Raw genomic sequence first — 60948 nt, forward strand, 5'->3', positions numbered from 1 at the left:
GACTAACTGTAGAAGGTTGCTGTAATGTCTTCCCTGGGCAGCCTTAAGCTGCTTCTGAAAGTGATCAAGCATGAAAAAATTCAGGATGACTGCTTTTAGTCAGAGACATTATGTAGTTATGGATGATAGCCTATCCCTTTTATCTGCATGCTGAGGAGGAATCTTTGCTCTGTGATTAGGCACAGAATAATAAATAGCCTTTTCACTCCAAGGACCTAGTTGCCAGGACTGAATGGCTGAAAGTTGATGAAAGGTGTCTTTAGTGTTAATGTCAGTGAATTGTAATTCCTTTTTCATGACTTGCAGTGCTCAGTAGTAAGTCTGTAAATCTGTTTTATGAGAAAATACTATCTGCAGCAAAGTATGTTTATGTTGTGCCATGTCTTGGGAGTTTCTAGGCACCTGCAGTTCTCCTTGAATGGGGGAAAGCACCGGAAACACTACTGCTGTCAGAGAATCTCCTAGTCTTACTGTAAAAGATAGCCTTGTGCCTCTTGGGATATTATAACTGGCAATGTGAAGTGTGCTTAGTGCCATTTCATGCCTGCTTAGTTGCTGGATGTAAACAATTATGCGTAATCAAGCTTTCCCAATGAGGTAGCTTTTCTTATTTTTGTATAAAACTTCTCTACCATCTGAGACTTCTGCTGTGTGGTTGCTTTGGTTCATTCTGGCAGCTCATCCCAGTATTTATTCTAATACCATATCTTGTGGAACATGCCTACATAAAATTAGGAGTAATACATTGGAAGTTTTCCAGCTGCAGGCCCTTCAAACCAGAAGTATGTATGAAGGGAAAAGTACCCTGGGAAAAGAAAGCTGGACCTACAAGAAACCATACATCTTACTCTTCTGCCTTCAAGGCTTTTGATACCAGTATTCAAAGTGTACCCTGAAGGTGTATCTTAAAAGGCCCAGAAGCAAAGTATTGTTGCGCTTCCCTTTGGTTAGGATGAATTGAGGCCTCTGAGTTTTGTGGGGTTTTTGTTTTGTGGGGTTTGTTTTGGGTTTTATGTATTGAGGAGTTGGAGAAAGCTGGGATTTTTCCCCTTCCTCTGTTAAGCAGGCAGAGCATCTTTAAGTATTAAGCATCTCTATTAGTAGTATTAAGCATGCTCTATAGTCAAGGTAGGTTTTATATTTGGTGCCATAAAATGAGACTATGCATCCTCATCAGTATTCTCTGGTACAAGCTCCTGGTGTTAAGCCACGTTAGGAAAAATCACTTCCTTGAAGCAGCATGAGAGTTCTGTGGCTGCAGAATTAGTTTAGTTGTGTAAGTGCAGTTCTCTGTTGCTATGCCTCCCATAATACAGTGTAAAGTTTTTTCCTGATCTTAACAAGAAATGCATTGCTCTGCAATGGAAATCTGAGTTGCAAGTGGAAACAGCCATGGGGAAACAAAAAGGGCTGTTGGTTTCAGTGTCAGTCCCTTTGAGCCAGAACTCTTTATTATCGTCCTATGATTGCCAACAAGATTTACTTTGATCAGGTTACCAGTGTGTTTCTTGGGGGGTTAGCTCTTGCAGTGCATACAAAAAGAAATGCAAATGCTCATCGGTCTCGAGCATTTCCCCTTACCTCGGTCTGTCTTGTGATTGTGTGCTTTCTTGGATATGAATGAATGGTGCATATAAACAAATGCTGTCACCCTAGGGGCCAGCCATTGGACAGCACATGGGCCTCTGCTTCTTCAAAGGTTCATTTTATCCCTATCAATTATAGTGAAAACAGCGTCATTTCGGAACCTTACTGAAAAGGGGAGATAACTTCCACTTCTGCATTTGAGCTCAAGCTGTTCAGGTACCACTGTCCTGGGTTCAGGACAACTTTGTATGTATCAACCAGCTGTTGATACAAACATTCTAAAAATGTTGATGGCAGTGGGGAAAGTTGCTGCTGGTATTTCTTTATGCTTTCAACTTTATGGTGGATTTTGCTAGCTATAAAATATATAAATGCCTCCATGTGCTATGGAAGTTTCCTGTATTAATAGCTTCTTTCCTCAAGTTTTTGTTAAAATGCCAACATGGTGGATAAACACAATTTGCTTGGTTTGGTGTTTTGGCTGGGTTTCTGTTTTGTTTTTTTTTTTTGTTGCTGTTTTTGGTTGTGTTTGTTTTGGGGTTTAGTGGGTTGTTTTTGTTTGTTTGTTTGGCTTGTTTTGTTTTTTCCACATTCTTATCTAAAACTGGCTTGAACTCTGATGCATCTTTAAGAGTGAATTGGGCCAGGCTTTTATTGAGATGCAAGAGCAATATAGGTATCTGTTGCTGCTTTTTTTTCTCCTGTCTTAATCATATCATTCTGTATTTCAGGTTTGATAATTACTATGTTCTTTGTATTAATTGCTCAGTACTTTCATTGTAATTCTTCTCTGCTATATTTCTATTCTGCTACTAATACCATAGCACACACAATCCCATCAAACTCATTTTTGATACTGGACAAACAAAATAGTTTGGGTGTGCTTTGGAACTGTTAAATCTTGGCTCATCATATGCCTTCACAAAGGTAATCCAAGAAATTCTGCAGTCCAGAAATGCCTGAAACTTTTTTTCCAAGAAGCTAAAGCCTGTAACTTTTTTTTTTTTCTTGCTTAAATTATTTTGTCTCCTGTAGCTGGAGCTGGTTTCCCTCTCCTACCCATTTGCTTTCAACACCTAATTTGCTTTGGTGGTAATGATTTTTTGTGAAAGAACTCAACTTCTCTCCCCCACGGCTAGCGAGTTAACTTTTGCCTGGGTTAATGAATTATCCCACTCAGCAAGAGCCTGATGAATGTCAGATCTGGCAGGTGGACAGAGGCAAAAACAGAGCCAGGGAAAGGATCTGAGAGAATAAGAAAACCGATTTTAGCCTCTCGCGGCTGTCTCATGTAATTTCCTGTCATGTTACAGCATCTCCTTTACTTCACTAGGAAAGGTTAAAGAGGTGGTTAGTTTCTGAGCTTCCCTTCTTGCTTTCCAAATAGAATGTAAGAGATAATTAAAGAGAAATATTATTTATTCTGATATTTTTAACTTGAATGTATTATCTTAAAGTTTTGATTAAAAGTATAGGTACAACAAAGTACATAGTTTCATTACTGTATTTTTAGTTCTCGTAACGGTTTTTCTATTCTTGAAGCCAGGGAAATGTAATCTTCTGTGTGCCTACTTGTTATCTCACAGTAACATCCTTCCTGAATAACATTTATCATAGCTGAGCATCTGTGTTGACCTTTTCTGCAGCATTTTTTTTTTTTAATTCATTTAGATAGCACTCTTGTATGTCAGGTGTGGCTAGGAATAACCCATGATTCATTGACTCACTTTTAAGCTTATTATCAGCAAAATTTCTAGTAAAGATGCTGGATAAACCACATGAATCCTGGTATCACTCCTTGCCTGTGTGCCCTACAGAACAAGTAAGCTCCCAGTTAACCCACTGGAAAGGTGTTTACTGAGCATCTCTGTTTCCTACAGTGTAGAGAACCATGGGGGATACCCCAGGAAGGCCTAATGTGACACTTCCAGAGAGAGCACTGCAGAACCTACATGAATTTGTGTGGAATACCAGCTCTAATGTGATGGAAAATAATGGATAATTTTTTTGCTGTTGAACTCCATGAAAACACTCGCTGTTCTGTTGGTATATGAATTGTATGCTGTCAGTAAGTAGCTGCATCTTTTGATCACTGTATATTTTCACTCCGTGATGTTTCAGTTGCTATTTCTGGAGTATATGGTGTAAGTTACTCAGTAAAGTAATTATTGAAGCCTGTAAAAAGGAGAAATGGTAAATACATACATTTTTCATCATGCAGTTTTGAAATACACATAAATGGGCCTGTTCTCTTGCTGTAATCTAGTATGTTATTCTGCAGTGGACTTCTGTTAGCTGAGGGAGGCATACAACTTTTCATCCATTAAAGTTATTAAAATTGGGCTGACACCAAGGTCATAGGAATAAATTTAAAGGGGGAAAATAGAAGTATGTTGCAAGGAAAAACCAGAAAGTTCTTTAAAAATAGAATTTGAGGTAATTGCAGAGTTAATATATGAAGAATTTGTTCCTACAGTTTTCCTGTGGCTTTAACTGAAGAACCTATTCTCTTCTTTTTGGGGGTGGGATGGTGTGTAGAGGTCAAAGTAAAAGCCCTGTGGCAGAATTGTCATTCCCGAAATGTAAAAACTGCTATAAACTTAATTTCATATTTTATACCAACCCAAATGAATGTTCAATAAATTCTGAAATTAAATTAGTTCTTACTAAAGTGCTTATAAAATTCAGAAGTTGCAGTTCTAAGTAACAAGGTTGTATAAATGTTAAATTGGTCTAGTTTATTTTATTGGCATTGGGACTGTCCTGTTTCTTAAGTACATTGGGTGAACTGTAGCTGTTGATTATAGTGCTAAAACAGAAGAAAAAGAAATGGAATAAACAGTTATGTTATTCTCATTATCTTTTTAGGAGTACTAAATACAGAAATTCAAGAACATGAAGGTAAATTCTGAGAATGGCTGAACTGCATATCAAACATGGTGCTGGGGTCAGAAAGAGTGAAAAGCATTTTTTTGTTTTCAAGAACTTTCCTGACATATAGTTAAACAAGGTGAAGCATGCTCTTGGGTTTGTATTCAGCAACAGTGAATGAGTCAGGGAGAGCCAGAGGGCTTACTTCATTGTTCTGTTGTCATACCGCTATTTGTTTAGCTTCAGAGTCATTCAAAAGTGGAACATATCATTCAAAGGGTGCCCTCTGTGGGAGATGAATGGGCTCAGGAAGCAGGATGAGCAGCAAGGGCACCAAACATGGAAGAAAGACTAGGGTATCTGTTTTTTCCCCCAAGGACATCAGTTGGCCTAAGAAAACATGCTACTTTCAGCAAAGGTATATGAACAAAAAGGCACAGAGATATTCCCTGGAATGCCCATTTGGGAGCAACTGGCCCTTCAAAGCTTATCGCTTGATGAAGCAAGCGATCACCATGCTGACGAAGGTACGTATTATCCAAATTACTTTGGGAATATACTAGTGTTATGAAACACCTGTACTTGATTTCTGTAGTCAGTATCACAGAATCGGCGCAGACTACTAGTGTGCTGGCTGCCGAAGAAGTGTAAAGAATTGTTTCATGTACTAGAAGCAGAGGCATAGCACTGAAATAGCTTCTTAGTTTTGTACTTTCATGATTGTCTTAGTCTTTGTGGTCCAGAAGTTCAAATGATATTGTTTGAATTAAGGGTATTAGGAGATTCTGAAGTATAAAGCAATGTGGAGAATGTCAACTAGGATTTCGTAACCACAGAACTGTGTGAAAGCTCTAGGATCTCGTCGTACCTGTCTCCATGAAACTGAAGAGCTTTTAGTAAATACCTGTTCCCCAGCAATTGCTATGTGCTGTCTTTCACTTTTTATTATTAATCTACACACATTGTACACCTCCGTCAGCCTAGCCTTTAAATATGGCTTTACTGCCTTTGCTCAACACACAGCTTGCTTGTAGGCAGAAAAATGCTTACTACTTGCTTGCTTCTAAATGTGCTAACTGCCGTTAGTTGAACTCAACGACCAAAGAGGTTTGAAATCGGAGGCCCGCCCGCTGTAGCCCAGGAGCACTGGGTTCCCTCAGCGCAGACACTGGGCCCAGCCCCGCTCCGAGCCCCCGCCCGCCCCCCCCCCCCCAATCAGCGCACCTTCTCCTAGCCCCACGGCGAGGGCTGGCAAGTCGAGGGCTGGCAAGTCGAGGGCTGGCAAGTCCGAGCGGAGCGGCCGCCTCCACGAACTGCGCTACCCAGAAAGCTCTACGGCGGAGACGCCCCACGTCGAGTGCCCGTGAAGGCGATGACTTCAGCGGGGTCGAAGATAGGTTTAGGCCAATGGCGGCTGAGTTAGGGCGGCGCTGGGAGCTTGGGGCTAATGGGAGGGCGCCGATACTGCGGGCGGGGTAACAGCTCCCAGTCCGCGCAGAACGGAAGAGGGGCTGGTGGGGAGGCTGCACCGGCAGCTGTGGTGTCGGCGGTTGGTCCTTCGGCGCGGGTAAGAAGAGGGTGAGCTGGCGTGCGGGCCCAGCCCAGGGCTGCTCCTGCCGCCCGGTGCGTTACCTGCCCTGGGCGTTGCCTGCTGCTGTACCCCCGGCCGGGGGGCGGTGACTTACAGTAACGGCTCTACCTGCCGCGCGCAGTAACGGTCGTCTCTCGCGGTGCCGGGACGGGGCGCGGACGCCGGGTCCCCGCTGTGGAGAGCGCCGCTGGAAGGGCGGGACGCAGTCTGGGGTCGGGTGAGCCGCAGGCAGGGGCGCCGAGAGACGGGTCCTGCTGCAGAAGCCCAGCATGCTGCCGGGCAGTGAAGAGGCAACCCGCGGCAGGGCGAGTACGAAAGCAGTGACTTCCGTGTGTTGTGGGCATCGCTTCTTGTTCGGCACTGGGAAGACCTCACAGCAGCCTTGCAGTATCTAAAGGAGGCCGACAGGAAATCTGCAGAGGAGCATTTTACAAGGGCGTGTAGTGATGGGACAAGGGGGAGTGGCTTTGAACTAAAAGAGGGAAGATTTAGAATCATAGAATCGTTAGGGTTGGAAAGGACCTTTAGATCATCTAGTTCCAGCCCCCCTGCCATGGTCAGGGACACCTCACACTAAACCATGTCACCCAAGGCCTCGTCCAACCTGGTCTTGAACACTGCCAGGGATGGAGCATTCACAACCTCCCTGGGCAACCCATTCCAGTGCCTCACCACCCTCACAGTAAAGAACTTCCTCCTTATATCCAATCTAAACTTCCCCTGTTTAAGTTTTAACCCATTACCTCTTATCCTGTCACTACAGTCCCTAATGAAGAGTCCATCTCCAGCATCTCTATAGGCCCCCTTCAGATACTGGAAGGCTGCTATGAGGTCTCCACGCAGCCTTTTCTTCTCCAGGCTGAACAGCCCCAACTTTCTCAGCCTGTCTTCATACAGGAGCTGCTCCAGTCCCCTGATCGTCGTCATGGCCCCTCTCTGGACTTGTTCCAACAGTTCCATGTCCTTTTTATGTTGAGGACACCAGAACTGCACACAAGACTCCAAGTGAGGTCTCAGCAGAGCAGAGCAGAGGGCAGGATCACCTCCTTCGACCTGCTGGTCACGCTCCTTTTGATGCAGCCCAGGATGCGGTTCGCTTTCTGGGCTGCAAGCGCACACTGAAGCCAGCTCATGTTCATTTTCTCATTGACCAACACCCCCAAGTCCTTCTCCACAGGGCTGCTCTGAATCTCTTCTCTGCCCAACCTGTAGCTGTGCCTGGGATTGCTCTGACCCAGGTGTAGGACCTTGCACTTGGCATGGTTAAACTTCATGAGGTTGGCATCAGCCCACCTCACAAGCGTGTCAAGGTCCCTCTGGATGGCATTCCTTCCCTCCAGCGTATCAACTGAAACACACAGCTTGGTGTCATCGCAAACTTGCTGAGGGCGCATTCAATCCCACTGTCCATGTCAGCGACGAAGAAGTTAAACAAGACTGGTCCCAACACCGATCCTTGAGGGACACCACTCATTACTGGTCTCCAGCTGGACATTGAGCCATTGACCACAACTCTTTGTGTGCGGCCATCCAGCCAGTTCTTTATCCAGCGAGTGGTCCATCCATCAAATTGATGTCTCTCCAATTTAGAGACAAGGATGTTGTGTGGGGCAGTGTCGAACGCTTTACAGAAGTCCAGGTAGAAGATTAGATAAGATATTAGGAAGAAGCTCTTCGCTGTGAGAGTGGCGAGGCCCTGGCACAGGTTGCCCACAGAAGCTGGGGCTGCCCCATCCCTGGCAGTGTTCAAGATCAGGTTGGACGGGGCTTTGAGCAACCTGGTCTAGTGGAAGGTGTCCCTGCCCATGGTAGTGGGTTGGAACTGGCTGAGCTTTAAGGTCCCTCCCAACTCAAACCAGTCTGTGATGTTATGATTCTGTCTCTGCAGGTCTGTGAGTAACTCTGACTTCGGTTTACCCAGGATGACTGACTGGGTGCCTTCTGAGGCACTGGGTCGAAGAGTCTTGTGTGGCACAGAGTATGCAACTGTGCGCTACGTTGGCAGTGTGCCTCCCACAGCAGGTAAATGTTACAATAGTCAATAGCCTTTACATTTAATGGTTGTTTTCAAAATTCTAATTATGTTCTTAATTTAAAAAAGTTAAGTAGAATGTGGGAATATACAAATTGGTTGTTTTCCTCATTGTTCCTGTATAAATATGGCAACTTTTAAGGTAGATAGGTTGTTAGGGCTTTTTTTTTTTTTTTTTGAGTCAGAGTTGATGCAAGGAGTGTAAGAAGAACTTTTTGTTGAAATTGGTTACATTTTTTTTTTTACAGTGTAAGGATCTTAGTGGCTTCTTTTTTCTATTAGTTTTTATGAGCAATCTGCTCCCTGATCTTTGTGTACTGGCATAGTGTGGGAAGGAGAGAGACAAGCAGCAGCAGCAGATCAACAGACTAGGCATGCTTCTTGATAACATGTTCACATACATGGGGACCAATAAGATGCAGCCCAGCTTGCTGAAAGATCTAACCAGTCTGACTGCAAGAGCCATATATGTCATCTTTGAAAAACTGTGGTGACAGGATGGGGACATTAAGAATTTTTGGAAGGAGGGTAGCCTTGCTTACAGTTCTTGAAGAGGCAAGAAGGATGACCAGGGAACTGTAGACTCATCAGCCTTTCTTCAATTCCTGGAAAGATCACTTAGCACGTTCCTTTGGAGACCATTTCCAAGCATGTGAAGGACAGGGTGGTGGTTGGGAATACTTTTAAAGAATAACAAGTTGTGCCTGGCAAATCTAATTACTTTCTATGATGGAAAGACTGGGAATGTGGACAAAGGGAGAATGGGGGTTGTTGTAGGCCTTGTCTTCAATAAGTCTTTTAACAATGTCTCCATAAAGAATCTTATTTGGAAGCTGGAGAAATACAAGTCAGATGAATGGACTGTTAAGTAGGGTTCAAGTCTGCAGGTCTATCAAGTGGAAAAGTGGTAATCAGTGACTTTATATCTGGTAATGCATGAGTACTACAGAAATAAATGCTGGGGTCTGTTTAACATACTCATCAGTGTCTCCGATAACAAATGACATTCACCCTCAGCTTGCTGATGTGACAAAAGGTAGAACTACAGTGTAGAGAAGCTCTATAAACTTTATGTTTGGGCCTAAGAGATTCAAGAAGAATAAATTTCTACAGGTAGTGCAAAATAAACCTGCATGTCAGTGCAGACTGGGAAGCACTAGCAACCCTAGTTGGGTCTATTGTAAAGCACTTGAGAGTTAAGGTGGATACTGTCATGAATGTGAGCCCACACTGAGCTCATGTCACAAGCAAGATACGTGTTGTATTGGATCACCTTTGAATGATTAATATGGCCAACAAATCAAAGCGACATGTTATTCCCTCTGGGGCAGGCGTTCTTGGAAAGGTTGCACTGGTTTTGGATGACCCCAGTTGAAGAGGGGTGTGAATAAACTCAAGAGGATCGAGTAGAGGGCTGCCAAAGCAGTCAACAACATAGACCATGTACATGTGTTTTAGAGAGGTTGAGGGATCTGGGCTTGGTTCAGGTGGTGAAAAGATTAAGTGGCATCTAGTAGCTGCCTGCTGCTGTTTGGCAGATGGTTACAAAGATGGCAGAGCCAAACTATTATTACTAGTATTAGATTATATAATAATGGACAATGGCCACAAATTGTGGCTGGAAAGGTTTGAATTGGACACCAGTGCGTCGGTGACAATAGATAATGATCTGTGGTGAAACACACAAAAATAGAGCAGTACTGTTTAGCACAGGTTGTAGGAACATAACCTTGAAAATAGGGGGAGTTAACACCGCTGTTAGCGAAAGGGGGTCTTATACCAGTTGCAAGACACATGAGATAATGGTCCATGGTGGCTCCTCCCCAAAAATCCCCTAAAAGTCCCGCAGTCCACTTTGGAAATCCCTGGACAGAGACCCTTTAGCGTTAACTGCGCAGTTGTAGCAAATAGCTGTAGGCTGGCCCCCTCCATCAGAATGAGTGTGCCCTTTTGTTAGCATAAAAGCCCAAGCCTCATGCCGCCCAGGTCGATGTTGCCTCCATGGGGATGCTCCCTCAGGTTGAGCCTGCTGCCTCACACTGCAATGATGGCTCTTGGAGCTGGTTTCCTGATCATCATCATATGGTCTTTGGGGTTGGTAAGATAAACACTCACCAAAAATATCCATCACTGTTTCTTTTATGCTTTGCCAGCTCTTCCTCTCTCTCTTTTCCTATGGTAATAAATTAGTTGGTTTTTATCCATTGTGTCTCATCTCTCTGTCAACCTGGAATCCTCGAACTCTGAAACAACCAGGAAAATCTCTTTCTCTAAAGAAATGATGCAGTAGTGGAAGAGGCTGCCCAAGTAGGTTGGAATGTTTCTCTCCTTAGAGATTTTCAAGATCTGGTTAGGTAAAGACTTACCCGGGTGACCTGTTTTAGTGCTGGTGATAATCTACTTTGAGAGAGAAGGCTGGGCTGGGTGAACTTCAGAGGTTTCTTTCAACTGTGATTTCTATGGCTATGATGCCATAAATCTGAAAACATATCTACTGTACTTTTCAGGAATTTGGCTTGGTGTGGAATGGGATGATCCTCAGAGAGGAAAGCATGATGGTACCTATGAAGGAACACAGTATTTTAAGTGCAGGTAAGTTGATTCAGATTGGTGGTATGTCATGTGTACTGATACAACAAGACGGTCATGGGAAGATACTCTTCTGCAACTTTTAGGGCAAATCCTTTTGTTATCAGTTGGCTAATAACAAATAAAGAAAGAAATATAAGAAATCTGAATGCTGTAACTAGCTATACCATAAAGGCTGATGCATTGTTAATAATTCAGTTACAGGGATTAGAATATGGTAAATATGTAGAAAATACAAGTAATGTTTTCAGAGGTATGTAATGAAATGTGACTTTTGGACAGTCTTATGTTAATGAGATGAAATGGAGAGATTTTTCTGCCTCCTACTTTCCAAGGCTTGTAATAACTCTAAAAGGCAAACTGATTTACAGTTTGTTCATAACTGTTCAAGTGCTCATTCAAGTGAACTTAATCTAATATACAAAAATCCTGTGACAGTAAGCACTCAGAATTAATAGAAGGCTTTTGAAAATATGAAAGAAATTGACAAACCAGAAAATGAATTTAAAGTGGTCAAGTGGTCTGTGGCCTTACATTTGGCTTTGGTTTGTTGGAAAAATGTAAGAAGATTTTTTTCTGAAATTAATCCTTCGTGTTACTTATCTTGAAAAAGTTAAAGCCATTGATGAGAGGATGAGCAAATTGGTTTTGGTTTTGTTTTTTTTACTTGCATGTAAAAGAAAGTCATAAGAATAGCTGAATGAGGTCAGTCCAGACATATGTCTTGCTTAATTTCCTGCCTCTGACATTGGCTAATAGCAGACTGCTGGAGAAGTGTGGAAGAGCAAGAAAAGTACATAGTGACAGTTTTCCAGAGTCTCATTAGCTTGAGTTTGTCATGGTTTAAAGTTTTTCTTTTCCCCAGAGCCAGAGGTGGTGTATTTGTACGTGTACTTTGGTTTGCTCTCAATGTGTGATCCAACAGACATATTTTTTGAGAATTTCCTCCAGAATAATAATTAAGAGTATGTAAATACAGCACATGCACTTGCTTACCTTTGAGCATGTGTTTTCAGCTTGTAAAAAATGGTGATCATTTCCACTTTTATGAGTAGATGAGTCTTGTCACTTTCTCCTATTTCAGTGTAGGAATATAATATGGAAGGGACTTAGAACTGTTGCTGTAAAATGTCACATAGAAGAAAAGAAAGACATTAAAATTATTTCCACATGGCCTGTTCAAAAATATACTTCATTATCAGTTCAGATCAAAACTATTCTCAAGCCAGCAAGTAGAGCTGATTGGTCTCGGACTGAACAAGCAGAAGAATTTATCTGTTAAATAATTAAAAAGTAGCTATTTTGAAATCTTTTCTGGGAATACTGTTTTTTCCCTGTACCCAGATAGGCATAAACATGGAAAGCGTAGATTGAATTCACTAGTGTAAATCAGAATTCTTAGTCTGTGTCTTCTTAAGTTCAGCATTTGTGAAAGGTGGAATCCCTAGAGATGTCAGTATCAGAAAATGAGATAATAAAATCTGTTCTTTAGAAGAATAAAGAAAAAAAAAAAACAACAACCCACCAGTGAGGAGTGGCTATTTTTTCCTTTATATATAATAATAAAGTAAGGCTTAAGGAGATTAAGCATACTTAATGCAAGGAAAAAAATCAACATTGCTGGATTTTTCTTAGCTGAAAAACAGGAAATTATGTTCTTAGAATAAGCATATCTTTTGAAGTAATGTATTAGGAGAAGTTGCTTCTTAAATGCTTTGAGTTTAATTGAAGCAGTTTCCAAGTTGAAGCTAGTTGTATTCTGCTGTAGGAGAAATAATAAAAGTAACTGGCTGGCTATTCCAAATCTCTATGGACAGAAGAAGCAATTGAATGTGTGGTGAATGTTTTTATGAAACTGGAGTGCTTTATGTTTGTGTGTATAGTATTTATATACATGTGTATAGACTCTTGCTTTTCTAGCAGCTATTAGTGTGCTCACAGGAGATAAGATCTCAGACAGTGATCTCAGTTCTTCTTGTAAGAATCAACTGTTTTGAGTGAAGCTGCATATAACCATATCATTTAAATGTTGTGATTCTTAAACATGTTCTTACAATACCTGTTGTTTGTACTCTGCTGAGTTCCAATCAGAGAAAGTTCTTCTGAAGTCTAAGAGAACAAATAATAGTTCCAGCAGTCAACCATGACTCACAGACATAACTTTCTGTGTGCAGACTAATTTGGTTTTATACTGATTGTGAAGATGTGGGCAAACTTAAGTAAAAAATGATTACCTTATTTTACCAAAAATATACTTTAAAAAGCCCAAACCTAAAACACACAACCTAAAATGTCATGTCTTTACTGCTGCTGTTGAGTAGTTTGTTTCTTTACATAACATATATACATATATAAAAATATTTCTTTTTCCCCTCAAACATTATCATTAGTATCCTGTACTTACCAAGCCTACTTTTCTCACTCTCTGAAGTCTGATAAGCAGAAGCAGCTGATGAAGTAGCTTTACTGTAAATAAATGCAATGAGAGGACATTTTAAAGTTCTTTATAAGGTAATTTTGAAAAGAATGCCTTTAAAAATTAATCTTTTGGAATGACATTTCAAAATGAGATTGTAAGAGGACAATAAAACTGAAATTGAGATTCTCATTATCAGAGAATCTTCTTAATTCTTATTTGGGTAAATCAGAAGGTCTGCTTACTTACATGATCTTTGCAGTAAGCTTTTTGGAAATGTGACCTAAACTTTCATGTTCCATGACAGTACACTTATCTGGGTCATATATTATGTGGTGCTAATTAAACTTCTTAAGAATATGAGAACCAAAGAACAAAACAGCCGCACTTCAAAATGTGCTGACACAATGAGTATGTTCATCAACCGGGTTAGCTAGAAATGGCAGTGCATACTCTGGTGGCATTTTTGTGACTTTTTTTTTTTTCCCCTCATAATAAATTCTTGTTTCCTAATAACTGAGGAAGCTATTATTTTGGCTGTCAGTTGCAGTAGTGTATCATGTAATTAAAATAAGTGATCTTCTACAGTTCTTCAAGAGAAATGAGGAGTAATCAAGCCTTAAAATAGTGTTAAAATTTAAATACAGCTTTTGAAACATGAGTATGCTTTCAAATAAGTTCTTGTCCCACATACCCATTCATGCAGTTATATGCATGTGCTGCCATGGGAGATGTGAGTTACAAGCACACACACCTCCCCTGGGAATGTGAGTGCCTTAAGTCCCTGGAGGGAGACGTGGGTGCTCCAGCTCTTGTGTTCCTGCAGGCTGTTAACATGCATGCTGACAGAAACCACCCCCGAGGCCACACGAGCACACTGAGATGGGGACATATCTGTTGCTCCCAACGATGTCTGTCCTTGCTGGGTGGAGGCTTACTTGGGCATCCTGCCACATGGCTAGGAGGCAGCTCTGTCTGGCCTTGGCAAAGCAGTGGTGCTGGTGGGGTGACTTGAAGGCACCAAACCAGGTTTCAGCTGCTGCTCTGGTACCCTCTTCTTTCTCCCCACAGTTACAGATGTTCAAGCTTCTTTTATGCATGCAGTCAAGTGGAGTCAGTCTGTTTTCCCCCATTTAGTCTGGCATAAGGGTCATCTTTCTTAGTCCTTCTCTCAGTCAGTATTCAACTCACGCACAGTGTTTACACCGGCATTGCTATTTTAGCAGCTGTTTTTATCCTTGCCATTTTGCTGGAGGAGATGTGTGGATTCCTCAGCAGTAGATGACATACTTCTCTGCCTATCTCATAAGATGGGAGTAACATCCTGGTGAATCATATATTTAGAGAACTTTGAGTCATAATTGAAAAGAACATGTTCCTACCCGCTAAAGAATATGTTTTGTTCTTCCCAGAGGAATCCTGATATTTCAGCAGGTATTGTTACCAAAAGTATTGACCATATTAAATCCTGATACGTTTCCCCAGGTTTGACTTTCATAGCAAGCCAGAGAAATGGAAGTATAGTAAAGCTTGTTTCTATGACATTTTCAGCCTGGGAGAATTGCAGTTGCTTCTCAGATCTTTGTGGCCTTTTTTTCCCCTTCTTTGTGTTATTAAGTTTTCTTCTGATGGGAACTTTGAATTTTGTATATTTGTCAGTCCTGAAATGCCAAATTATCCTGGCAACGGCATTTCTTGTGTTTAGTTTTTTCTTCTTCAGTGAGCAGTTTTGACTTGTTACGTTACTGTTTGCATGAAATTTACGTTCCTGCCCAAAAGATCTGCTTGTATTAAATTAGGCTACTTCTCCTTCAAGAATGACAGAGTCACCTCAAGGAATATCTACTTAGAGCACAAACAAATTCTTCAAATATAGGAAGATGTTAATATCACTGTAGTGTCTGTGAAGATTGCCATTCAGCGAAGGGAGAGTGCACTCCCAAGATGCCTTGAAAGTTCTTGGTTAGGAAGTTTTCGATTGTTTCAATGTGTGTCACTGTACCCCTCAGACACTTCTGTTCTTTGCTGTCGGTTGAACAGTGTTGAAACAAAACTGTTGTCCAGTGCACCAGGAGAACCTTAAGATAGCATCTGGAGCTGCACATGTCTGGCTTCCCTTGTTTTGTAAAAGCTCAGACTCGGCTTTAATGCTTGTTTGAGGAGGGTAAAGTTGCAAAGAACTTCAAGTACTTGCTGTTCTTTTCAAAGCTTCTGCTGTGCAGTCACGAATTTGATACACCGTAGCAGATCAGTGCTAAGTGTCGCAAGTGTTTGATGCTGCAGATACCTCCGACTGTTCTAAAATTTGAAGGGCATTCCTTACTGCAGTATGTAGATTCTTCTAAAAGAAGTCTGGTCTATTGAGAACCTTCCTCTAAGAGGAAGAGCCTATCTAGAAAAGACATGCATGGATTCAGCTAGCTATATTTTATGATGCCTTATGGGCTTTGTAGTGTGTGCCCCAGTTGTGATGATACTTGCCTTGAGATAATCATTGCAAACAGCTGGTACTGGGCAGAGAAGCCCTTCCATCCACCTTTATTGTCTAGGCTGATAAATCTGAGATCTCTCTTTTTGGCTCAGAAGCTTGCTTCCGCAGTCACACAGCTCAAGTGTGTAACTGTTGGCAGAACACAGTTTATGTACTATTGCATTATTCTTTTGGTACTGAGAAGTGTATGTGTGTGGCATTTCTCTAGCAAAAAAAAAGAGCCATCATATATGTAATGATGAGCAGTGCCACCATTTTGTTTTATATTAGCAAAGAAGAATGATACCAAATTTCCTCTTATTCAGGGAAGTGGTTAACCAGTGGAAGTGGATAGGTGATCTAAATTTTAATGAGTATCTTTGAAGGACCCTAGGCATGCTAACAGATGGGCTGTATCACCTCTGGCTACTGAATTATGAATAGAAAGTGGCCTACAAGCTGACTTCTGAGATTGGGGTTAACCTCTGTATTTTAAAAGTCAGTAAAAAGTGTCAGTATTCACTAGAGCCAGCTGGTTGTCAGAGCCCCACTTGGGCATATTCCATATTTTCTGCTTCAGGAATTTGAGGTGCATCATCCACCACATTGTTTCTGCACAGTGTATTGTCCTGGCTGCAGGACATTTACATACATGGATACAAAATCCCTGTTCTCAGACTTCTGAATGTTCGGCTTAAGTCAGGTTTATCAGTAGTCTGGAGGTCCTTCCATCTCGTGGTAGACATGCTGGATGACTCTTTGGATTCAGATTTATCTGTTTAGTTCCCAGTTATGTTGACCGATTGCTAAAAGACATGCTTTTTCGTGAGTCCAGGTGCTGTATGTTAGTTGTCTGATGTGTACATATAGCTCGTACAATTCATGTTCCCTAATGTGAAGATTAATACAGGCAGTATATTTCAGGGAAAACAAGTTAGAGGTAAGTGACCTCTCTCCTTGAACACAGAATCATTTTGCCTGGAAATAGATTCCTATTGCAGTGTCCTTTTCTGTCCTTCTCTGTAACAGTTCTTGGAAAAGTAGATAATAGAATGGAGCTGAAAAAGAAACTTAAGCTGTGCAATGGACTTCAGTATACATTAGCTAAGGTAGCATCCATAGTACTTGGAAGTGGTAGGAACAAGAGAGATAAAACCTGTGATTTTTGTATGGTTAAAACAAAAAATAGGTCTTCAGAGAGAAATGCACCATACTTTCCCTGCAGCTTCAAATGACAAGGGGCAAGGTAGCTAGTTTCCTTTGCAGTTTTTCCTAAGGATAGAACTGACTCCCACAAAGACAATGAGGAAGGAAGTGCCAATAGAAATGGAGACCTGGGAGGACAGACATTTTTAGTGAGTGTGGTAATGGAGGGACCTAAAGAGTTTGGCTCCACCAGGGATAAATGGCCTGACAGGAGGAATGCAGATATGGAGGTCTTAGGTTAGTTCTGGTGAGGGGGTTTTTGGGAGAGCAGAGAAAGAAAAGTAGCAGAACTGTTGAGTGCAGAGGGATGGTGATGACAAATGGGGAAAATCCAGGTGATAGGAAAAAGGACAAGAAATGTCAGAATAAACATACTGCAGGACCTGCGGTGAGTTACACATAAGAGAAGAGCGCAAGTTTTCTTTCCAGAGCCCCAAGTAGCATCCTGCACTGCCTGCAACTTATAAAGCTGTTTGACTTAATTAAATGCAAAAGTGATGTATCTTGCAGGTAAGAAATGTAGTAAAGACGGTGAAAATATCATTTACTGTTTTAAGAAGTGTTAAGAAACAGGCCCATAATTTTTACATTTGAGGAAGTTCAACATCTAAACTAGCCAAATGTTTGCAAGCTGTGAAGAACTTCAAAGGAAAGGAAGAAAAAACTTAAAAGAAGATTCTGGATTAAAAAAGTTGAGAATTGAAAATGCTTATTGAACGTGAAAGTGCACACTGGATTTACATTGTCTAAGAGTATGCCTTTCTGCTTGTTTTGTACTCATTGTACTCTAAAACTCAGTCACTACAAAGCTAGACTCAAAGTATTTTTGAAGTTAACAATATGTGGTTTCTACCCAGATTCTTTAGGGTACTAAAGTACTTAAATAGGCATTAGAAATGTTGAAGAATGAAACTGGCACAAGAAATTTCCAGTACTGCTTTTTTAATAAAAATGTGAAAATATGGTGCCCAAGCTATTCCATCTGCTTGTAATAGGTCCATAGGATTCAGGGTCTCTAGTTAACTGTTTTTCTGAGATAATTTTCAACTCTGTAGCATTGATGGTTTGTATTATGGTTTGCTAATTGGGCACTCGATGTTTACATGCTGTTTTGGAAAGAGGAGTTTTGTTTACGTGATTTCTTCCTCTTGGGTACTTTCCAACCAGAGTCTGTTCTCTTCTCAGCTGAAAGGCAGACAGGTAATCAAAACTACCAATTTTCTTCCTGCTGTTTTCTGGCTGATCCTCCCATCAGATCCTCCATCTGCTCTGTGATACCATTCCCACAAATTGTCATTTTTTCCTGAATACTGTGTTTCCTTGCTAACTTTGAGAGAAATTGTCAAAGCAATTGCGTGGCAAGAAATTGTCATGCAATAAAGTTTATTCAGTGCTCAAGAAAAACGAAGAAACTGTGTAGAACATACATTAGCTGGATAATTCTGTTAAATATTCAGTTTCAAAATTGTTACTGAGTTAGTATCAGAATTTTTAAATGATTGAGTTTTAAGAGCTCCAAGTGGTACAATTCACATCATGTGGCATTTGTGTGGATGGAAGGACAAGGCTGCATTCTTGCAGAATTACAAGTGTGTGGTAGAAACTTAATTTGCTGGAAAACCTTATTTTATAGTGAGTGTGGCAGTTATTTCTAATAATGGCACTGCCATTGTAATTTTGATGTGCAAGTACATTTGGAGATCTGGTGCTGCAGTTCTTGTGCCATTTCACAAGGTGAACTTGTTGGGTCTGTGGTCAAAGATACTTTGTAAGTTTTACCTGGCCTCAGTACTGGAGACAGCGATACCTAAAATTAGCCTGTAGAATTGTCTTTTGACTGCTTTGGTTCCCAGTGTTTAATAAACGTAACAATTAGTACTTTTGAGACAAATCATTCTTATGGTAACTGTTCATATTTCACCTTTTCCTGGCTGTTCTGTTCTAGGCATCCAAGAGGAGGATCATTTATCCGGCCAAACAAGGCAAATTTTGGAGTAGATTTTCTTACTGCAGTAAAGAATCGGTATGGATTGAATGATGAGCAAGATACTCAACACAAGGCAGAGAATACATTAGTATTTGGAAAGAAGACTGTGGAATTTGTTGGCATGGATTCCGTTGCAGAACAACAAAGGCAAGTGTAATATATGAAAATCTAAGAGACACTGAGCGCTTGATTAGTCAAGTAGTAGTTCAGCTATAAGGAAAGGAAGCTGGCTGCTTTGCATATAATATGGTTATATCTCTAAAAGTAAGCCAGGTTGTGCTCTGATGGAAGAGACAAGAAATCTTATTGTGGCTTCATAATTTACCTATTTTACAGATAAAAACTGGGACTATGTAATGTTTGAGTGCTCACAATCTTCATTTTGATTTCATGAAGTAGGACATGATATCTGGAGAGGAATGAGTGAGATAAATTGTACACATGCATGGTGCTTTTTAAATAGATGTATTTTTATATTTTCTTAATATTGTATGGTATTATTTAATCTTTGTTTACTCATATCAGTAATGACTTTGTAACAAAAAGAAGAAAGCCAGAAAGTCACTGTACTGTTAATAAAGAAGTCTTTCAGGCAGTTCATTTCATGTTCATATATCTGGAAGGGTAAGAAAGGAAATAACGAAGTGTAATAGATTGCAGTTTTAATGGCCTCTAGCAGCAGAGGTATCAGTTCAGTAGATGGCAGTCTCCTTCTGAACTGATAGTCCACAACTATTCTCCCTTTGTCTCCCAGAACATAAGCAGTTGAAAATATTCTTTTTTTTTTTTTTGTCTTTTTTTGATAAGTGATACGAAGAATGCCCAAATCACTTAAAGCTTTGCAAAAAGTATTGCAAGAAACGTGTTTAACTTGGAGTGTCTAATTAAATCCCTATTTGAGTAGCTGTATTTTATCTAGTTTATCAGTCTCTTAAACTGGATTAGGGTTGGTTGGGTTGTTGGGGGTTGGGGTTATGGTTCAGCCAGACCTATTTTGTAGTAGCAGTATAAAGGCAAAAAATAGAAAAGATGTGTGTGTTTTCAAGTAAGAAAGACACTCAACGTAGCAATCTGCATATTGCTAATTCAAAAGGAGACAATGTGTATGAAAAGAACATTATTTAGTTGTAACAACCAGGTATTTATATAATGTACCTATTTCTGTTTGAAAATTACTTAACAGAATGTTCTTTCTCATTTAGCCAGCTGAACCAACTGGTAGATATCTCAGTGTGTGAGTGTGCAGTGAGCCATGCTGTTCAGAAAGAGGAAATCAGCAGAACGTGTGCTAGTATCCTTTTTTGTTATATTGTGTGATACCACAAATAAGGTACATACTTTTAGCATTCCAAGTGTTCACTTCAATGAATGATATCTGTATCCTTTTATTAAAAAAATGTTTAAAACTGCAGTTTATATTTAGAAGATTAATGTAATGTTTACAGAGTTAAAAAGTAGATGCCTACAATTTTTGAGAGGGAATGCAACCTTGGATAGAAATGGAAATATGGTCATAGGTTGCTCCTGTGACTGCAATTTCAGAAGGCTTCAGCAGTGTTTTGTTTTGATTGTTTTTCAAATCTAGCTCTAGAATGGATAGCCCCATAAAAATATATCTGAGATGTCATGTAAGCACCAGAGGTTTCCAATATATAATAAATAATTTATTCAGTATACTGTGTGTTGTAGCAATGTTGCAGAAATACAAAGCAGGAATTATTTCTTCATTTATAAGGACTGGTAGGAGTTTCTGCCAATGCAGAAAATAATCCATTTTAGGATTTGTAAAGTTAAGCTCTTTTATAAATCTATAGGCCATTTCCATACCGCAAATCAAAATGCAATTTGTTGTAACAATATATATTATAATATGTAATAGTATTTCTTAGCCCTAACAAGTGTAATCTATTTATGTTTATTTGGTTCAAAACCAAACCCTAATTCTAATTTCTGAAAAGAAAATTCAGATTTTAGATAACTTTATTTTTCTTAATGTGAAATTTCAGATATCAGGCATATAAATCTATCAAAAAATCTGATATCATCTTGGGAGACAGTAACAGCTATTGCTTCTGAAGTTCAAAATCTGGAAACACTTAATGTCAGGTATAAATACTCATATTTGGGTTTCTCTTCATTTGGGGTAGAGACAAAAAAAGAAAAGGCTCTTTTAGACGCAGGGTCAGCTTTCTAAAGGTAGCTAGATGCCTCAATACTCATTTAAATGGGATATAAGTTTCTAAATACTTGTTTTTAAAAGGCTTGTCCTTAAACAGCTCATGAATGTGCTATATTTTTCAGACATTCCTTTTCAAGACTAGATCCCTAGGAGTATAGCATCTATGTAAAACTAAATTCAGGGAAAGTGCTTGGGGCAGATGGATGTTGATTGGAGTTTTGTAAAATTAGAAAAATCCTGGTTGTCTGAAAAATAGAACACAGATTTCATCCATTAAACATTCACAGGAGTTTAGACATTTGTCAATGTGTTCTACATTACATAAAAATTATGAAATCCGTTGGCTAAGGAGCCTGGTTTAAAATGCATTGTAGATTTTTAGAGAGTGCTGTAGAATTTTACCTAGGTTTACAGCATTGTAAGATGCCCTTATACGCTTCTGTGACATCTAAGACAATTAATTCTCATGATTTAAAAGCTTAGTTTGCCACAAGGCAGAACTGGCTTAACGCATGTATGCATCCACATTGTGTGTGTGTGCAGCGAGTCTGGTTTGCAGTGTGGAGCCCAGCTTCGTAGCAGACATGGCCACGCTTGCTGTATGCAAGTGCAGCAGGTCAGACTCTTTGGATGCTTATATTTCTAGTATACACCTACATGCTGTATTGGACACATGCCAGAATAGTTTTCTGCTAACACAGAAATGTATTAATTATTTAACTATTTAATACACACAATGTATTGAAGTCTGTAAACAGGCAGTAGCCTAAACCACTAATTTTTGACAGTGTTATAGCTACAGCTTTAGGAAGTTTGTTTTGTTGTCAAGGTTAACATCTAGACTGCTAACTCTTCAAGCAGAGTTGCTGAGCTGCTTTGGAGGTTGTATTAGTCATTGAAGGCAGCAGCAGGGCAATAGGAGTGAAGGCAGAAACCCAAAATACAACTTTTTGAGTCTTGGAGACTGGTGTTGAGATTATCAGCTTCCAAAGTCTTCCTTGTACAATACATACATTGTAGCTGAAACAGTTGAAAGTGATGTAAACTAAACTGAAATATCAAGTTTAATTAAAAAATGACCCCAGTTTTTGTATTTGTTCTTACAGTTACTGTGAGAAAAACGTGGTTTTGAAATAGTTGTAGGTGTTCTCTTCTGTATTTAGCACTGAACAGCTGTTTGCAACCTGGGTGCTATTTGTAAATCTGTCTTTGCCTAGAGCAGATGTTGTCCTGGTTTATTATTGTCAGCATGCATGAGAATATAGAGAATTTATTTTAATTCACGTAGAATAATTTTTTCAGGTTGTCATTGCTAAAAGGTATGGTCTAGATTGAAGGGCTTTTGGAAGTTATTTGTAATAAAATTGAAAAGCAAAATGGGACTGATGCTGGAATGACTACTTATGACTACTTATGACTGCTTATGACTACTAACTGAAAAAGTTTGATTTTGTTTTTTATTGTCCTGACTTTGTTTACTTTAAAAAAGAAAGATGTTGGCAGGTAAGTCTGTTAGTGACATTTTGTGCAAGCAATGTTGGAAGAAAATAAGAGTGATCAGTCATCCTTCAGCTCCCTAGGAGCTGTTGAAATGGGGAAATTTAACCCATACGTATGTAAGCATACCTATACTGGGAGGTTTTCATCATCATATGCAGGTAGACTGGACCTTAGGAAAGAAATAAAAACTTTTGTTCAGAGGTGAGTAATGAAAACTAATTTGAGGACTGCAGATTTGAGAATCTTTTAACTATTTTATGGAGATATTTTGCTATCAAGAGTGGATTTTACATCTTTTACTGGAGTCTGGGTGGTCATATAGGCTCTAAGGTGTTTAAGTCCGAAACTTGACTATCTTCATTTAATGAAAATCATTCTTTTTATACTCAAAAGTTAGGGGAGGAAAAGGTGTGAAGGAGGCCACAGAAGAATAAATGGGAGTAAGAAAGTAAATTAGAGAAGTTTGAATGTAACTAGAGGGATATTTTATAGTATTTTAAAATACATGACACCTTAGCAGCGACTTCTTAATTTTTTTTTGTGCAAATTGGTTTTGTATTTAATACATAATTCTTATCAGTGACTTAAATAGATGCATTTGTTCATTATGTTAATAATTGTTCTTTTTACACAGTGGAAACAAAATGAAATTTCCGTCTACGTCAACTTCTGTATCCAGTGTAGTTTCAAAATTGAGGGTTCTGGCACTTAATCAAACTGCAATAACGTGGACAGAGGTAATAACCCTTCCTGGTTTTGTCTGTGTTGTTAGGTTTTTGAGGCAAGGAAAGCACACTAAACATTTCTCTATCATGGTACTCTACTGAAATGTAATCATCCTGAGACAAGGTGCTGTGGCATATAACTGCTAGTCACATAGTAACTAACATGGTACACAACCTAGGAAGTTATATTGGCACAGGAGTCTACTAAGAAATGTTTAACTTTGCCTGCATTTGTAAATAACCAAGTCAAGGTAAAGCAGTTGGAGTATAATATAACTTCATGTCCCAAAGGTTTGTGTGAATGAAGACTTTCTGTTTCCTTGTAGTTATTAAAGGTTTATCTGTATTTTTAACCATGTAATAGCACAAATGCAAATGGAAAGAACGTATGTCATTATGACACAAAGTACTTGTATTGGCATCACTTTTTATCAGCAGGAGATTAGCTTAGTATCTTTGCACATACTGACCATTCTTGAAATACAAGATGCCTGGTTATATGCAGCACAGATATAGCACAGAATAAACAAAGCTCTGGCTTGTTTCAGGGAAACATGTAAACGCCTCTCCCCTAATATGATGTCTTACTAAGAATGATGCCCTGTTTTTAAATATGTAAGCAGTGGGCCTATTTTCAGAGATGGGGCTTACAAAGCACATCAGTAGTGCCATGTTACTTACAATGGCTTGTAAATCCAGCTCATTAGTTGGATTTCTCTGGGGTAGATTTTGTGTGTACTGCATTGTGAGTTTACCTGAATTTTCATGGTTTTGCTGCCAGCCACAGTCCAGTAATAGAGCACTACCTGAAACTGGTCTTGAGATAAGAAGCTCCTTCATTCTTTCACTTGCAGCGGGGCTGCTATATTTCTGTTTAGCGTCCATTCACTGTGCACTTATTGTCAGTGGAGTTTATGCTAGAACAGTTGATAATCCTTCCGTAACAGCAGCAATATGAATGGTGACATGAGTGGAAGAATGAAGTGGCTGCAAACACTTTAAATGTCACTTAGTGCTGATCAGGGTAAATTGGTGCATTCATTGTGGTGTTTAAAATGTTGGCAGCTGCCAGCAGCTCTCCTCCATGCTAGAGTGGCAGAGGATGGTTGGAGCCCTGGCTGCAGACCTATCAGAGTTCTCTAGGGGTAACTGAGTTTCAGAAAGAAGCCCTGGGTTAGTCAGAGCAGTTTAAAACTACATAGCACTTGCAATTGGTTGTGAAACTCTGCTCTAGCTGATGTCTCATCATATGCAGGAAAGACATTTTTGGTCCAGAAATCTTTTTCATAAAGTTGAAATTTGTTTGATTTTTTTTTTTTTCCTTTATAACTGGGGAGACACAAGCCTGTGCTTAAAAGTGGTGTTGCAGGGTAGTCACACAAAACGATAAAAATAAAGGGGCCTACCTGACACTAGCACTCTCTGAACAAACCACTTGAAAACATGACTGCTTAAGCTGTATGGGGAGTTACTTTGAAAAGTCAGCTTTTTTAATAGAAAATAATAATGCATATGACCCAGGCAAAAAAGAAACCTAGTGATTGTCAGTGGGAATGTAAGCAAAGTCTGAAAATCCTAGAAATGTTTGAATTAAAATGAAAACAATTTAATGGTGAACAGCATTTCAAAATAACTTATTGCCATATATAAAAGTATATGGCATGGGGATAGTTTAAAAAAAGAAAACTTCTGGGCTTTTTTCAGTTGTTCCTCTCTTTTGATGTTTCACAGTAGGTTGACATGCTAAACTTCCACAACTATGCATAACTCCACATTTACATGCGTTCAGCATTGGTTTTCTGAAAAGTCCTTTCATTATGCATATATAAGTACATCTGAGGTTTCTGTTGACTTATCAGTAAAAGAGCTTATTACCGTATAATTGTCAATTAATTGTTCAAAACATAACATATGACCTTCAAAGGGGGAATGATGTCCTGTAAAACACCTTCCAGTTACACACCATTGACTTGGAAATTGCATTAATGCATTTTGAGTTTCTCAGAAATGTGATGTGATGATCATTTGGTTGTGGCAATTTTCTAGTCATTTGGTCAGTCTGTCAAAGTCCTCTGATGCTTCAGTTTTGTGCAGTTTTTCTATTCCATTCATCACAATGCAGGGCTTTTGGGGGAAATGTCCCAAAAGTTCTCTGTAGCAAAAGTGCACCTGAGTTCTCTTGACCCTACAGGCTTCTCTTCACGCTTCTTCATCGCTATTAGGAAAACTTTCAATCTGTCTTACTGATATAGAGAAACACTGTCCAAATTAGAGAGAGAAAATACTGGTCTTCTGCTCTTGCTCTGGAGCAGGAAAACTTGTATCTGAGTTTCTAAGTTTATGTATGTTGCAGATATGGCAGCAGGATGATGTTTCATTTTTTGGGGTGTGAAGCAGTTGAGCCCCAAATTGTATGCTGCTTGGAGAGATCCCGGTGTTACCAGTCTGTACTGCATAGATGAGACAATTACACATACATCCAGCTGTGTAACTTCATGCAGCTGTAACAGAAAGAGTGAAGAGCTGATGAAAGGAGGCTTTTTGGTGTCTAGGGTAGAGGACATTTACAGGGTAATTGGTTAGCTGTATACGTAGCGAATTGAATTTGATTGTCCAGATCTCTGAACTGCACTGCTTTGTAACCTTTGTAACCTCCTGTAAAAACAGGCTTTAGGCAGTTATGCTGTTATGCTGTGCGTGTGCATGTCTGTGTTCTTCCATCTCAAAGCCTTTGAATCTGCTAGCCGATTACAATCCCATTGTGAAAAGAAGTGGGAGCTTAACAATAACATTACCTACAAGTTCCCAGAAAATAGGAGGACAGAGCCTTATAAGTTCTCACCAAGGAAGGAGTAGCAGGATGAGCTCACCCTTAATTTAACTCTGGAGAATATACACAAAAACCTCAGTGAAAAAATTACTTTGCCATTCACAGGCACAAATCTGTAGAAAACCAGTCAGTTCCAGTGCTTATGCAACTCCATTGCCAGAACTGCAACATTTTTGGCAGTGTCACAATTGCATAAGAAACTGGGCTTTATGCCAGCAATTTCTATTGCTTTGTAATAAGTGTTTATTTTTAAAAGTTGTACTATCTGCTGTAGATGTTTGCAAAAAAAAACCAACACCCCACTTTATAAAATAATGTGTTTTTTTTTAATGTAATTTCAGAACACAAGGTATAAAGCAAGTGCATCTTTGTTCAATTTGTGGTCTTTTTGAACTAATTTGTTTTCTTTAGAGTACTTGGAAACTTCACCATATGTGCTGACTTATGCAGTTCTTGGGTTTTAATGGTTTCATATGCTGGCACGGTCTCATAACAGGGAAGCCTTCAAGCTCTGATTAAGACATTCAGAAAGTCTCTGTCAGACCTGATGGGATGTGCAGATGTTTAAGAACTGTTAGCAGTCAAGTATATACTGCCGTTTCCTCTAGTCATCATAGATAAAATTTGGTTGCTCCAACCCTGTTGAATAAACTCGGTTTCCAGGTCAAACAGTCTGAGGCAGGGCAGCTGTTGGCCTCAAGCCTGGAACTGTAGGTGCTGTGACCACAGAACCCCTTTGGTGTCATCTGTGCTGGCAGACCTGAACACAGGGAAGAGCTAGCTGCACAAAAGGGAGGGCCAAGCAATCTGTAACACTTGTTTCTCTGGGTCTGGGAGGTATGCCTTCTTCTGAACATGTTCTGAGGAAATCTGCATAAAGTATAATTTCTGGAATAATTTTTCCCAACTTTTGTTATATTAAATGAAGCTTTGCTCTTAGGTTCTTCTTTGTGCTCCAGGATGGCCAAGACTTGAAGAACTATACCTTACTTCTAATAATATTACGGTTTTGGAAAGGTAAGATGAGTAATGTATGTCAGTTGTTTGTGACTGATGTAGTGCAGTTAAGTAGCAGATAAAGTTACATTCCTCTGATGTTTACATTACTGTGACATAATTGTAAATAAATAATGCAAACTTGAGAATATTTATAAAAGTATGGAATTATTTGCATGCTGTTCCTTAGAAAAGAACTGCTTTCATTAACGAATAGCATTAAATGTTCTGTGTTTCTTTTCCCCACTGTGGCAGGCCTGATAATGTCCTGCAGACCCTGAAGTTGTTAGACCTTTCAGACAACCAGTTACTGGATGGAAATCAGCTGCATCTAATAGCACATCTCCCCAGGTAGCTATTAAACAAATCTGCTGGAAACTCTTTGTCCTGGATAGTCATCTCCATAGCCTTTGTTGACTGAGTATGATGATAGTATTGATGTTGCATGGAAGATTTATGGAATATTGAAATACAGGCATTTTGCCCTCTTGAGAGTAACTGAATTATTTAATTGAGCTGTTTTAATGTAACCTTATTTTTGTTGTATAGTAACGCATTCTTAAGCAGTGTGTCACTAGGTTTTCATTATATACTTACGAAACCAAAGTGATTTATCACATTACTAAGTTATTTATATATTAGTATGGACAGTGTTTTATCTAAGATGACAGGAAGGTACAGTTTGTGTTGAGTGGCAAAGCAAAGGAGCTGTGGAAGTTGTTTCTCAGGAACAGTTTTCTGACCGTGTCAGCACAGTGCAGGCTCAACAGTAGTGGCACAGCCACCTCGGGGTCAACTGAGCCTGCCAGAAGCCGTCGGGCAGTTTGTTGGAAGGTGTCACTCCTGAGGCTGACACCCTAAAGGTGATCAGAGATGGACACTGCCATCATGAGCACTGTACCCCCGTGGCCTCTACTTACTTGTCCTTTGTAAAGAAAGCAAAACATAGAGGGGTTGGAGGGAAGTAAAAGAGTGCGGTGATAATTCATCCCTGTTGCTATTGCCTGCTCCTGATTATTAACTATGGGGAAAGTTATGTTTTCACTCTACTGGTATAAGTGAGTGGCATGACTCACTTTTGGAAGTTTCAGTGGTTTTTGGGGGTAGCTTAAAGACTTTGAAAGAGATGTGCTTCAAAACCTAAAAAAACCCAAACCAAACAAACCCAACAGTATAATCCCCATACTCCATTGGGTAAATGTGATTCCATTTTCTCAGAAGAATGTCTGTGCTAACAGCCTTTACACAGACACTCCCAGTTTACTGTACTCTCCATAGCAGCGTCTTTATGGTAGTTGCAGCTTGAGCTGTGATTCCTTGCTTTGGGCTTACTATCCAAGGCGAGGAGGTGTGTGTTACTGAAGCACTTTGATTACAGCGACTGGAAAGCTGTGGGACTAATACAATAGTTTTGCTAATTTGTGGAATTATTATCTTGCACTGTACACCAAAATAGCAGCTGTGATTTTTAATAGCCACAAGCTATTTAAATCCAGGAGCCATTCACAAAGCTTGGAATTATTATATGTTACTCTCTGGACACTCCACTGGAGTCTGGGTACTGCCTGTGAAGCTGCTGTTCATTTGTGCCTTGTACAGTAATCACTGTATCTATTGAATTTCAGATTAGAACAGCTAATACTTAGGAACAGCGGAATAGCTTCTATTGACTTTCCTGATGCTGGATTTGGTATGTAGGAGTAATTTATTTACAGCTCTATAATTCTGTTTATTTAAAGTTTTCTGTTTATTTAAAGTCTATTGTCTTGTAAATTTACTTTTTTTTCCTAGGATGCAAGACTAAAATGTTTCCTTCACTAAAGCACCTTGCGATAAATGACAATAAAATATCACAGGTGGGTCAGACTGCTGTAGTTTGTCCATACATCTGTCTTTGAGAGTAACTTGCAGTTTGCTTGTTTAAAATTTCTTTGTAAGTATGAGATCCTGAGGCAGAGGCATAATTTAGAAACATTTCTTAATGTCTCAGTTAAAGATGTGTGTATGGTAGCTGGTCATATGTCTCTGCTACCTCATAATTCCTCTTGCAGAAGTCTAAGGATCTCAAATGCTGACTAGTGCCTCATTTGTTTACTTATTTTTCCACAGGTTAAGTGAAATGTTTTGTTTTTCTTAGCTAAATTGAACAGGTTGAAAGTACTTGGTTCTTCTCACCAAAAGACTAATTTCAGTCATGGTCATTGTACAGGAAAGATCAGTGTTACTGTGTATTGTTCTGGAATGAAAATTGTTTTATGCTTCCTCAAAAGATTGTTCCCTTCCTTTTCAGTGGTCATCTATCAATGAGCTTGATAAACTGCCAAGTCTGCGGTCACTGCAGTGTCACAATAACCCTTTCATGGACACAGAGAAGAACCCAGAGACCCTGAGACAGCTCATTATTGCCAAGATAAGTCAATTGGAGGTTTTGAACAAGTCTGAGGTACATGATATTTCAACAATTTCCATGAACCTGGGGAAAAGCATTAAATCAGTGCCTCAGGAATTGTTTTCAGTTCAAGGTTACTGTTTGGGTGCAGTAAAAGTGCCAGCTGTTCCATTGCCTGTCAGCTGAGCACTCCTTAGGGCTACAAGATCCAGCCCTGTTTGTGGATGCTGCTGACTCAGCAGGGACTAGAACAAGACGGAGGGAGGGTGTTTTTTACCAAGTGCCTAAGTCATACTGAAGTTGCAGGACTGTTAACAAAAAACATTATCTGGAAAAAAAAGAGATGAAAAGAAAAAAGCAGCATAGCTGTTTCAGTGTCAGTGATTAAAGCATTTACCTTCTGCAGTAGGACAATGGCTACTAAATTTGGTTTATCTAAGCCAAATCAAGCTTTCAGCAAATGCGTATCATAAAAGAGAGCGGAAGCAGCATCAGTTCTATAGCTACAAAAAACATCCTCGTGTCATCATGTACAGCAACATCTTTACGTAATATTCATTTCTGAATCAGTCAGTACATGGAGGTTGGGTTTGCAAGGTTCTTAATAGCTTTAAAATGTACTAAATTTATAAAGCAGTCAGTACTTGGTGATAAGAGTTTAGCAATAAAACATACTGATGACCTAAGTAAGAGCAAGGAGTCACTGTCACTCTCCATAAAGTTGTATAATTAAATTATGCACCATTCCTGTGTCAGTACAGATCCCTCCTGCTGAAAGAAAAGGAGCAGAGCTTGATTATCGCAAAATATTTGGAAATGACTGGTTAGCAGCTGGTGGGAATTGGAACCCAGAGAAGAACAATCCAAGTGAAGAATTTCTTGCTGCTCATCCTAGATACCCATTGCTTTGTCTTAGTAAGTACAAGTACAGTAAAAATAATGCTTCCTTGCTCCTGGCATTGTGGTAGCACTGGTTTGGTCTCTCTTCAGTTCCTCTACCCTTTGATGACTTTTTCAAGTGCTGCCTTAGGAAAGCCCACCCCCCTGGAGGCCTGCATGCAAACGGCTTTTGCAAAGCACTGCACCCTTCCAGACACTGCTGCCTCTGAGATGACACCTGTGAGCAGATGCACAATAACTCAAGGCACTGCAGGGAGCGGCTGTCTCCACATGGGACTTTTTTTAGAGTGGGAGTGTTATGCAGCACCTCCCTGTGCCTCCACCTGCTCCACCCCACCCATGTGCCTGTGCACCCTCCTAAAGTGCTATAGCAGTCAGTCCACGCTCATGCCTGCAGCACCTCGCCTTGCGGGAGCCTACCACCTTCTATAGGCAGTATCCTAGCTGCTGAGGGACCTGAGGCAGCAGGCTTGTGCCTGATACAACACCACAGTGCTCTGAAGTCTACTCCTGGGTTTGAGTCTTTGAAGGGTTCATGAATATGGGCACTTTTCCTTCACACAGAATATGGTGCGCCTGAAGAAGGAGAACTGAAGGCACAACAGCCCCTGACTTTGAAAAATCAGCTTCTGAGTAAGAGGCCAGAAATGGTCAAAATCTTTCCTTCTGCATCTAAAATATTTTACAAGCTCAGTGTTTCCTGGGTGGATGTGGAGAACAAAAGGTTCAAAAGCCTTTCAGATGTCACGGAGTTCCAGCTTGTAATTCTGCTTCTCTGAACTGTGTGTATCAAGGAGCTTCACCAGATACCTGCCCTCTGTGTCCTCTGTTGTCATTTCCCCCTCAACCCAAGCCAGATGATTTTCTTAATTAAGACTTAATGGAGAATAGCAGAAATCAATACTCTGTTGTTGTATAAAAGCTATATAGCTTTTATACAGGCTTCTGTATAGCTTCTATATAGCTTTTATATAGGCTTCTATATAGCATTTGAGATTTTAACCTCAATAGCTGCACTGGTCTCTGATAATGTTTTTCATAGATTCTTAGAAAACTATGGGTAGCTTCGGTATTTGGGGCTGCCTAGGGTTACATCCCAAACTTAGAAATTCACTTAGCTTTGTCAGTTGATAGAACTGAACTCTTCTTTACTCCATGGGCAAAATAGCATTTTAAGGCATTACATTCTAATGCGTTTAGGTGGAAGGAACCTAGTTGGCTAGACATAATAGAAACCTTTTCTTAAGGCTGAGTCTTTTAATGTCTGTAAAGAGAATTAGGCTAATAAGTTCCTTAAAATGTGCTTGTATGGTGCTTTGGAGATATTAAGGGTCAAAAACCTGTTTTAAATTAGCAAGTAGTTTCCATTCTACTGCAGATTATTTTGAAAAGCTAACTAGAAATTAAGCATTTTTAGGTAAATGCTCCTTTGAACCAAAAAAAAAACCAAGTCTTAGGGAGTCACTTTTAAAATATTTTCCCTACAATATTTCCCTATTGATCTTTTCACCAAAGATCAATAAAAATGTGAATATTTTAATAAAATTACTTGTAATTTTTCAGAGAATGACTCACTGCTCTCTTAGCTGCTCAGATGCAGGCTACGTCCTAATTAATCTTCTAGCAGATCGGGCTGAGCTAGGGGAAACAATCCATAATAAAAACAGACTAGAAAGACTCTGCTCCTGCCAGGACTTAACATTCATTCACTAATGCCTCACCTTCTTTCCCTTAGCTTTGACAATTAAATGTCCTGAGAAACCTGAACAGAAGCCAGTGCAGAAAAAGCTACCAGGTAAGAAGTCTTGGCTTGTGTTTAAGCAGTTCATTTGTAGCTCCTTTGCCAATAACTGTGTTACAAAATGGCAGCTGCCTCTGGCTTTGTTGGCTCCTGCAGATTCTTCCCTGACAACTCTGTCATATAAAGAAATGACAAAGGCAGAAAGTTTTTGAAAAAGCCATTGTTTTTCTGACCTTCATACTTACTTTTAGTCCAGCTTGAAGATTGAAAGCTGATGCTTGTCTTACGACTTCTGCTGCTCATTTCATGATAAATATGTTTGAGGCAATCAAAGGCTAATTAACAACTATGAAATCTCATAACAGTATTAACTAAATAACAAGATAATAAGATCTAGTATCTAACACATTAAGTTAGAAATCTAATTCTGACCTGTATCAGATTTGTCTTTTGAAGTTTTAGTGCCTGTAGCGAGACTAGAATGAATAGACTTTGTTCTAAATCAGACTGGTGTTTTGGAAAAGATGTGAAATGGAGTCTGACAGAAAAGACTTACTCAAGCTTTATTCTAAAATAAAAATCACATTTATTATCACAAGTTGCATAAAATCAGATAGATACAGCTTTTACAAAAATGTTTGATAGAAAAATATTTGTCTAAGTACAATGTGTGGTATTACAGGAATAACTCACTATTGCTGTGCCTTTAGGTAGAGCTTCAAAAGAAGTGAAAGTTTAACCAAAAACTTGAGTGTATCTATTGCAAACACAGGTATCGCCTCTGGAACAAACCACATTTACTCATTCCAGATCCATTACAAAAAATATCCCTTTGTGTAAGTGACTTAGTAATATAAAGCACTCTACAAGGCTGCTGGCAATTGGTTTGGGACTACTTAATGTAATGCCATTTCTAAGAACGGTGTTAGTTCCACAGGGACATTCACTTTTTTGTGCTGGGAATGCCAATTCCTGGTAATGAAAACTTCAAGGAACAGTCACCAGACGCAAGTGGTCAGAACCTGACTGGTGTGTGTCCCAAAGGTCACTTGGTTTAGCACATAGTAAATACAAACTGAAAAAAAGGTAAATTATGAAGCTTTAACACTTCAGTTTGGTACAAGGGATCAGAGTGCTTCAACCATAGTAGCATGTCCTGTCCTATCCCCCAGAGATTAAACCATTTTCAGTTTTATATTAGCAGTTATGGTTTCAGGTACAAAAGGTATTATTGCAGTGTTAGAACTGAAGCAGCAATACAGCCTTCCACTGTTGCTATAAGCAAGTATAGTTGAAACACTAGTACTTTGCTACAGCTCAGTGCTAACAGCATTTTTCTGGTAACTTTTCTTTCTTTCCCCTTGGCAGAGTCTATGACTATTCAGAGGGTCAAAGGATTGCTGTATCGCCTACTGAAAATTCCTGGTTCAGAACTGAAACTGTCCTATGAAAGTTCTAAAGTAAGTTAAAAGTGGGTAACTCAACAATAAAACACTGCATGCTGCTAGAGGGCAATAGCACGTTCTAAACTCCTACCTAATGACATTGATTTCACTTAAGGAGGCCAGACTTCATGATGTAATTTAGGACCTAATTTCATTCCTGTAATATGCCAGATCCTCCCTGACTGCAACTGCCTGATCTATATTTGGTTTACATGAGCAGGTTTCAGTGTAAGTCTGATCAGGTTTTTTTTTCCTTTCTTATTTCTAGCTGGAAGGAAAAGAAGTTGAACTAGACAATGACTTAAAGCCTTTGCAGTTCTACTCAATAGAGAACGGAGACTGTGTGCTAGTACGGTGGTAAGAAGGGCCTCTCGTGCTAGACTGAGGGAACAGCCAGCGCTGGAACAGCAGAGGAGTTAAAGGCTGCCCACAGACAGTGCAGACAGCCTGTGCCTGAACACACATATGGGATAATGTGACCATGACATACGGCACCAAGGGCTACACAAGAATACTGTCAGCTCCTAAACTTGTCAGCCTCCATGAAAGCATTTGATTTTGACTGAATCGTCTTACTTGAGAGATACGAAACAGTGCTTAAATGCTTAAATGAAATAAAACTGAAATGAAATAAAACTTTTTGTCAAAATTTCATACAGTGCCTTCCCACTGCAGTGGTGACAATTTCTTTTGTGAACTAAGTATGTGATTTTGACTTAGTTGTGATCTTTTGGTGTATAATAGGACAAAATTAGTGCTGCACTGAAAGAGGCTACTTGCTCACTTTGTTTTCACCTACCTTAAAGGAAACAAAAGTAAAATAGTGTAATCGTAGAAGTATCTACACAGCCTTAGACTATTTAAGGTCAAAATCTGATGATAGACCTTTATTCTACCAGTACTACACTGTTAACATACCACACTATAAATAAGTTCTCAGCATACTGCAAGGCGTTGCTGTTTACCTTACATTCTTCCATGTGCTTCAATCTTTCTTTACTTCCCTTCGTGTACCCTCAGATTCATATCTAAACACCACAGTAAGCTATCAGTAATCCCTCCTAATCAGGACAAGTTTGCAGTACTTGAAGATTTGGTATAAGCAAACTTTGATACTGTTTTTATCTAAAATGACAACAATATAAACAACTAAACATAAACCCTAACCCCTAGCTGTCCCAGCCCCTGCACAGCCAAGGGCACCCCTCACACAACACAGGACTGGCTGCAGCAATTCTCACCCAGGGCCCTGGTGCTGAGCACAGCGCTCCACTGGAGCCTGGTACATCTCTACACTGAGTTAAATCAGTAGTACTTTAATTTATAAAAGACAGGCTAGTTGGCATTCTTATGTGCATTTATTAATTACAAGTAGGTCTTTGACTTTATATAAAAAGGAAATTTTTTATCTTAAACATTTTGGTTTTTGTCAGATCAACACCTATACAATAGAAAATTAATAATATCAGTCCACTTGTAATTATCAAAAGGGATGTGCAAATATTGTAATACTTTAGTTGAAAGCCACCATTAAAAGATACCTTAATACTCCCTATTGTTCCAAGAATGAATCCAAATGTACACTTTTCCACGATCGTTATATGCTGCCCTGTTTTCCAAGGCAGATCCCATCATCTTTCCTCACATCTACAAGGGTCTCCACAAAGTTCCTTTAGTCTCCAGAGCTCTCTCAGTTCCTGGGGAGAGTACTGTGGGGAAGACAGCATGCCGCTCTCACACGTCTTCTCACATAACCAGAGACTATCCTGTTTGTTAGAGAGAGAACCATTTCAGTTGTTTTTCTTACAAATAATTTAGTCTTCAGAAGTCTTTACTTCCAAGAATCAGGTTTTCATTGTGTCTAGCAACAAACTTTGCACAGAGAGGTCACCAACCCGAGGTGTATGTATGTCCCTCTCTGATCTGCTAGACCTATTTGGAGCATGAGGGGTTTGTGATAGTTGTTTTTTTTTTCTTTTAAATTCCTCTGAACAATTTTCTGGATTTTAATCCAATTGCTTTTATTTATTTATTTTTAATTAAAATAATAATTTCCCTATTTCATGCTACCTGGAGCAGCAGGCATGTTCTCTTTCCAAAAGCACAGGGAATTTCTTCAGACTTACTTGATATCGCTTAGGTCCTACAGCTGCCATCCAGATACCCATACTCACATCTTCACCCTGAGATGACACATTAAGATAAACCATACAGATGTTAGCACCAGGAAAGCACGAGGCATGACTTTGTAGTTACCTTTTTTTTTACTGCTGGTACATGATGCAATTTATCCTAATTCACAGAAAGCTATGTCTGTATATTTTAGAGGTGTTAAATTAATCCTCCCAGCTTTCCTCTGAAAATACATTGTTCTTAAGAGTATTACAGCTCCAGAGGTTCTCAGTCCAACATAGTTGTGCTTCGACATACAATAGACATTAAGCTTAGCAACCAAAAGCACTACAAAAAGCCAACTAGGACAACCCAACACAAACACTTGAGCAGTGTTCTTTCCAGCTCATACAGTACACATAGTGCTCCCCAGACAAGTTTAAGAATAAGTGAATCAGTGTTTTCCTACCTGGTATGTCTTTAATCTTTCAGAGTTGCTTGCCAACCACTGAACAATGTCTTTGGAGATGACATAGCCAGATCCACAAGCAAAAGCTGGATATGCAGGGCTTGGGTACTCCAGCTCTTGCCATTTCCCAGTACGATCAACTGCCCAATTCAGTCTGAAACTGAAGACCATGTTAGCCGTGAGATGCTTAGATAAAGCTCTCTGTGAAACCTACGAACACTGCTAACAACTGAAGTAATGCTGATGATAAACAAAAGTAACAGGAAGAAGCAGAAGGTGATCATAATTCCTAGCCTTAGTTCTCCAGAGCACCCATGTAATCAAACACAACAGCTTTAAGTGTAACTATTGTTTGGTCTCAGTCTTGGGTAAGGATAAAAAGTTCTCAAAACAGAAACAAAAACAACACTGACAGTCAGGTCTTAAGCATGTCTGCACCTGCTGCTGGGTTTTGATCCAGATGAGCGCAGGTAACCTTACCTGTCTTCTGTAATGGCACATCTGTGTGCCTTTGGTTAACCAATACAACACAAAGTTGGTGCCCCCAGCAGGAGTGCAGTTATAACCATGTTACACATTCCATTTTCCTAATAAAACTAGTGGCTGCTTAAGAAACAGGAAGCAAGGCTAAGTATTGGGTTTTATATATACCTTCTCTAAGCTGTTTTGCAGATGAAACTCAGCAAAGTGGATGATATACAAAGGCTGCCATCAGAGTTACAAAAAACCTTCCTGGCACTCACCTCGTCTAAGACAGACTGTAGTCGCTACTGGAGGCCTGCAGAAAGCCTGCCGTGCACACTATTCACACTGATTCCCATCCCCAGGCAGCGCAGCACAGCTTTAACACCCTGCTGCACCACACAGCGCTACGGGCTCTGTTAAACTGCTGTGCCAGGCAGGGAGAAGTGCTCCACTTCTCTTGTTTGGGAACAGGCTGGTGCCATTGCACTCACAGTACTTCACGTTCTCAGAGCTAAGTATCATAACTATGCCAATGTAGCAGGTTCTGCCCCTCTTTGCAAACAGGCTGAAGTCATAAGCACAAGCAGCAAAAAGCTTTAGTGAGCTTCTAAGAATTGTCACCTCAGACAACAGCCCCACAGGGGAGGAACTGCATTTGAGTGGCAGATCCATTACCAGACTCCACATATTCACAGCTGAAGCTGACATGTTAAAAGCACCCAGCAGATAAAAGTCAGATCTGATCCCTGAATTCACTTTAGATTCCGTGTCTCTCACTCTGTGTCGTAGTTTAAACCCAGTCAGGTAACTCGTTCACTCACCCCCCCCCCTTCTTTCCCTCCCCCTACTCCCGGAGGGACGGAGAGGAGAATCGAAAAGAATGCAACTCCCACGGGTTGAGATAAGAACAGTTTAGTAACTAAGGTATAACACAAATCACTACTGCTACCACCAATGATAATAATGATAAAGGAAATAACAAGGGAAGAGAATACAACACCTCAGCACCAGCTGACCATTAACTCGCCCCCCAGGCCCGACCAAGCTCCGACCGACACCTCCTCCAACCCTGCAGTCTCCCAGCCCTTCTGGCTAACTCCCAGTTACATCCCTGGGCATGACGTGCTGTGGTATGGAATACCTCTTTGGTCAGTTTGGGTCAGGTGTCCTGTCTCTGCCTCCTCCCAGCTTCCCCTCCTCCCTGGCAGAGCATGAGGCTCACAAAGTCCTTGGCCAAACCAAAACATCATTGTTATCAGCTCTGTTCCCGAGCCGAAAGTCAAAACACTGCACTGCACCAGCTACCAAGGAGGAGAAACATGACTGCTACTGCTGAACCCAGGACATTATCCACCCCTTATTCCATACCATTCACGTCATGCTCAGATCCCACATTTTCAATATACCATCACTCTTATCTCGGTGCACTCTTATCTTAGTGCATGGACCAGTCCCTATAAAGCCTCTGTGTCCATCTGGTCCATGATGCCAGGCTCCACCGCTTGTAACAGTCTTCCAGAGCAGGAGAGACTGTGTGCAGTGTTCACACTTGTGAATAATCGGGGCAATAGTGTCCATTGCTAAGTCCACCCCTCGATCATGAGTCCATCTCTGTGTTGCATCTCTGCTCTGATGGCCTGAAGTGCCATGGGCCCACCAGGCTTAAAATAATTCACTGTCCCCTTAAGCAGTTTCTGCAGCTTGTTGCTGGGGACTCCATACAGCTGCCTTCCATCTCCGACGCTTCCAAAGCACTGGAGGGGCCCAGTGGACTAGATACTTGCCCATACTGTCCCACACACCCTGCCACTCATGACTCTCCAGCCTTGGGGAAAATCTCTTGGTCCCCCTATATTGTTGTCTAACCCCAGACAAGACCCAAACCTGACTCTGCTTAACTTTTGAGATCAGACAAAATGGTTGTGGGTAGAACACAGCCTGTGTGTGTGCCAACATGCTGATCCCCATCACAATCAGCAGGCAGGTCCCAGGGATACCCAAAGGCCATTCAGAGCCTTCAGAACTCTCAAACGATGCTGCTGTGCTTGTCACTGGGGCTGGTGTAGCTGCTGTGCTTGCCGGCTCTCCCACCGCCAGCTTCTCTTTTCCTGAGTCCAGCTCTTCCTCCTCTGCCTTGCTGGGAAATGCTGCGTGGCCTCCTGCATCCTCCTGGGGCTCGGCGGGTGGCTGCCGGGGAATGCTCTCGGCCGTCGCGGGGCTGGGCTCGGCCGCGGGGCTCGGCTCCTCCGCGGGGCTCGGCTCTTCCGCCGCCTTCTCCCGCTGCTCGGCAGCCGCTTCCTTCTGCTCCTCGACCGCCCCGGCCTCCTCCACCGGCAGCCGTCCCCTGGCGGCCTCCGGCCCCGCTCCCGCCGCCGCTTGGTCCCCGGGGCCGCTCTCCCGGGCCGCTTCAGCAGCCGCCGGCTCCCGGGACCGCTCCCACTCAGTTCCCCGCAGCCTCACGAAGATGGAGAGTAGGGTGAGGGCCAGGACGGTGAAGAGCAGCCGGACGGCCAGGTACAAGTCCACGGCCACGTCCGTCCCGCCCTGCTGCTGGAGCCCACCCGTATTACAAGCCATTGCCATAAAGCACAGTGAGACAAGAACCTTAGCCCAAGCCCCACACTTGATAAACACTATCACAGCGAATACCGGCTCTACATAAGTTACAACGGTCTGAAGCTGTGAGATCAAGAAGAACAACTCTGATACCCAATAAATCAGCATTGTGACGAGTGACTATTAATCCAGTCAAATCTGTTGTTATCTCAACCCTTCGAGCCCCACGTTGGGCGCCAAAAAGAACTGTCGTAGTTTAAACCCAGTCAGGTAACTCGTTCACTCACCCCCCCCCCCTTCTTTCCCTCCCCCTACTCCCGGAGGGACGGAGAGGAGAATCGAAAAGAATGCAACTCCCACGGGTTGAGATAAGAACAGTTTAGTAACTAAGGTATAACACAAATCACTACTGCTACCACCAATGATAATAATGATAAAGGAAATAACAAGGGAAGAGAATACAACACCTCAGCACCAGCTGACCATTAACTCGCCCCCCAGGCCCGACCAAGCTCCGACCGACACCTCCTCCAACCCTGCAGTCTCCCAGCCCTTCTGGCTAACTCCCAGTTACATCCCTGGGCATGACGTGCTGTGGTATGAAATACCTCTTTGGTCAGTTTGGGTCAGGTGTCCTGTCTCTGCCTCCTCCCAGCTTCCCCTCCCCCCTGGCAGAGCATGAGGCTCACAAAGTCCTTGGCCAAACCAAAACATCACTATCAGCTCTGTTCCCGAGCCGAAAGTCAAAACACTGCACTGCACCAGCTACCAAGGAGGAGAAACATGACTGCTACTGCTGAACCCAGGACACTCTGGCATGTCACAGCAGGAAGGGTGCAAACCCCTCCAGACTGAGGGGGGTTATACATATATGATATATGAACCTTCTGCTCAGGAAGTTAAGGTCTCCACACACCACAACCAGCTCAGGGAGAAAATGAAAAGCATTTCATTTTTACTTTGCCCCAACGCTCAAGTCTAAATATACAAGATGTCACTGAGTCTAAAGGCAGGAGAGCTTGTACGGGTCCCCAGAACCACTCAGAAGACACCTGCATACTTGGTGTTTACACAAAAAGCAGAACACATAACCAGAAAACTCTGGCCAAGGAGCATGCCCATAACAGGCAGCAACACAAAGATGGGGACACCTAACCATTGTACGGGTAGGGACACCAGAGAGAAGGAGGGCAATCTCTTTGGTGTCGCATCCTTGGCTCTAACAGCCAAGAACACAGTTCATAAGAGCTCTCCCTACATCAGCTGGAACAGCAGCCCAGACAGCTTATACGCGGTGCTATTTTAACTTTTGCAAGTTGGTCTCCACCTTGTCCAGCAGATCCCAACCTTTTAAATTGCTAGAAGGAACCTACCTCACCTTCACTCTTAGCATTGTCTTGAGGTAAAATTTAACAGGCACCAGGTACTCAGAGTTTTTCTACAGGCTACAGAACACACGCTCACTACACAGATCTTTGAGATCATCGCAAGATAGCCAGCTATTACACTTGCACACACCTTATTAAATCACCCGACGAGTAAGCAACAGTCAGTACCAGATTTATGAAGCAAGCCACCTTTAGCAGCAAAGGCCAGCTTTCCTTCAGTAAGCAGATGGCAACAGGAAAAAACACTGAGCCATTGTGCTATACTGAATGCTACAGCAGCATAGCATTTCTGCTCCATCGGATGTTGCAGCAGTGTAGCAATGCATTCCGTGGTTGGAAGGAAAGGAAGAGATGGGCTATTTTGATCCTCCTAGTTATTCACAAGTGTAATACAGGCTGGGAAACTCAATCAAGAATTCATGATTCAGATCTACCATTTCAAATAAAGTGCAGACTATAAAGGCAATTTTGTTTCTCTCATTTATCCTGTTTCTTCAAGCCCACCAGAAAAATCACAATGGCTTCAAAAAGAAGTAACATTTACAAGCCTAGTACATACTGGCCTTTAAACATCACTGCTGGAATGCTTTTATTTACTTAAGTACCACAGCAAAGACAATATGCAACACATTTTAAAACTAAGTAAGATATTCTGCAAGTTAACTTGTTGTAAAGACACACTCTGGAAAGTTATTGTAAAGGACTGATTATTCTGAGTTTCAAAGTTTTACACATACAAAAGTCCTGCTTTTTATAACTAGCTTCCATAGACAGAAGAAGAAAACCCACATGACACCAGACTTAAAGCAGTAAACCATTCACTAAAGATGTGGTATCTCTTAAGTTAAAATAAAAACAACTCACTTCCCCCACCAAATGTTTGGCCTATCCAGTTTTTTCTGCATTATCCTGTTAAAAACAGCCTCCAAATCAACGTAGCAGTCGTCATCCGTCTTCAGCAACAAATCAAAGCTTGTTGATTCAACTGTCCTGTAGCCAAAAAGAAAAGCAATGAGATGCTGAGCTGCAGCCCACAAACTACGGGTACACAACAGAACATGCCACAGGGGTTTTTAGGGAAGCACAGGGGGAAGGAATGTTTTTCCTACCCTTGGCTTTTAAATGTTTGCCCTACTGACCAAGGCTGACTCACTACAGAAAGGAGACGCGGCTGCATCCAGTGATGATCTTACAACATGGATTTATGTATGAGCAGAAGAAAACAAACTTGGAAGTTCTGTTCTCCAAGACAGATGGTGGGTGTACTAATCTGTCTTAAACAGTATTGACCTCAGAGGGGTATGAATCCCTGATGAGGATGGCAGCACAGCTGTTAAAAGCCACTGGCTACATGTCAGTAGCCTATTCTTCAGGATGAGAGTCAGTTCAAGGGCGATACAATTGCAGAAGGTTGTAAGAAACATCTGTGGAAACAACTTGGTACTTAATTCTTCTTAAATAAAGCACCCTTCAAATATGACAAAAGTAATCTTTACCTGTTTGAAAAAGTTGAGTGTCTGTCATTTGTAAAATACCCAAAACAGATTAAGATTCCAGGCACTATTCCTGGGTTGATTAAAGGAACATCGGTTTTTGAGGATAACTCTTACTAAGAAAGGCATTTTCCTGAAGCCTTTGATTACTATATCTTGAAAAATTTGCTAACCTGTAAGAAGTGATCACAAAGATCTAAGTCTTGTCATTTAGACTCCCTTCTTAGAACTGAAAGCATGGTTCAGTTTTTCAGTTACATTCACAATCAATTTGTTAGATAAGGGCATAATCTTACAAGCAACTAAAACTCTCAGCTATTTCTTCCTCCACAGCAACATCAATTAATTGAGTTGTCTCAGAGTAATGGAAAGAGTTATAAATTTGAGGTAATAAACTTATTAGATTCAACACGATGTAATACACTGTGAAAATTCTTCCACTCGGCTTTCTGCCCCACCTGTACACAAGCTTCCTGTCCTCCCCCCTCTACTCAGCACTGGTGATGCCACATCTGGAGTACATGGTGCTGCCTTAGGCACCCCCGTACAAGAGACATGGACAGACTGGATGGAGTGTGCAGCAAAGGGCCACCAAGATGATTAAGTGACTGGAGCATCTCTCCTATGAGGAGATGCTGAGAGTGCTGGGACTGTTAAGCCTGGAAAAGGCTCAGGGAGCACCACCAATGCGTATAAATACCTGAAGTGATGGTGTAAATAGGCAGAGCCAGGCTCTTTTTAGTGGTGCCCAGTGACAGGACAAGAATCAAGCAAACTGAAACACTAAGTATACAAACTGGTCAAAAGCAATCCCTTAATAGGTCAAAGGTGCTAGTTTTCAGTCAGAAACAAAAGAAATTTCAAGGAAGCAAGAAAGTTTTCACACCAGGGCTCCTAGAGCAGAAGCCTTCTTGCCAGCGCATGCTCACCTGAGGCACCAAGGGTCAGCATTCAAGAAACAGAGATCCTATTATGTTACTAATTACATGCCCCCAAAATTGTGAGATACAGCTATATATTTCTTGGAACCAGTCAGGTGAGTAATGTGCTGAATCACCTTGCCCTACAAACAGCATTTCCAAGAGGAAATACTTTCTTTTCAACTTACCATCGGTAGAAGTTCAGCAGTTTGGCTGGAACATTTCTGTAAGTGTCAATAACATCTACAAAGACAATATCATCATAGGTGCTGCTTTCTTCCTTCAATAAAGCATCTTCTTTGTCAAGATTTTTTATGTGACTCGTAAACCTTTCTGGGCGAGTATGGAGGCTTTTCAAAAGAGCATCACCTTCTGAGAGAAACAACACCCATCATTAAACAAAGATGCATCTCTACATTCTATTTCAGATGTTTCTCTCGGATCACACACGACATATTGACAAATGAATCTGAAGAAGTGTTCAACTCAACAGGGTTATGAAAATCCTGTAATTAAATTTTTTGTGAAATGTTAAAAGTTGCAGATTTTTTGTGTAAGGTTTGATACAGAAAATTAAAGTTAAAAAGTTTTCTCTAACTTTTCAGTAATGAAAGGATTCAACTTTTTAAGGGTCTTAAATATAAAGAGCTGTCTGGGACTTCCCTATTAACTCTTACCGGTAGAGTAAAAAGGCTGCCGTTGCATCAATGGCTCCTAAGCATGTCTATCTAGCATTAAAAAAATTAACTCCCAAGCAAACAAACAAAAAACTGATGCTAAATATAATCAAATTCACATTGCTTTGATATAGGACGGGTAGCCCCTGCTGAACCGCATCACAGAACTGACTGCTGGTAGAGGCTAAAAAACACCAAGCATTGTAGGAATACTGAATTTGTTGTAAGGAGATAGTTTGTGGTATTGAAGAACTTTCTGAATAAGGGCACTAGCACACCTCAGTTTAGGCTCCTACACAGATAAGAAGACAACAGATTGCCCAGTTGTATCTGGGAATAATGCTCTGAAGGTCACTCCTTCTGTTGGCTATGATGGACTGACAAGGATACATCTCCTCTAGTGCTATGTGGCTGAAATCTCAGGCATTGGAAAGGGCTTCTATGGAGTCTCTGAACATTCTGCTGAAAAGGGTGTAAAACACCAACAACAAGGGTGGACAAGCAGGCTACGTTACATAGTCACTGTCTGTCAGTAGTTAACATTAAACATCACGACACAGTACTTCTAGCAGCAGTAGCAGGACTGGAAAAAATGTGAAAGTTATCAGGGAAAAGATTTCATTGCACAATCTTTTTTAACTTGGGCTTGGGTAACAAAAAGAAGGACAGAGAAGAGAGTCTAGATAAAAAAAAAGGTATTCCTATTAAAAAGACAAAGGGTTGCAAGTCAGTTGGGGTGGCCAACAAAGAGGAAGCAAAGAAACCACATCAGGACATTGACATTAGGCATAACACCACTACCCCTTCCCCTCAAAAAAATGGAAAGAAATTGTTTCTACTAAAAGAAAACAAGATGATCAAGTTCATAGAGGTAGCACAAATTTTACCTCAGAAATGTAATTTAAAGTTCCTGGTTTATATTAACATCAAATGTGATGCTACATTTTGTAGACTTACCTTGAATAGTGTAGATAAAACCCCCTGCTATTCCCTCCACACCTTCTGTGAGCTCATGCGGCAGTGACCCTTCCCCTGCCTGCTAGGGACAGATAAAGGGAAAGAAATAAATCAGTTCATCTCTCATTACTGATTTGTTTTTCCCTGCGGTTTGAAGGTGTGACGTTTTCTGCACCTAAGAATTACATTCACTTAAAGCTCTTCCGGTTTAGGTACCTGCATAATGGAAAACTCAGGCTAACATTTTTAACTGTAAAGTTTTGTGGCATTTTTTGAAGTTTCACCTAAAACCAGTGGTCCCTCTGAAACTTTTAGAACGATGGTTTCAAAGCCGAGATCAGAATGTAAAGTTATTTACAGGTAATGCTAAGTTACAACCGCACAGCATGTTTAAGCAAGCAATGTTTTGACAGGAAGAGAGATACACTGCCAAAAAGCAAAAAACAGGCTTAATTTCATCAGTTGGGAGTACAGCACAGGATTTTCGACCCACATTTTGCCATCTGATACACTGATACTGCTTCACACCTGACAAAGACAACAGATGAACTTTAATCCCTTCAAATTAAAAGAAAATGCCGCTTACTAGCATAATTTTTTGCATGCCCTTGTCCTTTCCCCAGGCAAAGCAAATTTGCCCTCTAAGACAACAGAAGGCAGCCAACTGAATTAACGATTTACAGAGTCATACAGGAAAGTGAAATGCTAAATACCCAAGACTTGTAAGTAAAATAGAAGCATGGTGAAAGGGAAAGTGATGTGACTCACAGTAATGACTCTGAAAACACCCCCTCCATCATTCACCGTCACTTTATGAAGGTTTCTTGAAACAAGACCCTGAAGATCCTGGCTTTCCCACACAATGGTACCTTCAAAACTCTGGTAAAAGAGTAAAACGCTGTTATGCAGCTATTCAACAACTTCAAAGGATGAAAATCAAACAGTTTGGGGGTTTTATTTTAAAATAGCCAGCTTCGTGAAAGTTACAGCCTGAACGCACAGCGTAAGATATTTTTATTGAAGTGTAAGTAAAACAAGCTACACATGAAAGAAATAACATCTGTGAAACTCAGTATCACGTAATCATGTCTTTAAGACTAATCATGAATCTCTGTATTGGGATCATTAAACTTTTAACAGAAGCCTACTGTAAAAGGCTTTGGATTTTTAACTTCACTAAGATGGCATTTAAAGATGACCTGAAGTGAATTTTTAAAAATCAACTACAAAATCCAGTGTTACAAAGAGAATACGTTAAAACAGATCTGGAAATAAGTGCAGCTTTTTAGTTATCTGCCAAAACCAGAGATCAGAGACTCAACCCCGACATCAGCAAAACTCAAAGGAAAATACAGCCACCTTTATCCTGGCAAAGCTGTCACAAGCTACTGTAGGAGAGTCACAGAACTCTGACTTCCCATCTTGGGAAAGAAGAAAGACAAGTGAATAGATTTAAAACTTTCTGGGTTTAACTATCTATTCAAGTTATGTCACTCCATGGTTTGTGTGTATAGATAGACAGATAAATAGACAGATAGATATACACACAAGAATAAGACCAAAAGTTCTTGCACTTTAAAGCATTTCACCTCAACTTGCAGCTCATCCAACTAACGGTCCAACTATTACCCGTTTTATGTAAGACTTTCCTGAAGACCCCTGAGAACACGTGAGGGGACAAGAGCTATGCTGTACAGGTAAGAGTACTGGTAGTATTACATTTTTTATTTTTTTTAAAGCAATTTCACCCTTATGACAAGGTCATACAGACTAGGTGCAGGGTGAGCACACCCCTGACTGCTAGATGAGCACATTCCAATTTTTTTCTCCAATTTCACAGGAAAAACACTAGTAGCTAGTGTGGGCCTTGGAACAACAGAGAAATAACTGGTTTCAACGATTTGTAGACACATTTCTGTTGCAGTACGAAGTCTACTTACTTGTACTGACCTCGCAGCTCTTCTCCATTTCAGCTTCCTTGTGCTCCAAAAACCTTCTCCAGAAACTCCCCAGTTACTGACATACCATTAAGTTTAGCTTAGATTTCAGCTCAATTCATTGTTTTCCTCTAGAAGTAGGTCTTAACATTTGCAGCAGTCTCGGTATATAATGCCAGCTGCATATTTCAGAAGCCTCCCATCTATTATTTATAATGCCAGCTTTACAAACACATAATAGAGAGAGCTGGTCAGTGTTTATTCAAGCCTGACTTGCATGCTCAGTATCTTGCCCTTGTTTGTTTAATTACCTGTGAGTTACCAAAACAAATGGACCACTACTGAATTTTTTTAGTTGCAGAACCCCTTAATACCCTGCACAGTAAAACCCAAAAGCTCAATTTCTCTATTTGCAGAGGCTGTCATCTCCCATTCCAATGTTCTTTTGCTGTAGGGACCAGGCTCTAATCTCACTTCCCTGCCCTGTTTACACACACAGCCTTTGGCAAATTGTTTAGTGAGCCTGAGAGTCCTTTCACTTAGCAACCAGAAACATTAGAATTCTCACCACTGACTATTACCGATACTGACTTCAACCTGTGCCACGAGTCTTAATCAGTTATTATCAGTGAACCTCAGTGCAAGGTGTCCTAAAGCCGCAAACTATCGTGTTTTCCAGGTTGAGAGACTTGTAAGCAAATTTTTAATGACTTTAGCCTTCAGCTGTTCTTAACTCTAAGCTGCTTACTAAGTAAGCAAGCTGAGGCCTCAACATGCTTAAAGCAAAAAAAAACAGTGGCACACCTGAGACTACATCATCGGCTTTTCCCCACCTAAATTCCAGCCTTGCTGCTGCCAGAGTGCAGTGGCATTTACAGTGAATACCAAACAGGTGTACTGACATAACGCAGACCTGTCAAACTCCCTTCCTAATGTCAAACGGTGCTTTGCCTTTGGTTGCCCCAACTACTCCCCATTAGTAATACAGAGCATGCATAGTACAGAGTCCCATTTTCAGCAAGCAACCTGTGGCTTTGTGACAGAGTAAGTGCATTGCTAAGACTTGGCTGTAAGAGCCCCTGTGTGAGTTTTAGTTATCTGCTAGTGGTTCTGCTTTTCTGCGTTTTCAGTCATTCCAAAACTGAATGATCGATTCTGTCTTTGACAATCTGGCTTGCCAGATGCTTATTCTAATGCCGCATTTCCCTTCCTTTCCCCAAGACAACAGAAAGAGCAGCACTTCAGCTGGAAGATGAATGACACTCTTCAGCAGTCTGTACAACCCATTATTTTTTGAACGTGAAAAGGCAGAGAATAAATGTCTCAGAAACCATCTTACGACAATTAAACAGTTCACTAAATTTGTTGCTCTCAAGCAAGTAGATAGGAACACGTGGGCATTCTATCTCCTCTGAATCATCTTGTATGGTTCAGCATTCTAAGTATCACAGGAGACTACATGCTGTGCATAAGTCCTATTAATCTGCATTAGAAACATCATGTTATTCTGTAAGCATTCAGTGCATGACACGTATCAGATTAAGGAAGCCCACACAAAGAAATATATGAATACTAATATCCCCTTTCCAAATGAAATACTTCCCATCTGCCTCTCAGGAAAATGGCAATCATTTATAGCAAAATTACAACTGCCTAGAATGTTAGTGTATCAGAACAAAGTCTTACAGGGAAAAGGCTTACATGTTAAACTACAAAACCACTGGCTAACCAATACTCTTTTTTAAAAGAGGCAAAAAACCCTGAATCATTTAGATATCAAATTAGATTGTCAAATATATAGCACAAAATACTGCAAGAGGTCTGCTCACCAGAAAGGTCTCCTGCCAGCTAACAAACACGCACAGCATTCAGTAAAAACTGGTCCAGATGAGAAACCAGTTAATCAGCTGCTGATTCGCCTTAGAAAGAGCAGGTTTCCAAATGCATTCATTCTTACCCAGGGGAATAAAGCAGGGATTAAACTGCCCCCACATGTCCTCTCCTCTTGTGGTCCATTCTTTCATAAAACACTTGATTTCTGGCATAAGAGAACAACCCAGACCCAAAGACAACTTACAGAAATAGCATCAAGGATCCAGTCACATGGGAGAACATTTAAGTGTAGGGAAACAGCCTAAAATAGCAGCTGATATATTTAGTGAGGTATCACTGGTCCACTGGGATCCTTGTACCTGGGAGTGTCTGCTGAACTAGAATTTTCATTCTAAATCAACTTGTGTTCATTAAATGTTCACTGTAACAATATCAGTATTTTTCCTACCTATATTCTGTTTCTTCAGTGTTTAATCACTTTCCATCCTAAGCAGGCACAAGTAGGTTCTATATCCCTATACCAAAACCCTGCTCTTGGACTGCATCCCCAGTCCCAAAGAGGTTTAAAAAAAAAGACCCTGCCTTGTTACTTTAGCTAACAGTATCTGAGGACAAGCAAGAACATTAACACTCATTACTGACCAAAAAGCAGTTTTCTCCAAAATTTCTGAGGGGGCCTCCCATTAAAAACAAACAACGTACTTCTGCTGAAGGATGTTGACAGGTTTTGAAACTCCAAATGTCAGTCTTCCGTGCACCACATACCTCCTCTAGTACATTACAGATCGACCCTCCTAAAGATCTTGAAGTTCTAAATTCTTGTTTCTTTCCATGGTTCAATGAACAAAAAAATCCTCACTTGTGCATCCACAAAAGGAACAACCAAAATTTCAGTAGCCCTCAGTAACAGCTTTTTTAATTACAACTGTTCAACTAATACCATCATTCCAACCATAACACACATCATCTTGCTGTTATCAGAAGGAATAACCCCTTTTCCAGCTGTTCCCTAAAAATCTGTGCCATCTTCCCCTCCTCGTCTTGTGTACTAATGTATGAAAAACCAGGAGGGGGAAAGAAGTGTCTCATTCTCTGGTAAACGCTTCCACAGAATTGAAGCAGGCACAATTTTCACTCAGAAACTGAAAAAGCTGCTGAAACTGCTACTATTTGTCAATGTAATTTTTAAATCGATTTGTATTTTTCAGGCTTTTGCTTTGAAAACTACTGGTGATAATGAGATGGTGAAAAAGAATTTCTGATTTTCAGCATATCCCCTCAGCTAACATTCAGGAGGTCTTCACTTGCCCTTTTCTGCCTCATGCAATGGCCAGTTTTATCAATCTCTCTAGCTGATTTAAAAGGACTTCAGGCGGCTCTGCACATACCTCTGGCAAAATGAACTGCTCCACTGGCTTGTACCACAATTTGTTCACTTGCACTCCACAGCTTGGTGGACTAAAGCGAGCACTGAAGAGAGCTTCCTGTGAACAACAGAAAAGAAAAAAAAAACAAACAAAACACATTAAAAGTGCTGTGAGATTATGCAAATCTTGATCATCTCAGTTACAACGGAAGGAGGCTCATTGATTGTATAAAGTTTAGTGAAAGTTTCATTCTCACAACAGACTCAGACTCCACAGAATTCAAGTATCGGGTTGATATGGTGGAAGCAATCAACAATGGAACGAAAGTGCAAGTTCAGCTAGAATCCAATCAACAGAACACATCACTTGGAACACTCAGACTCGTCTCTGTTTACAGACTTCCTGCCTTCTGTTTAAACAGCTGACTACTATTAATTGCACTGGAGGATTAACTGACCCCTAAAACTTAATTGCTACTATATTATGTAGGCCACCAAATGACTGAAAAGATTCTGTACTAGACTGCATTGTCAGACTCACAATCTTCAGAAAACAATCTCCAAGCACTCCTATGATACTAATTTTTTTCCTTCATTGGAATTAAAAAGGTAATACAGATCAAGTTATTAGGCTCTCAAGGTTTAGAATTCTAACATTTAGCAAACATAAACCTGATTAAAATGCACTTTGTTTTTTGTCTATTATAAACCCAACTCTTTGGAAGTCCATCACAATAACCATATTTCAGTTTATTTTCTATACTTCATTTTAATTATTAGCTTAAATTTAAAACTCCTTCTACTGTAGCATAGCCAGAAGTCTTGAAATTAGCCTATCAAGTTACTGGTAGAGATAAATGCAATATACCAAACGCAACAATCATACCCAATCAATTTCTTTTCCTCCAGGTTAGCACAAGGTATTCTAGCAAACCCCTAACAGCCTGGGAATGGGGGGAATTATCACCGAAGTTTGATTATTACCTGTAAATAATAACAGTTTCTAGAAACCTCAAAATGTCTTGCCAGAAGCCAGACAAGAAAAAGTTACAGCTGTCCTGCATCTCTCTGCTTGAAGGCACCAAATGTGACTTTCTGCTGACGTGTTTTAAATATATTCAACAGATTTTTATTCCTTAATACCTATCAATAGTTTAGAACCTCAAACACAAACAAAACTGTGTCTTTGTATTAAATGCAAGTGTTCCTTCAAAAAAGCAATAAAATTAACTCATAGCATTTTATCTTTTCCTCATCCGGGATGTGTGCATGAAATAAGAATTTGCAATGCAACAGAAAAAAAGTGTTATTCATATGCAGTTAAGTACTTCTCTTTTAATCACCAATACAGCACATTGCCTTCTGTAAGAATTTAATCCACAGTAAAATGACAACATGCTTTAGTCCATTTTCAAAAGAAAACTACAATACTCTACCTCATGTTCTGCCTGGTACAGCTTTACAGTAATGTTCCTCTGGAATCCCACTCCATCAGCCTCATAAAATACCCCAAGACTGGTAATGACAATGGGATAAAGTACACGAAAGTTCACACTGACAATTCTGTCTTCAGATAGCTCAGAAGGTACATCCTCAGGGAGACTGAATGCTTCAATTTCCTGATTCAAAACTGCATGAAAGAGAAAGGACAGAGGTAATGTGAGAAGACTTCATAGTTCTTTAAAACTGGATATGCATGAAGCACATCGGATACATGCAAAGCATTCCAATTAATGAGCATGGCTTGCAAGTGCACAAAGATAATCAAATGCTGGAGGAGAATAAAATACAACTGGCTGCAGACCGCAGCAAGGAGAAATTCAGAGTGATGCAGCAATGTGCAGGCTACCAGCAATTGCAAGTCAATGTCTACATATCCACAAAGACAATATTAGAAACACAGTATATCCAGAGTGAAGACAAAAAATGCTATTTGCCTGCATGAATACCTGTATATTAGCATATTAAAATAATTGTTCATCAAAATGGCATACACCTTCACTTAATTCTGCTGCCTGATTTTTGGCATGATTTCCTCCCTCAACCCTGAGGTACCGTTTATTCTCAGGAGATTGGTTAAGCAGTGGATGTTGTCATTCAAAGAGAAAGTAACAGAAGTCTAATTTTATGGTGAGTCATGGCTCAGAGTACTAAACAGTCCTAAGTTACCTTGCAATTAAAGAGCAAAAATTAAATAAAAACTAAAAGGTGACAGGAAGAATGTACAATTTTAATCATGATTTTTTTTCTATGTGAGCAATTACTATTTTCCCCATGGTACATTTAATTTTTTTCTCCCTAGAGCAGAATCTGAAAAACCGATCAGCCAGGCTTGCTTAGAATTCACTTGGTCACCAGAGAAGTCCATCTGACATTTGAGACTGATGCCTCGCTACTTTCTTCACATATGACACTACGCCAGGTCATTCTGGTTCTCTCCCACCCCATTTTACACAGAGATCAGGTAAAAATGTATGTTTTATGAGAGAGACTGTTCCCCAGTGCAAGGAAAATACAGATCCATTAGAAGTCAATGGCCTCCCCCTTCACACCCCCAAAGATCTCTCCTTTTTAAACCTGCACAGGGTACTTACAGGAAGATTATGCAACTGCTAAGACAGCAAGTTCTAGATGGCATTTATTTTCAAGCCTGGCTGTCTCAGTTAAGCAACCAAACCACTCTCAGAAAAGATGATTAGTTCTAGTTCAGATCATGGTATTTTTAAAAGGTAACTGCTATACCTGGGTTACTGATGTTCAGAAGTTTGCAGGAGTAGGGGTCTTCTCGGTCCTCCACTGGCACAGCACAACCATGTGCACCTATTATAAACTTCACAAGGACACTAAAATAATGTGGTTTTATTAACACCAGTTCTCTTCCCTCCTCCCTCCATCTTCAATAACCTTATTTCATCACAATAGCCTGTCTTTCACAGAATTAAGACTTTGAATGCTTTAGAAATCAGTGGTGATTGTATGCAAAGCAATCATGTGAATCCCCTCTTAGGGGCTCAATTCCAAACCCACATTAGCATTTCGCATTTCACAATGAGAGTGCAGGAAGACTGGCAGCTAGGAATGGGATTTAAGACAGCCAGCAAACTAAATAGGAAAGGACCCAAGGCAACACTGAGGGATCCCAAAGACCTGCCCTTCCCCACCTGGCTTTGTTACTTAACTGAAAAGTGTTTAAATATTCTGCATTTAACAGGCGATGGGGGAAAAAAAAAAAAAAAAAAAAGAAGAAAAAACCCAGACACACAGCACCAAAGGAGGAGCAAGGACTCCAGACTATCTGTTACAGCAAAACGTCAAAACGTCTCAATCTTGGGATTGTCGCAAAGCCACAGGTTGCTCTTTGCAGCCCAGATCATGATTGTGTAACAGTCAGGAGGAGACAAGAAGCAGTATGAAGGGGATCCACCATAGCCTAGCCTTTCACCTACCAGAACTCCTCCTAGAACTCCATATAAGCTGTGAAAGGTGACATTTTTAGCTGACTGAAGTAGCTACGCTTCACTCCAAACTGTGTGCTGGCACCAAATTTGAGAACAGTAAATGGCTTTCAGAGCAAGGCAGGTACCAAGATGCGAGGCCTATCAAAATGACAGTTTCCAGGAACGAACTGCAGCAGAACTTTCTCAGCAACAACAGAGCTGTCTGTAGAAAGTCAAGTCTATGCAAGCCATCAGGAAGGGTTCTGCTGGTCACTCACACTGCAGCAGTTTTGCGCACCCGGCTAAGTGGAAAATAAACCTGCACTCTGCAGTTGAGGCTGTTTTAAGTTTTTTGTGGTTCTCTCACCAAATGCAATCCTGTCTGCTTTCAAGTATCCTGGATTACTAAGCATTCCAACTTGTATCCCATACAAAGTGTGCATTGCAACACAGAAGGAAAGTCTTGTACATCACTAATGAACAGTGGCAAGTAATTACAAAACAAACAGCAGTGAACAGTCACACGATTACATTTTATTCCTTGCACAAAAAAGTTACAGTCCAGAAGAAGAAACAGTCTCATATGATACTAAGCAGGTAAAAACAAAAAAATAAACCAGAGTGTAAGATGCTCACAAATAAAGCAACAAAGGAAATACTTAAAATATATCAAGATATTTAAGCATTACAGTCTTCCCCCCACCAAATTACAAAACACTAGAAATTACCGTTGGCTCAGTGCAGAATGTTGTTTCAGGTGCTTGAACCAAGTGCTCCTTATAACACTGCGCAGTTCATGATTGTGTCGAGCTGACAAAACACCTACAATAACATCATAATGTTTCAGCTTCCACTGAGGAAAGAAGGCCAGTGGACCTAGAAATATAAAGTGACAAAGATTTACTGAATGCACATATTACCAGGCCTGAGTTGGAAGCAATAATTAAAATGTAACTCAAAAGCAAGAGAAATGGGAACCTGAAACACAACAAGAAGCAAAATTCCTACTGCAATCAGGGAAACATTTTCAACATCCCATCGCCTTCACTAGCAATCTAGGAAAGCTTGACTGCCCTGAACCAAGCAAGTCAGTGCAGGTAAGTGACAAAGCTAAGAAACTGTGACTCACAAAGCAGGCAAGAACATAAGCCTTGGTTTTGACTGACAGCATCTTCCATTCTTTAAATATGTGCCTGCCTGTCCTGTGAACAAACTGCCCCCTGAGAACACGCCCTTGCTGGCCTTCTCTTTCCTATCAACCACCACAAACCTTGTGGGCAAGACACAATGTCCTACTGCTCTCTCTGCAAACTCTTGAGGCAGCCTGGGCCTTTTGTTTGCTCCCTGATGCCTCCTCCAGCATGATTTATCCTAAGCTATTTAGGATATTCTCAACTAACCCACTTCATAAGATAAGACTAAAAAGGAACAATACCACTCAAAAAAAAACCCAAACAAAAAACAAACCACACACACTCCAGGTTGTTATCTCTGCCTATTACTGAGGCTTTGCAATCATATTCCTGGTTTTTAATGCTTTTTTCTTCCGTGCTGCTTTGTGAAAGATCTAAACACAACAGACAGAACTAAACTGGATTCAAAGAATGCTGACACACATAGAAAATGAACAAACCAACGAGTAAAAGCAGGTCTTTCCCTCTCTCTAACCTTCTTCACCTAAAGTAATCTGGTACAGCTCAGCTGCATTACAGGTTTCTCTGCCAGCAGAGCTACAGGACTCCCCTGTGGCACCTACTTTATACCAGAGGTAAAAACCACTAAGATGCACACCCCTGGTTTCTGCGGGAGCACAGTACTCCTTGAAAGAGACAAGCCTTCAAACAAGCTTTTGAACAAGCTTTACAGGTTGAAAGAGGAAAAACCTCTGCAGGCAGAGTCCAGATTTTTCTGTTTTCACAATAGCAGTCCCTTAAAGAAATAAGACAGCAGAGTCCTGAATTGCAAAGCGTAATAGTAATATTGATGGGATGATGGTGCTTTAAACATCATTAATGATACAGCACTGGAACACTTCTAGACAAATCTGGGAACAACGGAAAAAGCATCAGAAGCATAGACATAAAAGGAATAAACCAAATCCTTTTTGCAACACTGAAAATGGTGCCTCCTCCACCCCCTTTTTGGGGGGAGAAGAGGACAGCACCTTTGAAAAGAACTTACCAGTCTCTGATCCCATGGAACAAAAAGCCTGCTCCTAGGCTGTTCTACTCAGCAGGCAATTTAAAAGACAACTGGTGAAGACCTTCCTTCAGCCAGAAGCATTGCTTTCCAACCCTGGCAGAACTGGTACTCTTTGCCACCTACTTCAACGCCAAAACGCAAAACCACAGCTCCAGTGCTGCTCCTTAGTAGTTTATAATGTGTCGGGCATCAGTTTACAGAATAACTGCAAACTCTAAAAAGAACCCCAATTCAGTTGGAAAATACTGTCCCTTTTGTTGTAGATTGTCAGTTATCTCATGCCCATCAAAGGTGAGGTGATTGTTTTTGTTGGGGATGGCCCACCCCTGGAAACAATGCTATAGTAAGATCTCATAGATGAAGGCTGGGAAACAACCAGCATTTCAAGCAGAACTGCACAGGTACTGCCAGTGCCAAACCCGACCCACCGATGGAAGGTTTCAATTTCCAAGGCCACCAGCCTATTAGTGTTTACATGCCTACAAAATATGAAATAACTTTGTGACCAAGCATACTACTCCCTTTCAGGCAGGCTTAACAGACTTCAGACAACTTGGTTTCCTTAAGAAAGTACACATTTTGGGAGAATTTCACCTTACAGAGCACGGCATCACTTTCAGAGGCCAGCGACTGAAGTACGTGCTGAACCACAGGACAACAGATGGCATAGAAGCAGCTTCTAGAAAACGGTGGGTTTTAATCTGTTGCATAATTATTCACTAGTAAAAGACTGACTGTAACAAAACCAAAAGGGCCAATTCTTAGCTGCCACACACCCCCAGAAATGTAACAGGAATAACGTCTTAAAGGGCATCAGCAAAGTAGCAGCATATTAAATGGAATGTGTGGGGCTTTCTGATTAGGCACTGTAACTGAAGCCCTACAGTGAGTAATTTCCTAGTCAATAAAACTTATGCCATCAATTAAAGCACACAATTAGCAATGAATCCACCTGGAGTGCTAAAAGCAGGTCTGTCTGTTCCTTCCCAAGTTTCTGAGGTCATTTTATAATTAGCATTTATCTAAGACTTTTACAAAAATTAACTAAAGCTTCCTACCCACAAACTTCCTTTGGATAGCACTTGTTTGCAACCAGTTAGACAAGGACTTAAATTAAACCTAAAACCATGTTCTTGCAGAGGTCTTGCTTGGAAATGTGAATTACAGCCCCATTAACTGATGAACAAAAAGAAAGCAGGAGCCACCAAAGTCAGGACACTGAAACAAAGGCCAGTGCTTTTGGTCTTGGAACTGATCCTATTTATTTTTTCCAGTTAAAGAGTACTGCCTACAAAAAGGTGTTCTGTGTCTTTTGTGACACCAAGGTGAAATGGATCAAGAACACTGCACAGGATGCAATTCCAATGCAATGGAATACTGCACAGGGAGAGAAACAACTGAGGACCAAAGCACGCAGGCAGACCACAGGCCTTTCACATGGCATAGTTAAGAAAGAAGTTTTATTAAAGGCAATACTTCCAGTAGATGAAGAGACGTAGATGGAATGGGTGAAGACTGGAACATTGTTTCAAGTCATCTGACCTACAAACAGCAAAAATGAAATGCTGTGCTGAAACAAAGCCTATTTTGCCAGTAGATGTCAGAAGCACCTGAATTGCTTTAAACTGGAAGAAGGTAAATTTAGATATCAGGAAAAATCTTCACTATGAGGGTGGTGAGGCACTGGCACAGGTTGCCCAGAGAAGCTGTGGCTGCCTCATCCCTGGCAGGGTTCAAGGCCAAGCTGGATTGGAGCATGGAGCAACCTGGTCTAGTAGAGGGTCTTCCTATCCAGGGGAGGAGGGCTGGAACTGTATGAGCTTTAAGGTATGAATTGCTCAGCTAAAGAAAACAAAGGTTTAAAACAGATATATTTGATCTCCATGGTTACATGATGGAGGTGTACCTGAAGGAGGAGAAAGACCTTTCAACTGAAAGCCTTAAGAACAGAAGGGCATAAACCAGTTGCAAGGGAGCTTAGGCCAGAAATGAGAAAACATTTCTAATCAAGACAACAACCTTCTGGAACAGCCTCTCCCTCAACCCTCACTAAACAAATTTAGGCTGCCCAGCTGCCATTTTAAGACAGAGACCAAGAGTTGCTTATTAGAAGTAGTAAGCAGAATCGATGGCCAGAGATGTCTATTCCTGTCTTGGGTTAGCAAGTCAACAACATCAAGGTAAATAATCACTAAAACAGGTTATTAACTTTTTAACAAATTTCCATTTGTGTACATGTGCATGATGACTACTGAGAGAGGAATAAAACTCCACTGTTCACCCTGCCTTTGACCTCCACTGGTAGCTAATTTTGCAACTGTTCAACACTGCACAACTACTGAGACACACAGCAATATCGAAGAATCATGAATAATGCATTTTTATGTCACAGATATTGTAAAACACTGCCCCATGATCAGATTTAGCTTTTATTCACAGCAGTGATTCCAGCTAGAAGGTAATAATGAGAGCTGGAGCAGGATCCCTCAATAATCAAAGGAAGAAACAAGACTCGCTTTCTCAGGCAGTACCTGATCTTCCTAAATAGTTCCAGAATCAAGAAGCCTTTTAATAAATAAGGACATTTCTTAATCTTGTGTATGGACATACTCTTGTGTATGAATGCACTGATGTTACTAAAACACTCTGAAGAATAACAAAAAAATATTACACAAAACCCCAGCAGAAATAGAAGAGGTCCCTTAAGCCATCCTCCTTCCCTCTGCCAAGGGAGCCGTAACTACAGCTTGTACATTTGGCGGTACTTTGAAAACTAAGAGGCACTCTTCCTTAATTTATCACGTGAGAATCAGACCTACAAATAGACCAAACATGTACAATATTAAGCATTTTCCTATAAAAGACAAGTTCTCTTTTTATAAGAGGTATCAGGTTTTCTCTCCTCATGTAAATACGTTACACACAGGTTACAACTAAATAACCCTTTCACAAACAAAATGTGCACCTAGTCTTTCAGTATTAAAAAAAAAGGCACTGAGGTTTTTTAATCCTAATTATCCTAACTTCATCCAAAGCAACATAGTTTCACAGTAACAAACACAAATGCCAATAACAACTGCTTGAAACAGTGAATCTCTGAAGAGACAAGATCCTTCCCTCCCTCCCTCCCCAGCTGAGAAACTTCTGGATTTTCTTTAGAAATATTTGTTAGTGGAAAGCACCTTTCTGCAGGAAAGGTCATAATGAGATTCCACATTGCCACTTCGAACTCCAAATTAACACAGTGAAGTTACAAAAGCAGCACAGTGAAAGATGAGGCACAAACCCAACCAGGCAATTCAAACGCAGTCCTGGCTAACAGGCAGAACTCCTGCTCTTTTACAATTCAAGTGTGAGCACTACTCATTTGACATGCCATGGCCAGAATACAGACACAGAGACACCCGTACAGCTCTGCAGCCTTCAGAACGTGCAAAGATACACGATCTTTCACACCTCCATTATTAGTTGCCGCTGGCAATCACCAGGCTCTTGTTTCCTCACGGTTGCGTACACTGCACAGGAAACCGGCACCCGCAGCAAAGGGTGGCTTTGTTGGTGAACAGGCTACTGGGTCCCTAGACAGAGTTCTAAGAAGATCTCAAGTAAAAAAACACCATTTATTCCTTGCCATTTTTTTCCAGATACCCTGTAGAGTATTTCTTAATGTTGTCAGACAGCACCGATGGGTAGCTGATAAAAGTTTCTGTCCCAACAGATGCCTGTTTCTATGAGGTATGCACACCTGCGGCCTCAAAACTGCAACTCATTTTATGAGGATCACAACTACAGCCCTTCGGGGTCTGATTTCACCAGTGCTGGATCACACGCCATCCTGCGAGTCACTTTCTGCACCACAGGGGTATTGAAGACCGCCAAGGCAGACCCGGCACGGCGCAGAGCGCTGTTCTAGCACCGGGAATAGCGCGGCACAAGTGGGATCGGTGGGCGCGGGGGGCATCCGTGGCGCAGGAGACGTTCAGAAAGGGGTCAGCCCCACAGAGCGCAGCAGCGCACCCTCGACAACCCCGCACCGCGGCCGGCGCCTGCGGTGTGCGCCGCAGATCCACCGCGGCTACCCACTGCCCGACGGAAAGACCCGGTGCCTCACGATGAACCCACGCGGGCGCTCTGGGCTCCATCCCCCAGCAGTTTTTCCCCAGGTGCCCGGCCACGGGAGCCAGACCCGCCGGTAGAAGAGCTGCCCACAGCCACAGACACGCGGCACCGTCGCGACGCTACGCGGCACGGGCTCGGCCACGACCGTTTAACTGCCACAGCCGCTCCTCAGCCCCCTTTCCCCGCGCCCCCCCCCCCCAAGGGTCGCCACCGGCCCGAGTAACTGCCCCAGTCCGGAGCCGCCCCGTTCCCCAGCCCCTCAAGCGCTCAGTCCCGCGACCCCCGACCCCTCCTCACCAGTTTCCCGGTGGGGAGGGAGCCCTGCCCGCCCGGGGTGCCCCTGCCCTACCTGCCGGGTGTCTCCCGGGGCCGCTGGGACAGCCAAGCAGCAGCCAGAGGTGAACCGCGACCCCGACCGCACAGGGGCACAACAACACCAGCCAGTTTCGCATTGGCCGCCGCAGCCAGCCTCTCCCCTCCGCGCCGGCCTCTCCCCGCGGCGCCGAGGTGACGGGCCGACACGGCCGCCCGCGGCTCCTCCCCGCGCCGCCGCTCGCCCAGGCCGGGCCCCTCTGCCCCGCGGCCGCCGGGAGCTGCAGTCCCACCCCAGCGCCGGCGGACAGCGGCAGCGCAGGCGGCGGCGGCGGCGGCCGCCTACAGCCCCCACAATGCCGCGGGGCGGAGCGGCGCGGCCCCGGGAGGCCGAGGCGAGTGGGGCCGGGTCTGCCGAGCACGGCGGGGCGGCGGTGGGGGGAGCCGATCGGGAGCCCTACCTGTCCCGTGGGAAAGCGCGGCTTTAACCCACGTTTCAATGGCGGTGAAGCGTAGATGCCGTGGGAGGGGAAGAGTCGCAGGGAACGGCGGCCCGGGGCAGAGGGCTCAGGGCCGGGGCACCGACTGGGGGCAGCTCTCCCCCGGTTAATCTTCATTTCTGCAACACTACGATTATCCGATCAATGCCGCTTCTGAAAAACTCATCGTATAGTAAGTAACAAAGTAGCTTTCCAGAACAATCCTTTGCTAATCCAATAAAGTGAAGAGAGTGCTTCACTTTGGCAAAGAACTACAACGGCACTCCAAACTGTTTCTGGAGTATTCCACTCCAGCAAGGAACATGCTATTTGACTGGAATTCCAGGGGTGGGGGGGATTTTAGACAAAGTTTCTTTAACCGTGACTGGATCTCGGCCTGGAATCGAGAGTAGCGTTCTTCTTGTTGCAGAAGTACAAGATGCTAATTATCCAAGCTAGGTTTCACATATACTGACAGCCACCACTTTGAGAAGCTGGGTAGCTACGGACTGCAGAACACCATACTGACTGAAGAGGTTTAAATAGGATTGGGTGGAGGAGAGCATAAACTTAGCACCTTGGGAAGTTACTTGCCTCTGGTCCCTCTGAGCACAGATGCAAAGAGAAATGTTTCCTTGGACTCCTGTAGGGTGGATCTACCTGAAAGAGTTATGTGGATAAATAAGCAGAGGCTTCTCAGAACTTAATGTATAAATTAGAAGTTTATATGTAACAGCTGCAAGGCTTAAACAAATGCTTGTTGATGGTCTTC

At 41.3% G+C, this 60948-nt stretch overlaps 2 protein-coding genes across 3 annotated transcripts; one reads left to right on the forward strand and one right to left on the reverse strand.

Annotated features, from left to right (window-relative positions):
- Positions 1-6062: 6062 nt before the first annotated feature.
- TBCE (tubulin folding cofactor E) lies at positions 6063-34058 on the forward strand. 2 transcript variants are annotated; one of them, XM_057414550.1, is made up of 17 exons: positions 6063-6081; positions 7971-8071; positions 10589-10673; positions 18708-18900; positions 19956-20040; positions 20756-20855; positions 23063-23165; positions 26924-27000; positions 27235-27330; positions 28605-28669; positions 28771-28835; positions 29270-29422; positions 30130-30283; positions 30833-30901; positions 32004-32063; positions 33378-33469; positions 33723-34058. In XM_057414550.1, the coding sequence occupies exons 2-17, from the start codon at positions 7972-7974 to the stop codon at positions 33813-33815; spliced, it is 1590 nt and encodes a 529-aa protein (XP_057270533.1). In that variant the 5' UTR covers positions 6063-6081; position 7971; the 3' UTR covers positions 33816-34058. The 2 variants fall into 2 exon arrangements, with proteins under 2 accessions (XP_057270533.1, XP_057270534.1); XM_057414551.1 differs by lacking the exons at positions 6063-6081; positions 7971-8071 and adding an exon at positions 11351-11463.
- Positions 34059-34793: 735 nt separating this feature from the next.
- B3GALNT2 (beta-1,3-N-acetylgalactosaminyltransferase 2) lies at positions 34794-60018 on the reverse strand. Its single transcript, XM_057414553.1, has 12 exons — positions 59735-60018; positions 53793-53940; positions 52370-52470; positions 51064-51257; positions 49650-49745; positions 45260-45370; positions 44492-44570; positions 43046-43229; positions 41309-41434; positions 36036-36195; positions 35581-35637; positions 34794-35220 (listed from the first exon to the last, which is right to left on the reverse strand). Exons 1-12 carry the CDS (start codon positions 59835-59837, stop codon positions 35086-35088), a joined length of 1494 nt encoding a protein of 497 aa, XP_057270536.1. The 5' UTR covers positions 59838-60018; the 3' UTR covers positions 34794-35085.
- Positions 60019-60948: the final 930 nt, after the last annotated feature.

This window comes from Pezoporus wallicus, unplaced genomic scaffold (genome assembly GCF_028554395.1).
Source record: "Pezoporus wallicus isolate ANWC-B61680 ecotype Strahan unplaced genomic scaffold, APGP_CSIRO_Pwel_v1 contig_8042, whole genome shotgun sequence".
Classification (NCBI taxonomy): Eukaryota; Metazoa; Chordata; class Aves; order Psittaciformes; family Psittacidae; genus Pezoporus; species Pezoporus wallicus.

What these genes read in the sequence shown, in the direction of transcription:
- B3GALNT2 (XM_057414553.1), bottom strand. Translation starts at nt 59,837, where the DNA reads ATGCGAAACTGGCTGGTGTTGTTGTGCCCCTGTGCGGTCGGGGTCGCG. An exon ending in CCCCGGGAGACACCCGGCAG is followed by an intron (nt 53,941 to 59,734) that starts GTAGGGCAGGGG and finishes TTATATTTCTAG; the next exon opens with GTCCACTGGCCTTCTTTCCT. An exon ending in CTGCTGAACTTCTACCGATG is followed by an intron (nt 41,435 to 43,045) that starts GTAAGTTGAAAA and finishes TTTTGGCTACAG; the next exon opens with GACAGTTGAATCAACAAGCT.
- TBCE (XM_057414550.1), top strand. Translation starts at nt 7,972, where the DNA reads ATGACTGACTGGGTGCCTTCTGAGGCACTGGGTCGAAGAGTCTTGTGT. An exon ending in TTTGAAAAATCAGCTTCTGA is followed by an intron (nt 30,902 to 32,003) that starts GTAAGAGGCCAG and finishes TCTTTCCCTTAG; the next exon opens with CTTTGACAATTAAATGTCCT. An exon ending in TGTCCTATGAAAGTTCTAAA is followed by an intron (nt 33,470 to 33,722) that starts GTAAGTTAAAAG and finishes TCTTATTTCTAG; the next exon opens with CTGGAAGGAAAAGAAGTTGA.